Raw genomic sequence first — 60,603 nt, 5'->3', positions numbered from 1 at the left:
GTATAAATCATGGTATTCTTAGTGACATATCTTGATCTGTACTAAAGAAAAAGTATTGTTTAAAGTGGTCAAAGTACATTTTAAGTACTGCTATACACAACAGATTTTTCTGCACTAAAAGGGCTGTTAAGAATTTTTCAGGAACTTGTTCTTATGAATAATTTGATTAAATATATACCACAAAGCTTGTGTTAGTTTTCTTATTTGTACACTGAAGTTTTTAAATTAATTAGCTCAAATTAGTGTTTACTGAAGGATTTTTTGTTGGACCAACGTGAACAAATTCTTAATTGAAGAGAAAGTTTTTCTTTAATTTCAGTTTAAAGTGGAGTAAATAAAATACTATATTAATCTTAGAAAAAGTCAGTTGGCAATGAATAAATGAAATACGTAAGTTAATAGTGGAAATTAAATATGTAGTCAATAACTCTGATCAGTAAACTGTGAATTATAATGTTAAAATTAAAATAATTTGACAATTGAAATGAAATAGAAACAGTGAAGCCACTAAAGTAGCACCATCTATACTGTACAGTTTTTGTATATAAGTAGTATAAATTATGCTATATAATTATGAATACATAATGTATTCAAGTACTGTATGAGTAATAATTAAGATTAATTGTATATTACACCATATTACACTTCTGTAGTGTTAAGTTATATTTAAATTTTATTAAAATAAACTAAATAGCACAGAATATTGAGATGAGATATATATTACCTAATTTTTCCATGAAAGTACTTTGGCAGGATCCCAAATTCTCAGTCATGATTTGAATAATTCCAATAATGGAATTATCTCAATATTCTGTACTAGGTGGTTTATTTTAATAGTTTAAATATGATTATCTATGTTATATAATGATTAGTGTTATGTGTGAATAATAATTTATTCATATCATGAAATGAAGTTTGGTAAAAAAATAAGCAGAATTTTAGTGTTTCTCAAAAAATCATCAATATTGTTTTTGTCATCTTCAATGTACTCTCCTTCAAATATTGTCCAGTGCTTTTTCCAATCTTTGAACCAACCCTCGAATACAATTCTGTATGGCATTTAGCTCTTTCAGCGATTCTGTCTTTATCTCTTCAATGTTTGCAAAACGTCATCCTTCCATGGTTCTTTCAGATTTGGGAATAGAAAGAAGTAACAGAGGACCATGTCTGGTGAATACGGAGGCTGAAGCATCATAACGGTGTTGTTTTTGGTCAAAACTTAACAAACAAGCAGTGAAATATGAGAAGGTACATAATTGTGGTGCAATTGCCATGAATTATTTCGCTAAAATCGAAGCGTTTTCTTTGGATTGTTCCGTGTAAACAGAGTAGAACTTACAGGTAGTACTCCTTATTGACTGTTCAACCTGCTGGCAACAACTCATGATACACTAAGCCACTGAAATTAAACAACACAGTGATCAGAACTTCACTTTGATCGAACTTGATAAGCTTTTTTCAGTCTTGGCTTTTCAGGAAGCTTTCATTGGGATGATTGGGCCTTAGTTTTGAGATCATACCCATACACCCAGATTTCATCTCCAGTTATGACCTGTTTGAGCAGTTTTGGAATGTTGTTCACTTCATTCAGCAGCTTCTGAATACTGTTCATTTGGCACTACTTTTGGTCGAAATTCAACAATTTTGGAACAAATTTTGCTGCCACATGTTTCAAGCCCAAAACATCTGAAAAAATTGCTTGAACAAATGAGAAAAAAAAAATGGCACAAATTAGCCAAGTGATGTGACGATATCAGCAGTCTCTCTGATAGTGATTCAGTGATTGTCCATAATCATTTTCTTCACTTTTTTGACATGTCATCGATTGTTATTGTGCTGGGATGTCCAGGGTACTCTTCATTCTCAACGTCTTCACAGCCCTCTTGAAAACGTTTGTTTTTTTTCATACAAGAATCACCAATAGTAACATTCAACACTTCTAATGTAATGCTGCACTTTATTGCATTCTTAATCCAAATTCTTTGTCCCATTTTTTCACATTAAAAACTCGCCAACAATACCAAAAGACATGTAACATTTCTGGTGACCAACAATAAACTAAGCATCTATTATTGCTACCAATATAAATATATGTTAGGGACAAGTGTAAAAACACAAAAAAACAATTGTGACAATTACACTTGTACTGCCTGGGAAATTAAAAAATTCGCATATTTTTTTATCAAACCTTGTACATAATTTTGTATTAAAAAAACAAAATTAAAAGTTATGTATTGATACAAAACAGTGTTTACCATAATAAGAATGCGCAATATGGTTTTTAATGAAAAAAGAAGTCCTTTTTATCATAAAATTTAACCTGTCTGTGAGACAAGTGTACATTGTTTACCAACTTTTCTGTAATGTTTCGTATATTTTTTTTTACCAGATTTGTACACTGTTAACATTTACTTTTGTCATAGGGGTTCAGTGTACGACAGTCTCAAAAATATTGCAGTAAGCTGGGAAAATTAGTGCTGTGAATTAGTCTAAACTAACATTTTTTAAATCTGCTATCATGGCAGTCCAGCTTCCAATTAGTTGCAGGAGTCAAACTTGGATTGAGTATAAGGAATATTACCAATTATGAAGTATTATCCTTCAATACTGAATTTATTATTTTTTCTTTCTGTATTTCAGGTAACCAACAACATAAAAGAAGTTTCAATTCAATTTTGAAAATGTTCCACGAAATTTCAATTTCCTGAGGATTATAGTTTGAACATTATTTGTAGATATTTTTTATTATTATTATTAGTAAAATAAGGTTTACTTCTGTATTTAATTATATAATTTGTATAGTTTAAATTAATGGCATTTTAAAGAAATATTTTTATTTTAAACTAATTTTTTAATTAATCAGAGCAAATAGAATTACTAGACTGACTTTTTACTTCATTTTTACAATTTTCATTTTTTTATTCTTAAAATAAGACTTCTATTGTATATTTTATAATTTAAAATATTTATTTGAAATGTCTAAATATTAATAAATGTACTCATTAAATATGTTTGGTTTTAACATTTGGGGATCATGTGTCAAGCAGTTTTTAATGATCTTTTGTGCTGCTTTGAATGGCAAAAGGTAGCAAATGCAATACAATAGGAATTATTATAGTAGATTCACAAATGTGATAGTATTTATAGATTAAATTTTGTACTGTTTTTCCTGTATCTTTGATAATGATTTTTAATATTATTGGAAAGATTATTTTTAATATTATTATCAGCCTGAAGAATACTGAAATCACAATAGCAGTGAGCATGAACATCTGTGCTCTTTTGATATGTTTACATACTTGGGCTTCAGTTTGTTCTATATGAGCTATTAAATTATAATTTATTAATTTTTTATATAATTAATATTTTTTACTCATACCTCTTGCGATGTCCTCCTCAAAAATCTTCTTTACCTCCTCTTCCTCAAGCTTCTCTAAATTCCACCGATTCATCTGACACCTTTTCTTCATGATATAATCTATCTGATACCTTGCAGTATCGCCTGGCTTTTTCCAAGTGTATATTCTTCTATTATGATTTTTAAATTGGGTGTTGGCAATTACTAAATTATACTTCGTGCAAAACTCTATAAGTCGGTCCCCTCTTTCATTCCTTTTGCCCAGCCCGTATTCACCCACTATATTTCCTTCCTTGCCTTTTCCAATGCTTGCATTCCAATCTCCAACTATTATTATCATCTACATTTAACCTATCCATTTTCCTCTTTAAATTTTCTAACCTACCAATCTGTTTTAAGACTTCTAACATTCCATGTTTTGACTCATAGAATGTTATTTTTTAATTTTCTGGTGACCCCTTCCTTAGTAGCCTCCACTCGGTGATCCAAGTGGGAGGAGACTAGTTTATCTCTGAAATATTTTACCAAGGAAGGTGCCTCCAACTTTGTTACATGAAAATGGTGGGAGCTACATTTTCTTTGAAAAAAAAAGCTGTACTTTTCCATTACTTTTGATATGGCCATTTAAGTCCAACTGACCTACACCCTTAACAACTACTGAAAGAGCTACTGCCCTCTTTCAGGAATCATTCATTCATTAGTCTGGCTCTCAACAGATACCTCTCCGATATGGTTCCACCTTCGGACCAGCTATTCTGTATCACTGAGCACTGAAGGGCCCTCACCAATGGCAAGGTCTCATTAGAGGGAGTTTTTAGATTAAAGTAATCTTCCGTCATACAAAAGTAAAAACTTTGATCACACGTGACCAGCAGTTATCAGTTTATAAAAAATAATACGATTGTTTAATATATCTAATACTATTTTATGTAACTAAAAAATATTTTATAGGAGGAAAAGTCTTAAAAAAATTTTTAATTTAGAATAGAAACAATCTATCAATGATTATTAATTAAAATTAAAAAAAAAGTTTAGCTCAAAGAAAAAATTAACCTTGAACCAAGCAAAATTTCATTTTCAATAGTAGATTTATTAACAATAAAATTATAAGGAACTGTGTTTTAAATGTAAATTAACTATTGCAAGATTAGAATATTTAATTATACATAATAGTAATAGAAATTAGAATATATACTTTTAAATTTTTTATAATAAAATTCACCTTCCACTTTTTCCATATAACTGTCTTAATTTCATGACCCACAGATTAAATAACTATAGTGTAAGGTTGAGTTTTGGATGGTAAACTTTACATTTCTTTTTTGTGAAACAATAAGTACCTCAAGATGACAGTCAAAAGCCCCCCCCCATCATGATCATTCAAAGCATACTGTAACAAAAACTGAACCCTATTAGAACTTTGTTAAGTTTTTATTTTTAAGATCTTATTTAACAGGAAGAATATATAACAAAATTATTTACATTTATTACTTACAAAGTCTTGTAAGTAATGTTCAAATGTGTTAAAACATCCTGTTTTTTGCAATTGAAAATTACTACACAAGAAATTATAAATTCTAATATTAAAGGCTGACTAAATGATTGTTTTATTAATAAAAGCATATGGAAAGTCATTTGTTGGATGGATTGTAACTACCTTGTCTCAATTATAGATAAAATTCTTTTCAATTTGGTCAGGTTGATAAACCATTGCCAGTTGTGTGGAAATTGTTACTATTATCGATAATAATAGCATTTCTGTTCCCCATAGTTGATTGCAAAAGTTTTAAGCATTTTTTTTTTTTTGTCTTCAGTTTGATGCAGCTCTCCAAGATTCCCTATCTAGTGCTAGTAGTTTCATTTCAGTATACCCTCTACATCCTACATCCCTAACAATTTGTTTTACATATTCCAAACGTGGCCTGCCTACACAATTTTTCCCTTCTACCTGTCCTTCCAAAATTAAAGCGACTATTCCAGGATGCCTTAGTATGTGGCCTATAAGTCTGTCTCTTCTTTTAACTATATTTTTCCAAATGCTTCTTTCTTCATCTATTTGCCGCAATACCTCCTCATTTGTCACTTTATCCACCCATCTGATTTTTAACATTCTCCTATAGCACCACATTTCAAAAGCTTCTAACCTTTTCTTTTCAGATACTCCGATTGTCCAAGTTTCACTTCCATATAAAGCGACACTCCAAACATACACTTTCAAAAATCTTTTCCTGACATTTAAATTCATTTTTGATGTAAACTACTGATTTTTCTTACTGAAGGCTCGTTTAGCTTGTGCTATTTGGCATTTTATATCGCTCCTGCTTCGTCCATCTTTAGTAATTCTACTTCCCAAATAACAAAATTCTTCTACCTCCGTAATCTTTTCTCCTCCTATTTTCACATTCAGTGGTCCATCTTTGTTATTTCTACTACATTTCATTACTTTTGTTTTGTTCTTGTTTATTTTCATGCGATAGTTCTTGCATAGGACTTCATCTATGCCGTTCATTGTTTCTTCTAAATCCTTTTTATTCTCGGTCTTATGTTTTAGGATGACCGAATGGGTGGTGGTGGGAAAATGCCATGCCAATAACAACAAATCCGCATCATCTTCTTGTAGGAAATATTTCTCTGAAAAGTAAGAATATTAATCTCTCATAACCAGAAGTTATGTGTACTCCAAAACCAAATTCGCTTGTTCCAAAAGCTTCCGTCGTGTACTGTTTGCTCATGCATAACATAAAGTAGATTCATTCATCTTCATAAAGTTGATGAAAATGCTGTTAAGTGATAATTTGGGCCCCTTTAGATACGTACCTTTTGGCAGGCCAGTTTCGGCAAGACATCCTTGCATCCAAGTACTTGTAAAACCAGTGCAAAGTTATATTATGACCCACAATTCATGGAGAATTTTCTTCCATTGCAGAAGTTCAAAGCACTCGTTTTATCTAACACGTATGTCACTTATTAACTGTAAAAACGAAGTTTTCAAAACCCGAAAGAACAGAACTTTAATCGCTAACTCACAAAGAAAGACTGAATTTAATGAAAACAACATATAGATATCGGCGACCTTTGCCCCTACCGATAACCGGGAATATGATATTGTGGTCAAATCAGGAAGTCCGGTTCTGCTACCTTAACGACACAGTCAACAACTGCAATCAATTAGTATTGATTTTAATAAGTTTAATCGAAATGTACTACAGTATTGTTTATTAGTTTACTGCCAGAAACATAACCACACGCTATACTTTGAACTTATATTTTTAACTTTTGAGAAATGGGGACGTCTACTGCAGAAGACCTCCGAAGAAGAGCCATCAATCCAGCTCACCTGAATTGATGGCGAGAGGAGTCTAATGAAAATTAAAAGTACACATTTTAGTTATGCATTTTCAAAGCAGCAACTAAAGTGATCACCAAAGCATTTTAGTGAATACCAAAATGCTTTGGTATTTACCTCGACAAAAGGCTCACATTTGGAAAAAAGGAACAACTGAATACTACTAATTTTTTTCAAATGTACTGGATTCTAAATTGAAACTCAAAATTATCTCTGAACAAGATTATTATTTACAAAGCCATCGAAAATTTGATCTGGACTTACGGCAGAAATATTAACAGAATCTAATATAATTATATTATGTATACAATACAAAGTTTTACACATCATCACATTACAATAAACCACCTAAGAATGTCATTGGCACTGATGAGAAGCAGCTGTGAGGTAGACTTTATTTGCTTACAACTTTGTACAATACGAATAACAATGTACATGATTCAAGATACCTATAGTTAACAGAAGAAATCTCAGTTTGTTAACCAAAACTCATTAACAGTCATCCAAATGTTCTGACAGTTAATCTTTGACATTTATATCCAATTGACCTTTTTTTAAAATTCAAGATCTTTAAGAAGTAAATCCTTTTATGAGAAGTATGATGTAAATAAGGAGTTAACTTTTGCTGTTGAGGTTTCTCCTTCAAGACAGTTGTAAACATTTATTCATTGTCCTGAACAAACGGATTATAGGTATCTACTTGCATTAAAAAAAAAGTTTATACAGTTGTTATTTATTTCAACCGCATTCTAAAATATGTTAATACGATTTAAAAAATAAACCGTCTATCATTTGGAACCAATGAGAAACAGCTGTGAGGTAGACTTATTTCCTTACTCAGTTACTGTCATGTCATAACTGATTCATGTTGTATCTGTACCAGCGAGTACGATTTGTTCTTGTATCGTGATGTCCTTGATGATCTTTGTGTGTGTTAAGTAGACAAATCCTAGGTGTTGTTGACCAAACCACCGGGTTAGTCTAGCGGTGAACGTGTCTTCCCAAATCAGCTGATTTGGAAGTCGAGAGTTCCAGCGTTCAAGTCATAGTAAAGGCAGTTACTACTTTTAAACAGATTTGAATACTAAATCGAAGATACAGGTGTTCTTTGGTGGTTGGGTTTCAATTAACCATGCATCTCAGATATGGTCTACCTGGGACTGTACAAGACTACACTTCATTTACACTCATACATATCATCCTCAGAAATAATACCTGATGATGATTCCTGTACGTTAAACAGGAATAAGAAAAGAAAAGGTGTTGTTGAGTAGCCTTTGGTATAGGAGTTCATTAAATGGTACTCCCAGAAGTGAAAGGTGTTTTAGTGGTGTTATTTGTGATTTTGGTAATGTAAAGTGTTAGATTACGTAAAATGAGTGTTTCTTAAGAATCATACGAGTGGGTATAATTTACTTTTGTAAATTAATGAGTAATTACGTTTTCAGTGAAGTGTACTTCAACTGTTATAGTGTTTTTACGTTAAGAGTGGCCAGTTAGATTCTGCAGGATTGAATTGTTACTGTCAGTTTTGTAGTGTACAGCTGTGGCAATATTCTAAACAGGTATTGCCAATTGGAATATTTTCTAAGTCTCAGGTGGGGACTTTCCTTCTTTTTATTTTCAGTTATCTCCGGACCCCCTGACTTCCCCCAAATCATATCCCAGATTTAGGTTTATACATTTTCCGACCCCCCTGCCCCCTAACACAGTGAAAGTGGGTATTCAAATTGTCAGATTTTTTGTGTAGTCAGTTTCTGAACTCGGTTTGTTAAAAATAATTTTTTGTAAAAATTTATAAACATTTAAAGTTTATGGAGCCACAGAATTCATTTCTAGCTACTACGACAGAAAGCGTTCTTCAGTGATGTCTAGGAAGGCGTCTGATGACAAAAAAGAATAAGTCCAACCAATGGATGTTGCCTCTGGCAGTAAGGATACAGAGACAGTGGTCACTGGTATAGATGTTAAAGGGAAATCGACTGAGGTAAATGGTGTTAAGGAAGCTGACAAGCAACAGGCAAGTGTGTCCGTTTTTGATTTGTCAGTTCATATTGCTGAATTTTGGAACTGAAATCTTACCTTAGGTTCCTCATAGTTTAATAGTTTTTCAAAGTACTTGCTAGAATATTGTTGCTGTCTTTAGCATTTTTAACATTTAAATTTGGATGTTAATATTTAACAAAAGAAAGGTTTTTGTGATTTTCCCATGTAAAACCTTGCACATTAAAGTTGTCTAATAATAATAATATAACAGTCGCTGCACTGTTAATGTGTGTTGTAAGTGAATTAGAGTTGCAGTTTATTTTATTTCATAAATTATACCAATAATCATAAACATATTTACTTTGTAGCATTCATATTTTGTTTTTTATTACAGGAAGTAGATTTAGTACAACTGAAAGAGGAACCTCTGGATATTATTAATGGTGATATTGAAAAAGATCCTTTAGCAATTGAAGAGACCAACTTGGTTAAATTAGAAAATTTAAAAGTTGAAAATGAAAGTGTAAGTGTTTTAGATTTTGTATTCAATAGAACACCAATTATCCAGATGGACCTTTGCAAGGCCAAAGCTTGATAATTGGAAATGGTAATTTAAAAAACGGCTATTACATACTACACGTATCATTCTAATATTTAATTGGTAACACGCTACGGAAAAAAGTATAAAGAAAAATAAATGTATTTCAGTAATATTAAAATAAAAGTTTGAATATATTACAGTACAAGAAAATACTGTAAGGTGCTACTAAAAAAGCAGTGTGTAGAAATTTTCTTTTATAATTAGTTTAACAAAGGCCTAAATATACGTATTATTTTTGCTAAATGAATTACAAAGATTCAGTTAAAAAATCCAGTAAAATAAAGATTGATAAAAAAAGTCCTTTTGAAGAAAATATGTATTTGAATAGTCTTTAAATTTTTCAAATAATGTATTAATTTTTTTTAATTACATAGTCTGAATTTAAGCAGTGTAGTTAGTTGGATATCTGGAAAATTGGTGTTCCGCGTGTTAACTTTACATTATGTAAATTTTGGATTACATACAGTATCTCAACTTGTTTATGTGTGTGTGTATATATATTTTTTCGCCCACCAATCTGATTTAATAGTAAAGTCATTGGAAATCAGTTGTTTAACAATTGAAAATTGTTTAAAACAATTTCCTTCTTTTTTGCCTATTTTTTCTTTTAATTCTTGGATTATTCATTCAACCTTGTTTTATGCCTTTTTCTAACTGAATTGTGTATGCTACTCTTAGCTGGGATTCTTTTCAGACATTTTTTAGCTAATATTTGATGTGTTCCTGGAAAGGATTTAAGAACAGTGATTAGTTTCCAAAATAGAATCCCATTCCTTGAACTATTAAGGCGTCAGAAAAGCACAACTTAAGGAACGAAACTTATTGCAGTGAACCATGAATAGTTTACAACTGACAGCAGTAGATTAGAGTTACATTCACAACCAATAATGATGTTAATAGAAGTGTTAAAGGTAATGTTCAAATAACTGCAGTTATTTGAACGAGCTCTCTCAGTTCAGTTTTATGTTTCTCACTCTATATGTGTAAATATACATATTTACGCTTTTGCAGTATACACTTCATCAGATGTATTAAAAACCTTTTAAAAGAATGTAAAACTTTATTAAAACACATTAAATACATTGATGAAAAGATGTGTACCATAGAAGTGCTAATTTGTAAGAATTAAAAAAATATCATGCAGTATGAGGTGTTTTTATTTTAGTTCTTATAAATTTATTATCATTGTATTATTTATATCTTATAAGATATTATATTTATTATATATTAATTATATATTATATTAATTTAATATATAATTATATATTATCAATAATATTTTCTCTGTTTTGTTATATATATTATTATTTATTATTATTATGCTTTTACAGCCAACATGGGACCACTTAAGTCAATTTTAGTTGGATCTTTTCTGAGAAAAGCGTGTTATTTTACTCTTTCGAGCTGCCCAGTATTTCTTCATCCGTTCAGATCTTGCTTTCTTTTCTTCATCCGTAAACACCCTCTTCGTTGTATTTTGTCGTTTGTCTGTCTTTTGTTTAAATCTAATGCTTTTATCTTTTAGCTTTGTAATTTTTCCAGTTTTATTCTGTAGGTCAGTCAGGGAAATTCCCGATTCTTTCATATCTTCTCTAATTTCTTTGATCCATCCTACTTCTAGCTTTTGGAACCAGAGCTTTTCAATGATATTTCTTGACAGTCTTGTTTCCGGTGTCCTTATGAGATGACCGAAGAAAGAGATTCTTTTTTTCCGCATAGTATCAGTAACAGGCTCTATTTCTCGATACACCACCTCATTTGGCACAATCCACCATTGGCCTTCTTTTTGGTGTTTTTTATTGATACACGTTCTGACAATTCTCCTCTCTATTTTCAGAATTTGTTCAATTCGGTTTTTCTGAGTGATTTTGAAAAGGGTCTCGCTTCCGTAGGTGACTTCTGGCTGTACTACAGTTTTATAATGTTTAAGTTTTGTTTTAGCAGAAAGGCATTTTTTGTTATATGTTGACCAAGTTAATTTTTGGGATTTAATCATTTTATTTGTCCTGTTTTGCCATGTCACTTTTTCATTTAAATTATAAGTTATTATTTCCCCTAGATATTTAAATTGTTTTACTATTTTAATTTTCTGATTGTTTACCGTAATGTGCTCTATTACCAGAGGATCTATGGCCATTAGTTCAGTTTTTTCGAAAGAGATATGAAGCCCTATCTTTTGTGCTAGGTTTTGAAGGCTCATGATTTGTGTTTTGGCTTCTTGAATATTATTTGCTAAAAGAGCGAGGTCATCTGCAAATCCTAGGCAATTTAGTGTGATGCAGTTTTTCTTAGTACCCATTTTTATATTTTTGGGATTTATTTCATACCATTTTCTCATGACAAATTCGAGGGCGCAGTTAAAAAGGAGTGGTGAGAGGCCGTCTCCTTGCCTCAATCCAGTTTTTATGTAGAAGGGTGGAGAGAGTTCACCTCTGAATTTCACTCTGGACTGGGTATTGGTTAAAGTTAATTTTATCATGTTTACGAGTTTAGGGTGAAGGCCCAGGTTTCTCAGAATATTCAGCATGGATGGTCGGTGTATACAATCATAGGCCCTTTTAAAGTCGACGAAGGTGATTATTAGTTGTTTTTTCCGTCTTTTATATAAGTCCATCATAAGTTTTAAGGATATTATTTGTTCCGGGCAACCTCTCCATGGCCTAAATCCCCCTTGGTATTCCCCAAGTTCCAGTTCAAGTTGGTCTTTGCATCGGTTGTATATGATTCTCGACAGGATTTTGTATGTGCAATCCAGGAGAGATATGCCTCTGTAGTTTTCCGGATTAGTTTTATCCCCTTTTTTATGTAATGGATGGATGAGGGCTGTGGTCCAGTGTTCTGGAAGTTTTTCTTCGTTCCATATTTTCACGAGGCACAGATGTAGGGAAGTTTTGACTGAATAAACTGATGAGTGTTTCCAGAGTTCTGCGAAAAGCTGGTCTTCTCCGCTTGCTTTGTAGTTTTTTATTTCATTTAAGGCTGCGAGAACTTCTTGAATTGTTGGCGGGTTGATATTTACTGGTGAAGTTTTAACTGGAGTTTCAGTGTCAATCTCAGAAAGCTCTGGGTGGTCGTCACAGTTGAGGAGTCTATTGAAGGTTTCTGCCAAAATTTCAGCATTTTCTTTATTGGTGTGGGCCATATTTCCTTTTTTTCCTCTCAGCATAAGGGTGGGTGGTTCATATCTTTGAAGAGCCTGACCAAAAATTTTATAATAGTCTCGGAAATTAGTTTTCTTGGAACTTTCTTCTATTTGCTGAATCAAGTTTTTTTGGGCTTGTCGTTTGGTTCCTCTTATAATTTTCTGAGTTATTTTCCTTTGTTTGGTGAATTCATGGTTAGATTCTTCAGTTTTCTGGGTTTGGTGGTTGATCCAAGCCCGGTGTCGGTCTTTGACTGCTTTGTCACATTCTTCATTCCACCATTGGTGTTTTTTTCTTGGGTTTATAGGGGCTAGTTCTTCAGCTATTTCTTTCAGTTGGGATGTCAGTTCTTTTAAATTATTAGTTTATTTGATTTTTTTTGTTGTTTCTTCAAAGATGGCATTGTTTATTAATTTATGTGGATCATAAGCTCTTTTGTTTTTAGGTTGGGATTTTTTCTTTTTATGCGGGCTGAATTTTATTTTAACTTTAATTAAGTAATGGTCCGATCCAGTATCTGTTCCTCTCAAGACTTTTACATTATAAATCTCCTTGTGATAATTCCGGTCCATGCAAACATGATCCAGTTGCCATTCTCCTTTTTTCCAATCTGGGTGTTTCCAAGTCTTCAATTTGTTTGGTTTTCTCATAAAATAGGTGGATTTTGAGATCATATTATGGTTTCTGCAAAATTCGACAAGTCTTTGGCCGTTCTTGTTAGTTTTCTTTTGGGCAGGCCATTTTCCGATAATATCACGATATCTTCGTTCTTTACCAAGTTGGGCATTAAAGTCCCCTATTAAAATCTTTGTGTGGGTCTTATTTATGTTGTTTGCAGTTTGGTCAAGAAGTTCCCAGAATTTGTCCATCTCTTCTCTATCTTTTTTAAGATTGTTTTTGTCACTGGTGGTTTTTTAAGATTGTTTTTGTCATTGGTGGGAGCATGGACATTTATTATGGTGTAGAATTTATTGGCTGATTTTAGGGTTAAGGTTGAAATCCTGGAGGAGTAAGACTTAAATTCTACGACTGAGTCAATTATTTTAAGATTGATTGCAAATCCTGTTCCGAACTGTGGGCAATTCTTCATCACACGTTTCCCGGGGATTCCTTTGTAAATTCTGTAACCCTGAGAATCAAATGGCTCTCGATCGGTGTTTCTCATTACTTGAAGTCCTGCGATTAGGATATTTTGTTTGTCCATTATGTCTGTTAGAGTTTTTAGTTTGCCGGGTTGAGTTAGAGAATTAATGTTGTGAGTGGCAATGTAGTTTATTTGCTTGTTTCTTATCCTCAATTTTGAAGTTGTGTTGTTTTTGGGTGTTTCCAAACGCTCCGATTCATTGTTATCTTTTAAGCAGCTGCCCACCGGATCCGAGTGCAGCCTTCTCTGGTATTTACCAGACGGTGGATTTTTTCTTAAAAGACCTTCCATATTTGACTTTCAAAGGCAAGTCAGCCTTGGGTGGGAATAAATTCCTGAGTTACAACTCTGGATGTGATCCAGAGAGGTGATTCCGATTTAGTTCACCAGTAGAAATCTCCACGTTTCTAACTGGTTATCCAGACGAACCAACGTGGAGGCGCAAACCGATTTTTTTAATTGAGATTTTAAGTATGGAGAAAGTTTAAATCGGTTCCGGAATCATTTCGTCCTGTTATATATATATATATATACCACACTTTTTAATCTACAGGATGTCCAGACTAAAAGTATCCAAAAGTACATCTTAATAACTTTCTTTTTTCTTTTTTTTTTACTAAACTTAGCAACTCGTCATGTTTTAATGTAGGTTAGTCAACTTCAGTGTATGCACTTTTTTTAGCTGGTCAGATGCCTAGACAATAATCTAACTCTTGCTAGGTGTTTGGCCTGTTTGTTTCTTGCTAGGTGTTGAATCTGCAAACACCTTTAAAATTTTTTGTGTTAAATCATTCAAATCTCAATATTTTCTTTGGTATAATTTTTAATAAAACCCCAAGCAAAAACATCCAGAGATTGATTATAATCCTAGTAAAGCCAGTTACTTTTATACATATTTGAATATTAGATCGTGAATACTGGTGTTCTTTGATGGTTGGGTTTCAATTAACCACATATCTCAGGAATGGTTAAAATTACACTGTACAACACTACACTCATAAATATCATTGAGGAAAAATGGGAAGAGATTGTGAAAAACGTTCAAGAATGACATGGACACAATGAAGTCTGATTTAGAAATCAGGATAATAAACACTATAAACTATGACAAATAACCACTAGTAAAATGAAAATATCCGAGAAATGCTGCTCTTTTGACAGACGATAGAAAAAACATCTGTCTGATGTTTGGGATCGATACAGTGACCCCTAATATAAACAGACGAATGTATCGGATTTGTCACGTTGGTATGTAATGTATTAAGTGAGACAGTTAGGAAAAAACAAGGTTGTTTTTTTTTTTTTTTTTTTTTTTTTAAGGGCGAAAAACGGTTGAACGTTATCATCGCCCGGAAAATAAATAAATAGATAAATAAATAAATAAATAAAAATAATTTTAGGTTTTTAGATAAAATTAAAACTTAAAACTACTATCACAGAAACAAAATCCGGAATGGGTGTAAAAGGCCCATTCTCGGATAACAAAAACACTAATATGTAACTTAAAACTATGTTAAAAACTATCACATTAAAAATAAATAAAACTTAAAACTATGTTAAAAACTATCACATTAAAAATAAATAAAACTTAAAACTAAAAAAGGAGATAAAACTTAAAACTAATATCACAAAAATCTTATAACTAATATCACAGACGAATTTAAAAAACATACAAAAAAAACAAAAAAATCCGATAGGGAGTGTAAAAGGCTCCCTACTCGGATAACAAAAACAATACATAGGACAATACATACAATTACGAAAGAACACATACTTATTAAATTTTTTGCATTAACCCTATACTATGTAAAAATATAAACATCCGGTTTAAAACCTCCTTATCGTCACGCAAGATACCACGGATGTTACTAGGTAATTTAAATTTACGACGCAATGCCGCATAACATATGCAGTCCACGAGTATGTGGCGCACAGTCACGCGGCAGTTGCATCTTGCGCATAGAGGTGGTTGTCCTCTTGTAAACAGGTACTCGTGTGTGACTCTCGTGTGTCCTATCCGCAATCGACAGAGAACTACTTCCTCACGCCGGGGTTTTCTGTATGAGGAGTTCCATGGTAACACAGAATCTTTAATCTGACGGAGTTTATTATCGACAGTAGCTGTCCAATCACCTTGCCACCTTGTTCTTAATAATTGTTTTACATAGTTAATGAAATCAGAAGTAGCAACTCGGGTGGTGAAAGGAGGCTGGTTACATGCTTCTTTGGCAGCGGAATCTGCATGTTCATTACCTGGAATCCCTACGTGGCTAGGGACCCAGCAAAAACTTAATTCTGTGTTGCGATTATTCAACTCAGCGATTGCGTTGTAAATTTCAATGACGATAGGATGTTTGGAATAAAAGTTCTTTAAGGCTTGGAGAGCACTACACGAGTCACTGCAAATAAGAATTTTTCTATATTTAGGGTTAATGATGTTTAGAGCCTTATTTATAGCATATAGTTCAGCGGTAAACACACTCGTAATACTGGGGAGACCAAACATATAAGTTCTCTCATTGACAACAAAAGCACACCCAACCGTATCGTTTTGTTTCGATCCATCAGTGTATACAACCGCGTCTGGTTTCGTCTTGGAGAGAACACACTGAAACATCTGCTGAAAGACGATAGATGGTGTTGATTGTTTATTACATGTAGTCAGGTCAAAATTAAAATTTATAAGGCTTATTCTCCATGGAGGATATGAGCAAGGGTACATAGGAAAGAATGACGGTGTGTCAACATTTATATGCTGCAGCAGACGCCAGGTACAGACACCTACAGGTGCAGTACGACGTGGATGATCCTCATACTTTCCTAGATTAGGATTTTTAAAGACTGACTCAAGAGCCGGGTGATTTGGCTGTCCTCTGAGACGAGCAAAATACGATAATAAAAGCTGGTCTCGTCTATCCCAAAGTGATGGTTCACCACAGTCTACAAGTAAGCTTGCGACAGGACTTGATCTAAACGCGCCTGTGGCAAGCCGAAGGAAAGCATGATGTACACTATCCAGCATTTTAAGCACAGTTTGACGAGCTGATGAGTAGGCCACACAACCGTAATCTAAACGGGAGCGAACAAAGGAATAGTAAAAACGTATCATACATGATCTATCGGCTCCCCAGTTGGTGTTAGTAAGGACTCGCATCATATCTAAAATTTTGGAACATTTTGTTTTCAATTCTTTTAAATGTTTGACCCAAGTAAGACGACTATCAAAAATTAAACCTAAAAACTTAACGTAATTAGAGATAGTAATAGTCTCACCGTTCAGAAAAATTTGCGGAATAGAAGGGTTTCGTAGCCGAGAAAAAACTACACATTTTGTTTTTTCGGATGAAAATGTGAAACCAGTAATCTTGGACCAAGCTTCAAGGTGATATATAGTGTTCTGCAGTAGTCTCTCTGCTGTAGGTGCCGAACGGCTTGCAATGTAGATAGCAAAGTCGTCAGCAAATAGAGAGCATGAGACAGGAGCCTGAACACATTTGGTAATATCATTTATGGCTACAGAAAATAAGGTGGCACTTAATACACTACCTTGGGGCACTCCATTCTCCAAGATGACACTATCTGAGAGCGAATCATCTACACGAACACGAGCCGTTCGGTGATTTAAGAATCCCCGGATAAAAGCAAGCATATTGCCCTTGATTCCCCATTTTTGGAGAGTGTTAAGAATACCACGTCGCCAGGCTGTGTCATACGCCTTTTTTATATCAAAGAAGATAGCGACGAGGTGTTGCCGATTGAGGAAAGCGTTTTGTATGGCTGTTTCTAGTGACACTAAATGGTCAATAGAAGATCGTCCTTGTCGAAAACCACACTGTTCTGGAGATAGAAAGCCATGTTTCTCCAAGTACCATGTAAGTCTGCGGTTTACCATTCTCTCCATTATTTTACACAAAACGCTTGTTAATGAAATAGGGCGATAGCTTGAGGGGTTCGTCTGGTCTTTACCAGGTTTTGGTACTGGTATAATAAATGCTTCTGACCAGCCGGGTGGGAAGACTTGTTCGGAGAATAAACCGTTGAAAATATTCAAAAGTTGTTGTAGTGCCGAATTAGGAAGGTGTGAAAGCATGGAAAGGCGAATGTTGTCCGGTCCAGGGGAAGTGTCCCGTGAATTTTTAAGTGCATGTAACAATTCTTTAAATACGAATGGAGTGTTTAATTCACCAACCGAATCACCAATGTTTAACGACAACACCTCCATTTGTATCTTGTACCGTTGAAAATCGTAATTATATGATGAGGTGAGAGACACCGAGCGGAAAGATTTTGCTAGACTATTTGCCACTTCCGAGGGTGATGAAAGGAGTTCTCCTTCATCAATAAGACCAAGAATAGATTGTTTCGGTGATCCGAAGATTGCACGAATTTTCTTCCATACAGTAGACGTGGAAGTAGTGCGCGAGATAGTGCTCACGTATTTCGTCCATGAATTCCTCTTAGCGTTCAAGAATACTCGACGGCACACCGCTCTAGCCCTGCGGTATAAATTTAGATGTTCTGTTGTGGGCCTACGATTAAATTTACGTAGTGCCTGCCGTCGATTCCTAATAGCAATTTTGCATTCATCGTTCCACCATGGAACGAAAGGACGTCTAGGATTACCCGATGTTTGTGGGATATACCTGTTGGCATTCTTAAGTATCATGGACGTAAAAGAAGAATATTGGTCGAGGATGTTCGCTCCATCGTCATACTGAGATTGGAATGCTTTACAGTATCCGTTCCAATCTGCCTTTTCAACAATCCATCTCCGTGGCATTCTTTTAATCTCGCAGTCTACACCGAAACTAATAATAATTGGTCTATGATCACTGCCGTGATAGTCATCACAAATCGACCAATTAAAATGAGGGAGTACATTCGGTGAGCATATGGAAAGATCAAGGTTAGATGCAGCACCAGTTGATAAGGACATAAATGTGTGTGATCTATTATTCAGTAGGCAAAGGTCAAAATCTTGTCTCAATCTGTTTATCATATTTCCTCGAGTGGAGCAGAAGGTTGAGCCCCAGGAAATATGATGGGCATTGAAGTCTCCTACTATTAACGATGGAGATGGTATTTGTGTAAGGAGATTTGAGACATCTAAAGCACTGAACACAGTGTTCGGTGAGAGATACAGATTGCAGATATGCAATTTGAAGGGAATAGTGACCTTTACTGCAATAGCAGGAATGACAGTGGTTAGTTGAATTCTTGTAGCTGACACCCCATTCTTCATGAAAATCGCTACTCCACCACTCTCCCTACTGTCTACTAGGCAGTCATATCTCTCGCAGAAGTATCCTCTAAGAGTAATTCGGTCATGTTGTAGAAGGTGAGTTTCCTGGAAACACATGATTAGTGGATCATGTGTGTGCGCCAGTACTCTAATATCTTCAATGCGGGACCGAATACCTCTAACATTCCACTGAATAATGTTCATAAGTGTAAAAAACAAATAAAAAAATAAATTTCGGAAACTATATAAAAATTAGTTGTACGTGATTCGGTTTTTCTTTTTTGTATTTTTTATTTTAAAGAACTCCGATGCCCTAGGGTCGGGTGGTTCTTCAACCATATCCTCCAGTATATGAGGTGATGGTGGAGGAGATTTATTTGAATGGGATGCTGTAGTTGACATCCCAGGAGAGATAGTTATGCGGGTTCCCTTTATGGGGAGCTTATTAGGTGGCTTACTGCCAGCTGTGATAGTCGCTATTCGTGGCGGTACGATTTTGGGAATAGGAACTTTCGTATGTATCATACTGTTTGATTCACTAGCTGCGACGGAGGACTTTTTATTCATTTTTGTCAGCTCTGAGATAGTGGCTGTAAGTGAAGCTACTTGATCAGATAGCATCTGAACAAGTTTTTTAAGCTCATTGCAGGATCCGCACTGCTGATTATTAGCATTTGTAGGAATTTGTTTAGTTGTAGCGGTGGCAAAAGATACGTCTGGTTTAACCAGGTTCCGTGAGTTGTTTATCTTTTTATATTCTCTACGTGCAGCCGGAAAAGATATTTTTTGCTCCGTACAGATTTTGAGAATTGCCTTTTCTTCTTTAAAAGTTGGGCAATCTCGGGAGCGGGCTGTATGTGGACCACTGCAGTTTGCACATTTTTCATTTTCTTTGCAGTTAGTGTCGTTGTGACCTTCTTTACCACATCGAGCACAGATCTCAGTTTTCGTGCAAGATGTTGTAGTATGACCAAAACCTTGGCATCTGAAACATCGCCGTGGGTTGGGTATGAATGGTCGTACCCGAACCGAGAGGTAACCCACTTTAATCTTCTCTGGTGGAACAGGGAGATTGAATGTTAATATAAGAGACGGTGTCGGTTCTTCTGTTCCGTTCTGCCGTCTCATTATACGCTTCACCTCAACAACATCTTGGTGGCAAAGCTCATCAACTATTTCCGAGATATCTATATCTAGAAGGTCTCTACAAAAAATTACACCCCGGCTCGTATTTAACGTTTTGTGGCATTCTGTACTTATATTTATACCACCCATATTACGGAGACGTAAGATAGATCGACTCTGCTCATCGTTGAATGTTTCAACCAGAATCGATCCGTCGCGTAATTTCCTGATATTCTTCGGGGAGCCACTTGCACCTGTTATGGTTTTGTTTATTAAAAATGGTGAGACCTTTTGAAGGGAGCCACCTTCCTGACTATTTCTGAGAACAACGAATCTAATATTTTTATATTTTGATTCTTTCTCTTTTGTAGGACTTTTATCCTCGTCAGACGAAGCTGATCGAGGTCTCTTCGCAAGACTTGAATTGGTGGTTTTTTCAGATGGACCACCAACCATCATTGTGTTAATTGTTGGAACTGAAATTTTGGTCCCACGAGTACCGGCGAAAAATGGACCACTCCAGCAGAGCGCACGCGTACTGGAGTTAGAGCTAAATACAACTGGGTTCGCCCTGGTGCCCAGAGGACATCGTTCGGGACTCACTACGTAGAGCCATTCACCCATCGGCACGATTTGTTCCCACCTTGGGTTACGGTTGCGTTTCGTAAGATGTCGCAACACCACCGAGTGTTAATGTAAGAAATATCAGTGTAGGATGTTGTTGTGTAATTGTGTAAGTGTGTATGTTGTAATTTATGTAGTGTTCTTGGTGTAGTATATGTGTATAATGTAAAGTGTTCTGCAGCTCACTGTATAGTGGGAAGAATAGCTGCAGAGGCTAGGCCCGTGGGGACGCCAACCCCCAAAGTCTTAAAGAATAAGACTCCCCGTCGGGGAAAACAAGGTTGTATCAGTTGTAACAGTATCTGTGTTACAACTTACTAATAATTGTATCAATGTTGTAACAGGTTGGATCAGTGGGTGGTCTGTAGAGTCATGTTAAGAGTTGAGGAGGAGTGATGCTTCAGATGTTGGGCATCTGGTCCTGTGTATGTCTTCATGGGTGGGCAGCAGGGGCACCCTTGGGTTGCTGTCTGCCAGTGACTCGTGGAAGACATTGGATCCTTCGGAGGCTGTTAAATGCTAGATATCCGTAATAACAGTGTGGGAACCGTGTTCAGGGAATGTCTGATTTTTAGTTGATATAAGATGAAGTTTTTTTCTTGATTAGATTCCAGCTGTATTGGTCTGATTAAAAAAAAAAAATTAACTCATACAGGCTATTATATATTTTTATGCTTACTTTTTACATGGTCTAACAAACTCTCACTCATATAATATACCTTGTTACAATAATTACATGAAAATGTTTTCTCCTTAGTATGCAAATTTATATGCCTATTTAAGTTACGTTTATCACGAAATGATTTTCCACAATAATTACACTAAATAAATGTTTTTTGACAAAAATTACAAACATAGTTTTTTTCTTTAGTGTGAATACTAAGATGTCTTACTAAACTGAAGTTACGGTTAAAAGATTTTTGACAAAATCTACACACAATCTTTGTTTCTAATGTATGACTGTTAAGATGTGCTATCAAGGAACTTCTTTGAATAAAAGATTTTTGACAAAAATGGCAAACATGTCTTTTATCACTGGAATGAGTTTTAATATGTAGAATTAAACTATCTCTGTGACCAAATGACTTACGACAAAAACCACATGTGTATTTTTTTTCATCGGCACTAATAATATCTTCTACACACAATCTTTGTTTCTAATGTATGACTGTTAAGATGTGCTATCAAGGAACTTCTTTGAATAAAAGATTTTTGACAAAAATGGCAAACATGTCTTTTATCACTGGAATGAGTTTTAATATGTAGAATTAAACTATCTCTGTGACTATCTCTATGATTTAAATAAAAATAAAACTGCATAATGTAAAATGAAACCTAATCTGATAAAAAAGATCACCCTATAAGTAAAAAATAATGTTTCTTTAATTCCTTTGTAAATTAAAAATTTTTAAAGTTTGTACCGAATTGTTTATAGCAGGTAGTATTTTTAATTTTGCTACTACCCTCTTAAAGGTAACAAATTAAGTAAGGCTTAAAAAAAGTATTGTTTCTAATTACTGTTTTTGATTGTGCGATTTTTTTTGTTACTTTCTTTAGTAGTATAAAGATATGGGTTTTGATTTTGTAATTGCAAATTTAGTAGTATTTTAGTAATTTAAATGTTAGCATGAGCATTTATTTTATTTTTAATTTAAGTTAATTTTTTACTGATGATTTTCTTTAACATGAGTTGAAACAATTTTTTTCTGTTACATGAATGCTACTAAAATTTATTCTGAATGTTATTACTAGTTATATATTTAGTAGTATTATTAATGCATGTCATGTATTTTTTTTTTTTTCAGTTAATTAGCATAACTAATAAGATACACTGCACTCTACACCTACATTATAGTTATTCATTGATTACTAATTGTATTAAATATGTTAAGTATTATACATGTCAAGATTTTGTTAATTGTTTAATTTGTTTTTGCATTTTTAATTTGTATTTGTAATTCAAAAGCAGTTTCAGTGCATAACAAATTATAAAAAAAAAATGTGCTGACAGTAACTATTAAGCTACTGTTTTTGCAAATTCTCTGTGTATTTATTATTATTTTATTTGTAGAAACTGGTCCATAAATATTTTTTTCAAGAGTTTTTTTGTTCTTTTTCTCTTTTCAAGTATGTAAAATATAAAACTATTTTATTTTCAAAGTCTATTAATTCAGGGTTTAATATCTAAGATTGATTGAAAAATTTAATCCAAACACAGATTTTGTATATATTAGTTGGATTAGGAGGCTCAGCGCTATCTGAAAAATTCCTTAGCGCCCCAGTTGGGCTTTTGTACAGCCTTCCATAGGAAAGTTGCCTGGATTACTACTAGCATAGCTATTCTGTACAACCACACACAAATATATAGAAAGTAGTAAATCAGAGGGGTATTATTTTTACTTTTGGTAGTGTACTATACCTCTCTTCCTTCTTATACTTCAAGAAATTAACTTGCCTAATTGTAAGAAAATTGGAAATAATGAGTCATTTTTTCTGACTTTGTGAACATCATTAACACATATTCAGTTGGTGTCTTAAAAATCTCAAAGAATTCCTTAAGGAAGAAGGGATCAAGGGTAATGAAAAAACAGGGTTGAATATGAGGGTCGTCTTAAAAGTAAGTTAAACTATTTTTTTAAATCTGCACGGTAGGTGGGAAAAGTCCAGGATTCGAAGGGAACTTTTGTCGGTGTAGTGGCAGCTTTGCAAAATTTCTATGCGTCTACCTTTACTGCTTGGACAGTTATACATCAGCAACCATGGAGTCTCCACTTGCTCCTACCGCTGATTGCAAACTTTGTGCTGTTATTTGTTTTTTACAACAAAAAATAAAAGTGCAACTGAAATTCATCACAAGTTGTGCAGTTTATATGATGAAGATATGTTAAGGCCAATGGTTTCTCATTGGCATTAATCATTCATTGAAGAAGAACAACGTTACACAATGAACAGCAAAGAACTGTCCGGTCCTCCACTTCCTGCGCTACGAATGTTGTTGACTAGGTCAAAAGGGTCATGGACACCAATTGGCTCCTTATGCTTGATGAAACTCTTTCTCAACTTCCTCTGAAGCCATGCAATATTTCATAGGATCATTTCTGAAGATCTGCGTCTATCAAAAGTGTGTACAAGTTGGGTTCCATGCCTGCTTTCAAAACTACACAAAGAGCAGACAGGTGACACTGCATTGCAATTTTCTGAGGATGAAGGAGACTATTTATACAACCGAATAGTGACCAGCGACGAGATATGGATCTATCACTGGATGCCCAATCCAAAAGAGATGGTGTGGAAAGAAAAGGATGACTCAACGCCAAAAAAAGTGAAAGTTGGAATTGATTCCAAAGGAGTGTTGCTGATCGATTACCTGCCCTGTAGGACCATGATCACAGCTGCTCGCTGTTGTGAGGTGAGAAACCCCAGAAGGGCGATTCAAAACAAAAAGAAGGGAAAGTTGAGATAAACAGTTTTTTTGTTCCACTAACACACACCCACACCCTGTTAGTGTGAACTCATGTACTGCTTGAGCAGTTTCGATGGGATATTTTTAGATCATCCACCTTACACCAAGCAACTTCCACCTTTTTCCGCAACTGAAGCAACATCTCAGGGGAAGACGTTTCACAAATTAGAATGAATTGAAACAAGAAATAAAAAAATAGCTAGCTTCTTTGGTTTGACATTGGATTAAAAAAAAAAAAACTTATCACAATATCAAAAATGTATTATGTATTGAGATTCAAGGAGATTATGTAGAAAAACAACTATTAAATGTATGTAATTTTCAAAATTACCCTTCTTTTAGATTTTGAACATTTTTTTAAAAAACAGTTATAACTTACTTTTGAGACCAAATTCGTATTTAATTTTTTTCTACAGTAGAGCATATCTATTCCATATTGGATTTCTTAAATTCTAATAGAAAATTATTACTATTTTTTCTATTCTGATTTTCATTTCATTATGTTTAAGAACATCAACTAAGAGAATTATCCATAGTTTACTAAACTTATTTAACTGCCATTATTAATGTTTTTAAAGTTATTCACTCAATACACACCTATCTAATCTACCTATGTTGCTTTCATACCCATTGTTCCTTTACTTTGCATCAACTCTTTACATGTAAGTTTTATTATAAATTCCTTTATTATGTGATTTTTAGGAGTACAAATGGAAAGAGCGGTAGAAGAAGATGGATCACATTGCTGCCTAGTAGCTATAGGACGACTACAGGTCACATCAACACCTAATACTAGCGATCTCTCATCATCCAATAATAATGCAGGTAATTTAAGTTTGTGCTCTTATCAGTGAATTGCGATCATTCAGAATAATTTATCACTATGTTCTTAATTAATGTATGATCCAGAATGGTTTAATCTTTCAATTATTTCTGTCATAAGCTGTTGTGCAAAGCCTAAGTAACACTAAGATACAAAATAGAGATTTCATATGCATCAGGTAGACTATGTGTAGCGAGAAAATGTAATGACAAATCTAACTTTTTTGCTTCTGTGAACATGTATCTCAATGGTTTATGGATTCTTTAAAATATCTCTTAACACAAAACTGCACTTAACAAATTGCAGTTTGGTGTGTATGAAGTTTACATTACGTTTCAAGACTGAGTAAAGGTTAACCCTTTGCAGTCCTTTTATAATAAATGACCAACTAGCCTAGAGTCATTTTTTTTTCCACTGATATCCTAGCCAGGTCCAATTTTTATAGTAAGGGAAATCTGATATTCCTGTCTTGCCTAAAATTTAATTTCTTTGCAATTCCCAACAGTTATTTTATTACATTATAACACTTGGAAGTTTCTTTTTAAATTAATAAATTTATTTTCATACTTAAAATATTTTTATTGTTAGTAGTAGGTAAAATTTAAGAGATAGTATAATAGAACTGAAAAAAAATCATAAAATAATTCTAACTAGAGCTGCAATTAAATGTTAATAATTGTTATAAGCCAATCAAGTTGTTGAAAATACCTCATTTTTTTGCCAAAATTAACTTCCGTTAGGTAGGACATGTAAAAATGATTTTATTTTCTTCCGCATATCAATTAGTTTCTGCAAAAATTTCAGACAATAATGAATCGGTAAAAAATAACTGAAAGTATTTAAATTCAGTTTTCACATTATTATTATATATTGGACCATATCATGGAACTAAATGGAAATTTTGGCAAATCACCATCAATTACATTGTATTTTTCCCATAATGCATTATACCAAGTATTACTGAATGGCCCATTTGCGAAGGTAAGTGATGTGATTATCAGAATTATCGGTATTACTCATGGAATTATCTTCAATATTGTCACAAACCGGCACATCATTAACCTCAAATTCACTATCACTTCGTGATCCTGAAGGCGAATCAAGAGTATTTTCATTAACTGTTGGATCACAGTCACTATCACTAAACAGACTTTCCAAATTATCACTAGAAAACTCATTCATAATATTTTCCAATTTGAGTACAATGAGAACTTCCAGCAATATTTCTTACCTTAACTTATTTATTTACAATTCAGACAACACATGTTGTCATATGTGTGTTCGTTACTCATAACAGATTCAGATTAAACAACTGATGCTAAACTAAATAGAATACGATGTTGAGCAAGAACTGTCTAAATGTCGAGCGATGCTCTGTTCAAGATTTACTGATGTCTGAACATCGTGTCAAGTGTTTCACGACATTGTAGTGCTATGTGAATTACATAATGTCGAGTGGTTTACGCCACTGGACTTGATGTGAATTTCAGAATATCAAGTATATTACAACAAAGGACTGTGAAGAGTTAAAATGGAAGACAGAATGTGCTCCTTCTAATAATACAACAAAATGAATTGTTTGATTAACAAAATGTTTGTTTGTTTGATTAATATACAAAGATCACACAAAAGTTAATCTCATTTTATTATGAAAGTAACCAACAAAAATTTCTTAAAATCTTTTACGATACTTCTACTTTTACTTTTTGTCAATTTATTTTTCAACATTGATAACCTAAAAAGACATTTAGATGCAACAAGTTTCTGCATATCTCATCAAACTTTGTCTGCCATTCCATTTATTTATCTGATGACTATTTTTATTTTTTTATTTTATTTTTGTCACTTCTCTTAATTATTAGTTTTGTGAACATATGCAGATCACTAGCTACTAAGTCCATTCTGTAGGATGGGTTGACAAAAAATCTATATTTGAGATGTTTAAGGAGTTATCACAATACCATATGCTTTTTCTTTGTGTTGATCACTGTGTACATCAGAATTTTGTGAAGATGAGTAATTATAGTAATATAGATTATGATGTAAGAAACATGGAGAAGTTTTTCGCAGTATGTTCAGTGAAATGGTGAAAATCATGAATTGTCCTCAGCTCAGGATGAATGAGATTGAATATAAAAAAAAAACTTTTTAGACTTTGTAGATGGAGAAAATGTTTTTTTTTTGTGATATTCAGTTGCCTATTGAAAATGAAATTGTTTCACATTTTAACCCATAATCAGTAATGATTGTCTTCAAAATTTAAGTTCATTTGTGTGTCAAAATGGGTAGTTCTGACAACAAAATTATCATTTTAGTCTGTTAATTGACCAATGGAAAAAATTGCATAAACATATACTGTGTATACTTCATTCAACTTTGGGATGATTCTTGACAGGAAATAATGCTCTACTTAACTTTCTGAGGAAGGCAATAATTGATAAGCGTATAATCTCATTAAGGTATAATGTTGTCAGTTGAAATCAATAACATCCTGAAACTCATTATCATTGAACCCACAGGCATTGCTTGATGCTGGTTAAATCGTTCTTAGTACTGGGGCAGCTTAGAAAATGATTACCAATTTAACATTTGTTATGTAAATGTCCTCATAAAAATTCTTCAAATATTGCCCAAAACTGAATGCTGAATGCCAGTAGAATACTACTTTAGTAGACTGCAATTTAATATGAATAGTAAAAGTCTACTGAAAGCACTGCTGATTGATGGAGAGGTAAAGAGTTTGTTGTAATAAACAATAGGTTATGAATTGAAGGCATTACTACATTAGGATAAAACAAAATAATGTTTAGGACATTATTGCAATTGCATACATTTTCATATTTTTTAACAACTAGATCTAGTTAGCAGGTTTTTTATGCAAAAAAAGTAAAAAAACTGCCAACCACATTGCTTTTTCTGTATGCATTCATACAGTTTCAAGAGGAAATTTAAAATGTACATGTGTACATTAAATTCAGTTTTTTAAATGAATTATTTGAAACATTTTTTTATTTCTAAAAAACATTTTTTTTTAATTTTTAGTGTATTGAGAATGACCGGTTTTAGTTTTAACCAACAGAGTAATTTCAATCAACAAAATATTAACTTCTTCTCTATTAACTTCTCTAAAGTTAGTAAAGTCAATCCTTTTTAAAGGAAAATTACAGAAAAAAGAAACTACTGCTTTATAAAGATATACCTGTAAATTTGACTAGGATTAGTTTTTCCATTGTTGTATTAGCTACATACATAATTATTTTATAAAATATTAAATTTTATTAATTCTATTTTTTTATTTTCAGAATTTATTTCACGTCATTCTAAAGATGGCAAATTCACATTTGTTGACCAGCGAGTAATGGCACTGCTTGGTTATACACCTCCTGAATTACTTGGCAAGTCCTGTTTTGAGTTTATCCACCCAGAGGATCAAACCCATATGAAGGAGAGCTTTGAACAGGGTAAATGAGCTTTGATCAGTGAATAATAATTCATTTCATGGTACATTTTTTTTTTTTACACATTGACTGCTCTCTGGCATTTCTTCTGTAGAGAAACAACATTTTCTGAAATATACTTAACCTTTACTGAAAAAATGTTTACTATCTTGTTTGTAACATAATGATCTAATACTGTATCATAATTATGAATTTTAGCCATATATAACAACATAGCTTTTATTCAATTACATAGCTAATCAGACTTTTTTTTATTAAAACCTTCAGACAACTACTTGATTTACTTGTGTTACAATTATGACTGCTTCATTTTTTTTTTAAATTTGATTTTGAGTATTGTCATTATATATAACTTTGTACAAACAAGTTGTTACATATTTTAGAAAAAACTTTACGGATGGAAATTTAATCGTAATTTCAAGGTAGAAGGAGACTTAGGTGGTTTCAGTAAGTATTAGATATTTGAGTCCATGTCATTGAAATTGAGGTTGTAGCGCCTAATAAAAAATATCAGAATTAATTTATTGTAAATAGAGCATCTGAAATTAATATTTAATGTTTTCTGGATTGTTTTGAAGGGTTTCTGTGTAAATGATTAAGGATTTAATTGTATGTATTCATGTTATATTGGGTGGTGATTTTATTATAGATTGTTGATAAAATTAAGGTAAGGTGGGTTTTCTCAGTCGTATTCATTTTTTTCATCATACACAAATTGTCATAATCAATAAGGACTTAAGATTGAGCTAAACTGTGAAAAGCCATTAAATTGTAATACAAAAATATGAGATAATTTTAGTTAAATAAGAAGATAAATATACGAGGTCTGTTCAAAATATAACTGAACTTTATTTTTTTAATCTTTATTATTAATTTTACAGATTATTGGTCCATGTCCCTTTCAAAGTATTCCCTTCCCCTATTCACACACGTTTTCCAGCGGCATTTCTACTTCACGAAGCAGTCATAGATAGTTTAATTTGAAATGGCCTTTAAGGTCTGTGACAAATTATCTTTATGTTATCAATAGTCTCAAAACAGTATCCTTTCATCACTTATTTTAATTTCGATAATAAGAAAAAATCTCAACTCAAGGAGCCAGGTCTGGCGAGTAGGGAGGTTAAGGAGGACAGTCATCTGATTTTTGGCATAAAACTGACTAATTGACAAAGATGAGTGTGCAAGCGCATTGTTGTGGTGAAAGAACCACAATGTTGTCTCTCTACAACTCTGGTCTCTTTTTGTGGATTTTTTCTTGTAACTTGTAAAATGCCTTGATAGTATGCATAGTTCACTGTGTTTCACCTTGAGGTAAGAATTCAAAATGCATGATTTTATTAAAATTGAAAAAAAATAGAGACATCACTTTGACATCGGATTGAGACTTGACATGATTTCTTGGGGCATGGAGATCCTTTGCCAATCCATTGTAATAATTGAACTTTTGTCTTATTGTTATAGCCAAAAACCTAGCTTTCATCTCCCATTATGATCCTTTGCATGAATGTTTCATCCTCGTTGGCTTTGTTCAAGATGCCGACAAACATCCACTCGATGTTCTTTCTGCTGTCGGTCATCAAACTAGGAACAAACTTTAATGCAACTTGATGCATGTTCAATTTTTCACTCAAATTTCATGGCATTTCTCAATTGAGATACTAACCTCTTCTGCAAGTTCTCTGACAGTCAATCGGTGATTTGCATGCACCAGATCGTTGATTTTCTGAACATGGGTGTCATCAGTTGAAGCGTAAGGCTTTCCTAGTTGAAGGTCATCTTCAATTGACTGACAACCACTTTTAAGTCATGAAAACCATTCGTAACATTGTATACAATCCAGAGCATCTTCTCCATAAGCTTGTTTCAAAAGTTGAATCATTTCTATGAAAATTTTCCCGTTTCATGCAAAATTTTACATTGTATTGCTGCTCCCAAAAATGGAATATTACAAAAATCACTACTAACATGTTACACTCAAATAACAATAACATGAAAACTAAACAAGATATCAACAATCTAAGAACATGTGGTTACAGAGGAGGTTGTGTGCAACACAGTGCTGCCAACTGCATGTCACTGAATATCTCCTTTTGCATGTAATTAAAAATGTTTGGGTTTTTTTTTTAACAGACGGCAGTTGCCAGATATATAGATCTTATTCACAAAAAAATGTTTGTAATCTCAATCTTTGTTAGAGGTCTCTGATTGGTTTTTCTTTTTGTTGATTATGAAAGCGTTTATATAAATGTAATAAATACAGTAAAACTTAGGTATTTTTCTGATAATGAATTAAAATAGCATTATTAATGGGGAATGTTGTAAGAAAAAAACATAAAAATTAAATGTTTCTTGGCTTTATAAAAAGGAGAATCAAATCTTATCTTATTTCCTTATGTCTAGGTAGCAGGATATGAAAACGAAGTGGGTTCAGATTTTTCACACTTACTGTATGTTATTTTCTTACCTGCAGTTTCTGTGACTTTTGTTAACTAACAAATTACAAAGTATTAAAATACTTACAAATTAAATATAAATATATATGTTGTTATTTTAATAAATAGTTCAGAAAATTGCATTGTAGCAATAAAATGTTATTGTTGATTGGCTGTGACAGGATCTCTACAAAAGTCATTTAATTGCTCACTTGCTTTTTCCTTCTTTAATTTAATGATAGATTCTTGATTGAAATTTGACGTTTTTTAAGAAATTTGTGTCAGCCAGTAAAAAATCTTTGAGATAATCGCTTAAGAAAACTTGTTAGATGATTTAGGAGATAATAAAATATTCTTTTCTAATCAGTTTAGATTTTATAATGGTTCTTTCTACTTCATTTAAGTTCGTAGTTAAAGGGAAATATATAACTTCAGTACTTATGGAAATAAAAAAAGCTTAACTATATAAATCACTAATATTAAAGAAAATTGAAAGGTCTGGCAGTGAGGTATTTTGTAGAAAGAGTAATAAACATTCAAACATAGTATATGGTTTTTAATAATAAATATATGAAAAATCTTGTTTACAATTTGAATCCACCTGTTACATTTTGTGATGCTTTGCAGTTTTAGGCATCATTTTTTTTACATTTTTAACTAATTGATTTCTCCTTCACTGTTTGTAAAATTAAGGTAATTAAGTTTGCTGATGAGACTGCTTTCTACAAAGTGGTTATTTATGGCTGGATATTAAGTCTTTTAGCGGTTTAATAAACAAACTTAGAAGCTTTTAATTAACACCCTTATAATAAATAAATATTAAATTTGTTAACTTTTGTGTAAACTCCATTGCTTTTAATATAATAAGCTATTTTATTTTATAATTTAAATCATTTTATAATTTAACTTGTAATTGTGATTTTTTTTAGGATTTAAGTACCCTTAAATATTTATATGTATTAAAAATATGAAGTAATCTCTTTAATAGAATTCATTTAATGTAAAGGATTATTTTCTTTTGAATTAAATATTTATTTACTTCAATCAATAATTGACTGAAAGGTATGTAATATTCTGGATTAATTCCAAGACATTACGTATGATACCGCTGCTCGTAACATAAATACAATATTTTTCATAAAGATTTCTTACATTAGCTTTGCATTGCATCACTTTGAGAAAAGTACATATTATTAAAGTCTCAGATTATACAGGTGATTACAAATAATTCATCGAATTTTTAAAATCTGTATTTAAAAAAGTAATACACAAAATTATGAACAATACATGAAAATAAATAGAAACTGTTCAAGTTTCAGGTTAGGGTTAAAGAGGTTGCCAACAGGTTGCAGCACAAGCTCAGTTTCTAAAATGGCATCTATGCAACAGAAAGCATTCTGTGTCTTAGAATATAAGAAATGTTTATCCGCTATTACCGTGCAGCGTTTATTCCAGAGACGGTTTGAAACAGAACTACCAGGCCACCAAAGCGTTCCAAAATGGTATCATCAGTTTAAAGACTGGTTGTTTGTGCAAAGGTAAAAGCACTGGACACCCTAGTGTTTTGGATGAAACAGTGGACAGAATCAGGGAGAGTTTCGTTTGTAGCCCAAACAAGTCAGCTCGAAGCACTAGTAGTGAACTTGATATTTCGCATTCAACTGTCTGGAAGATTTTGCAAATTCATTTACAACCACATAAAGTTAAACCACATGATTTGCAAAATCATATCACATAAAGTTAACACAAAAGTTACAACCAAATGACCTTAATAAACAATGCAAATTTTGTAATGATGCAGGAAGCTATGGAGGATGACGATTTTGCTAACCGTCTGGTGTTTAGTGATGAGGCGTCATTTCACTTGAATGGAAAGTTGAATCGCCATATCAGGATGTGGGGTACTGAACAACGTAATTCTGTAGAATGTGAACATAATTCCCTAAAACTTAATGTTTTTGGCGCACTGTCTAAAACAAAACAAGGCTGTTTTTCTTCTCTGAGAATACTGTGACGGGTATCTAATACCTCGTATTATTTAATAACTTTATATTCCAACAAGGTGGAGCTCCACCTCACTGGCATGCTGAAGTATGAAGCTTCCTGAATAAAGAACTCCCGCGCCACTGGATGGGGTGATGTGCAGATGATCACTTAGCATTCTTAAAATGTTCTCCTAAATCTCCTAATCTCATGGTTTTTTTTTGGGGCATATGTTAAAGACTGTATTTACATACTAGCACACTCAGTAACTTTGGTTGAACTACAGGAACGCATTACAGCTGAATTTATCATCATCAATAGGGATATGTTAATGTGCATGTGGGCTGAACTGGAGTACAACATAGATGTGTGTCTTGTGACAAATGGAGGCCATATTGAAAATTTATGAAGGTATGATTGAAACTTGGTCAGTGTCTGTTTATTTTCACGTATCATTCATGATTTTATGTGTACTACTTTTCTAAATATAGATTTTTAAAAGCCAATGAATCGTTTGTAATCATCCTGTATAATAAACTATTGTATAGAATTTAAGGGCATAAAGAAATTAAACTTTTTAGAAGAGTATTGAAGGATTCTTTTTAATTGAAAAATATATATTTTAGATGATTTTTTCTCTCTTTGGATCATACCTAAGTTACTGTTTAGACGACAGATTTTTTAAAGTTCTATTTAGCATTTCTTATTTATTAGGAAAACTGTAATAAACTTGATATCAATAGATCCTCAGTTTATTTTAAAAATTGAACTCCAGTAATTTTTTTAATTTTATCTTTAATTAATAGATAACAGTGATTGTGTAACAGTTAAGTTTAAAAAAATTTCAAATTGGTCCTACTAACTTGATACACATTATATATAACTAAATTTTTGAATTTTATATTTAAAGAATGTAACATTACTTTATGTTTGAAGAATTGTATTTTTGTTTTTACATAACATTAATATTTTGCTATCATAGAATAATTTAATTGAAATTTGCAAATGGAAACTTACTTAGGGAGAGTAAATTCTTCAGTTTGTTTAATGGCTTGTGTATTTCTATCTGTTATAAAAAACAATCTTTTTTTTAATGTTAGTATTGAACAAAAATGTGTTGGGCAATGTATTAATATTTCCATCACAAAATCAAATAAAGTTAAGATTACAAATACAGTAAATGGTTACCAGTGATGTTATGGCCTAATGAATAATGAGTCAGTCATTTATGTATATTTCAGATCCCTTATTATTTAATGAATAAGTTTATCTACTGAGTTCTGATTGAGACTGTAAGTTGCATCTCCTGATGTTTCTACAATACCTGGAATGTTTCAGGCACTAGTATCCTGTAAAATTGAAGTGTATGAAGCAAGAATGAAATACAAACTACTGAAGATGTATTTTAAGAATTCCTTCCCATGTGAAACAACACTGGGTATAGTTGCCACCCGCATTGTTGGGGGTTATTATTGGCCATAGCAGTCAATTTAAGGTGATAACACATTATTAATGTTATGTATATATCTTTTTTTTCTGTCAATTATATTACCTTGTTCTTGTTCTAATATTTTTATTGAACATCTTTTTCAGTATTAAAACTAAAAGGCCAAGTCATGTCAGTGATGTATCGATTCCGTGCTAAAAGTCGAGAATGGGTTTGGTTACGAACATCAGCCTTTGCCTTCCTCAATCCTTATACTGATGAAGTAGAATATATTGTCTGCACTAATACAACTGCAAAGTCAGTATTTTTTTTTTATTTCATTAAAAATTGAATTAATATTAATATTTTATTTTTAGCTTCAAAATTTAAATAAAAAGTTTTATAATTAAAATGAAAATGGTTTGAAAATATTTTATTTATTATTAACAAAGTGTTAAAGTGAGCTTGTAGCATTTAGTGTTATTTTGAATATCTTTTACTTCCTTGTATGAAGTAAACAAAGTATTATGATGGTAAAAATTTCAGTTTCCAGATTTCAGCTGAAATATCCATTTTGATCATCCTTGAATCCATTTTGCCTAGTTTTGATGTGACGTCTGTATGTATGTATGAATATATCTTGCATAACTCAAAAACAATTAGCCGTAGGATGTTGAAATTTTGGCTTTAGGACTGTTGTAACATCTAGTTGTGCACCTCCCCTTTTGATTGCAATTGACTGAACCAAAAGTGTTCAAAAAAGCCCAAAATTCCAAAAGGTTTGGATTTTGGGCTTTTTCTTAACTTAACAGTAATAAGCCCTTATTGAAAGCTTTTCAACGATATATCATAAGTGGTAATTATTTCCATTTATTCCAGTTACAGCCAAATAAAATTTTAATTAATGAAATATTTGGATCTTAAGGGAAGTCACATCAGCTTGAATCGGACTTCATCTCCTTTTTTTATTAACTTTTTTTTTTAATTTTTATATATTGATTTACTAATAATTATTAGCCTCTCGTTGTAAAAAAAAAATTTTACGACTAATAATAATTCAGTAACAAAAAAGAAAAAATATGAAAAAAATTGAGGTTTTTAATGAGATAAAGTTTTATGTACTTTTCATTTAAAAAAAAAAAAAAAAATGTGTAAATGTAATTTCATAGACGTACAAGGAAGTCATGTGTTGTCCATATAAATTGTTTTTTTTTTTTTTTCAGGTAAAAAGTAATATTGTAATTTTCATATTGAAAAATCTGTTGATTTATATCATTTAACAGTTTATTACATACAGATTACCTTTACTTTCAAATTTTATTTGAATGATTTTTTCCCTAACATTAAAAAAGTATATTGCAAACATTTTTAAACTGCAAAAACAGGATTAAAGAAAACTTAGCGATCTGAACATGGTTTTTTTAAGACTTTATATAAAATATTTTTTATATAAAAAAACATTAGAAAATTAGGATTTATAACCACGTGTGTGTGATATTTTTCTAAAGATTTTGCATTTTGTTTATTATGTGTAAATTGTGAATTGTAGTTATCAGTGCTGTGAAGCTATCATAAGTTGTGCACCCTCATTCTGCAGCTGTTGAATAGGATAATTTTAAAAATGTGAAGTATTGTTGCACCATTAAATTTTAATCCAGTTAGATAATAAATTTGAAAATACAAATCCTCAAACATTGTTATCACTCAACAAACTCTCTGAGCAGAGCCAAGGAACCTTCAATTTTTTGGATTCATTATAAAGTATTTTCTGGTTACCTTTTTCCTCTTACCTAATCCATTTCAGCTGCTAAAGGTGATTGTTTAACAGTTGGAAATGTACATTTATGTCTTGAGTTGAATGATTTTTGAGTTAACTTTTAGTTATTTTACTGTATTGTAAATTTATTTTAAATTAAAGAAAAATCAAAATTGCTGCATACCATTATTTTAATTTTAATAGTGGATGCACATTTTTCATTCAAAAATATTTTATTCTTTATGTTATTTATGATTCATATGAGAGGAAATTATAATTAATTAAAATATGCAGCAATATTTGTAAGAAAATTTATTAACTTACATTAGCAGTATAGTCACTATATTTAAAATTTTACTTATGATTTTGATAAGTAGGCCAGGTAATTTTTATTTATTTGTATTTGAATAATGAATTATATATAAAGAAATAATGTATTGTTTCAGGTCATTGCACTCGCCAGGTCCTGGAGGCCCTACAGAAAGCGGGTGTGATACCAGTACACCAGCTGGTGATGGGGTATCATATCAACCTGGCATAGATTATAGTCTCCCTCAACGGCGAGATGTATATTCTCATATGCCTCAACATATACATAGCGGTAATGCACAACGTCCTGCCAGCACACAGAATGTGTACAGTGGGTACGAGCCGAACGCATCTCCAATCAGCTACAACTCACCAACACAGGCCGGTATTCCCCGCATCTCTAAACTACCACTTCCCCACACCTGCACAGACCGCATGGACTTTAAGACAGGTTACTGCTTTAGCACCACTTTTGATTTTTTTTTTCATCTTAATATTATCATTTATATTGTGGTGGTATATTATGTAAATAATTGTTTGTGTTGAGCTGCATCATAAATCTACCAAGTTGCTAATAAAATATGCACTGAGCACTAATTCACAATCATTGTTTATTGTTACTATTGTAATTGTATTTTACGATATTTAGTTATATTAGGGAAATTTTCCTTGACAATTTGATAGCTAAAATTTAGTTAAATTCATAATTTAAAAAAGAATTGTCTAAATAATTAAAAATGCAGAACTTTTAAGTGGCACTATATGTTGCATTTAGTATTTTTTACTTTCCTAAGTATTTTTAAAGATATAATAATTTTTATTAACACATTCAATGTGGAATGATAAATTGTTTGTTTATTTTATGTAAATTATGTTAATTTTTTTATAAATTAATGAAAGTTAGGAAGATTTTTGAAATTAACTTCAGTTTTTTTTTTAAGGGTCGATTAGTTACTTAGGGTCTATATAATTAGTAAAAATGTTTCTTTGTACCTGTTTTATTATTATTATTATTATTATTATTATTATTATTATTATTATTATTATTATTATTATTAAGAACATGATAACTAGACTCTTCATTAACTAAAGTAAAAAATAACAAAAATGAATCTTCATTAACTGAAGATTTGCCAATTTGCGTTTGTAGTTAAAGAGTATGTTAAGTATGAGAGATTTATCTCTAAATTAAATTAGTTAAAGAGTATGTTAAGAGTGGCTCTTGGGAGAATAGATAGGAAATAGAAAATCAGCCAATGAACTTCTTACATCTAAAGTATAAATACATGTGTGAGGTGTGAGAAAAGTGTTTATGTAGCTTTAATCTTACCTTCTTGGATGTAAGTGAGAAACATTTGGTTATAGTATACAGCAGGGATTTAAAAATAGAATATTTTTATTACACCATTTTTTACTTGTATTCAAACGTTTTTTTTTTAAATAACTTTTTTCACTGGGAATATTAAACATTAAACACGCTCAGTGCCCAATGACTGTTGTGACCAGTGGCCTTCAGTAACCGGCTCATTTTATGCCAATTACATTTTTTACATGTTCTTCCTACCTATCTTGTTTCACGTAATTATTTTAGCATAAAAAAATCGGAAAAACTTCATGTAAAATTAAACATACTATTATTAAAATAATCTTATTTTGTTGATTAAAACTAAGTAAAGTTAAATATTAGAAAATATTAAAAATATGAGAAAGAACATAGATTTTAGCTGAATATTATATCTACCATGTAACATAAGGTCTATTTATTTTATTCTCATATAATTAAAACATTTTAAAGTTCATCTAAATGCTAAAACAGTTTTGTGAATTGTTAGGGATTTCTTTGTTATTGAAGTGAATTTTGGCAGATTACACTTAATGGATCGTATATTTTTGAAGAGAACACTTCTTATGTTTACTAATTAGAAGATAAATTAAAGATTGTGTATATATTATTATAAAATGTTTTATTATAAGTTGATTTTTGGGTGATTGAGACTAGTTTAGATTTAGATTATTGGCGATTTTTTGATATTCAGTCGTGTCAGTTGGGAGTAATGGAAAAATACAATAAATAAAAGAATTTTAAATGAATGTTATATTGAAAAAATAGATGGTAATTATGTAGATAAAAAGTATTGTATCATAAAAAAGAATTAGCTGACAGCTTTGATGTTTTGGATGTATGTGGGCTACCAAACTGTTATTGGCAGACATTTATACCATTATTGAACCTGTCCTTAATCTTAGATTATACTTACCAGAATGTTCAACATCTCAAATTATGTACTCATACTAGACTATTGTTGGTCCTAGTACTGACATGGATTTTAGAGAATGAAGTGGAAAGGAAGTAAATTAATCAGAGTAAAGCTAATAAGCAAACTTATCTTATGAACTCTTAAAAACAGCTTTTGGGAGGGGGGATAAATGTCTGAGCCATTTAAATGTTTTCATTTTGTTCAGCAGATTCAAAGATGACCATGAATCAGTCAAAGATGATTCATGGCCCCATTGTGGCTGGTCTTCCATTTCAAAAATCAATGAAAAAATTCTGAAAGTTTGTGATTTAGTGCAGTCTGACCGTTAGATTTACTATTAGAGGGATGGTTGATGAACTGAATTTAAGTTTCTTCTTAGTTCAGACAATTTTAACTGAAGATTTGAACATGTATCGAGTGACAGTGAATTCATTCTGAAATTGTTGTTAGCCCAGCAGAAACAACACCAACTTGGAAGTGTCTCATGAACTGAATAATCAGGCCGAAACCTACCCAGATTTATTAGAGTAATTACAGGTAACGTATCATGGGTTTATGGATATGACCGAGAAACAAAGGCACAATCATCTCATGGAAAAGTACAACTGGAAAAGACTTTACTGCAACTGAAAAAAATCATGACAAAGTTAATTAAAGTGAAAACAATGTTGGTGGTTTTCTTTGAATCTTCAGGTATCATCATACATCATGAAATTGCCCCTAAGGGGCACACATTCAACTAGCAATACTATAAATGTGACCTTAAGCATTTGTGAGAAAATGTGCAGAAGAAAAGGCCAGCACTATGATGAGACAAAAATTGGGTCTCTACCAGGATAGCATAAGCTCATCATGGATTCTCTATCACAGAATTTTTAGCCAAATTCCATGTTCCTGTGCTTCCACAGTCCCTTATTCCTCTGATTTAGACTGCTCCCTGTTTCCTAAATTGAAATTTTCGCTGAAAGGGAATATATTTGACTTAATTGAAGACATCTACGCAAATATGATGAGGTTATTAACACCCTTATAGAAAGAAAATTTCCAGGAATGCTTTAAGATGTGGAAACACAATTGTAGTTAATGTGTTCAGTTGAAAGCAAAAAAAAAAAAAAAAAAAAAACTACTTTGAAGGAGATCTATTGCAATAGCATAGCATGTAAGTATTGCCGTTTTGAAATTACAAGCCCAGTGTTATAAAGTTTCCAATCATCTCGTATGTACGTTCAATAACATTCGATACATAATTGAGAGGGAGGAGTTTATATTCAAATATAAACCGAAATTTCTTACATGAATGTGGTGAGGTTCTGTGGTAATTAGCTGGATATGTGTAGAAAGGAGTATCTGGCCCACGCCTATAGATCACATTCCAATGTCTGTGAAGGAGGTACCATGTACCTGTGTACACAGGTATTGTGTAATGATCTTGGTACACAACACTTTTCACTGTAGTTTCAAAGAAAATGGGGCCCACTATTTGACGACATGATACAGCATACTACATTACCATTTTGTGAGAGTTTTCACGTAACACATGGATTATCAGCTGACCATATTTTAGTGTTTTGACTGTTCACTTAGTCATTAAGGTGAAAATCATGCCTCATCAGTGAAGAAAATACAGTCAAGCTCTGCAATTCCATTGCAGAAACCATGTATGTTATATGTTCTTTTCTTTACCTGGTTCCAATTTCTGAACACTGCGAACATGATTTTCAGAAAAGTGTAATAGCTTCATCGCTCTGAACACTTCCTTATATGAAATCTGAGAGTGTGCTGATAATCTCCTCCAAGCTTTCTGAAGACAATTGCTGCATTACATTCTTAACCTTGGCCAGTTTAGCATCAGTCAAAATGGCTGGTCTCCCGGTTGTCTTCATGTCTGCAACTGATCTTCGTTCTTTAAAACAGTTGATTAATCTGGTTATGAACAAATTGTTAGGCACTGCCACATTCGGATATTTCCCAAGAAATTCATCTATAACGTGCATAAAAATGATTGGAAAAGTAGTGTTTAACCATGAAAACTTGTTGCTCTTGGAAAAACGACATGTTTACCAAGCAATAAACAAAGCACTACTGCAGTGTTGTATAATCAATACACATCACAATGGCATCTAGATTTGTTGTTAATACCCATGGTGATATCTTGCAGTAGCCGATAGTAGAACTTTCTAAACTGTACTTCTATTAATAGACGCTTGAATTTTGATGTGCACGATTTTTGGATCTCCCATATACCGTGTTTGCATGCTTTTATACCTGTATGAAATTACTTTATTCAAACGTTTTTGTTATTTTTTATTTAGAATAATTGTTCATGTAATTAAAAAAAATAAAATAATTTTGCTGATCGTGTTTAGTGAAATTCAGTTGTAGCATTAAAAGTAAGAGTACATTTTTTACAATCTTATTACAGTTTCAGTAAATGAACTACAGTGTTAAATATTCATTTCATTTTCCCACTTAGCTAAGCATCACGAACATTTTATTTATGAAAGACCATAAAAGAAATGTGTTTAGACAGAAGAAAACAGTACAAATTATGTTATAAAACCCTAGGATTAATACAGAAACAAGTAATAAATGTATTTCTAGAAGTATATCCACACTGAATGTGTTAATTTGTTCTATTTTTAATAGTTACATATGTTGTACTGACGTTTTGTTGGTTTAGCTACAAATAAAAACTAACTCGTCTGTTTTCACTTGCTTATGATTTTTTAAAGCCTTTTAAAATATTGTTTTATTTTCCTCATATGTGATTATTTATTATTATTTTTTTTTTTTGCTATATTTTGTGTATTGTTCTAATTTATTTTTTTTATTTTCTATTTATAATTTCCTATTTTAGTAATTATTGTATTTATATAAGGTTGGTGATTAAAGTGATATAAGTGATATAATTACACTGATAGACAAACAAAAATTTTTTTATGTTTTTCAAAGTGTGATACCATTTCTTGAATTGCTTTTTTATGCACATTACAGATCTGAAAATACAATTTTTCTATCACCCTTAGTTTTAAATAAATTACGCTTCAAAAAAAAAGTAAGGGATAATATAGATAAACTCTGTAAAATTTATAATTTTGCATGGCCATACCTGTGTTAGAATGATTTCACTGATGTTTTTCCTTTATAAATAGCCTCAGGCACATCCCGAATTAATGTCCAACAGTAATCGGCTAGCGTGTTAGTATTGCATTTCCCTTTATAGCGGTTTTCCATTACTGAAATGTCTTGGTAGAAACGTTCACCATGTTCATCACTTACATCTCCATGTTTGTCCAGGAAAAATCCAGATGTGAGTAGAGGAAATGTATTTTCAAAGATATATTACATCCCATAGCTCTGTATGAAGTAAGAAGTTGATTAACAATATCATGGTAAATGTCGGATTTTTGTTTGCCAAGAAAATGTTTGCAAACCTCATTAAATGAAGCCCAAGCTGCACTTTCTACATTATTTAACATCGAGTTAAATACATAATCTTTGACCAACTCTCTTATTTGAAGAACAACAAATATTCCTTCTTTAATTTTTCCGTTACTTACATTCGGAAATTTCTGCCAGATGCACAAATATCTGCGACTATCCTTCTTCATTGCTTTTACAAAATTTTTCATTAGTCCTAGTTTGATATGAAGAGGGAATAAAAATATTTTTTTGGGTTCAACTAAGGGCACATGAATAATATTTTTCCCATTTGGAGTTAAGTTGCCTCGTTTCTTCCACTCTTTGGTAACATAATGTTTATCCCTAGCTCGACTGTCCCATTCGCAAAGAAAACACATGTACTTAGTATAGCGTAACTGCCTGCCTAACAAAATAGCTATAACTTTCAAATCACCATATATGTTCCAGCTATGTTTTTTATAATTTATTTTTTCAAGAATGTCTAATGAAAGACATTGTACATCTCTTTCAAATTAATACCATAAGCAATCGGTCGAAGGATATTTGTTACTATTGTGTAGTAGAACCACTTTTAAACTATACTTGGACGAATCTATAAAAAAATGCCATGCCAGTCCTGAGGTTTACGAACTTGTACTAAGTGCAACATAAGCTCATCAATATTTGTCAAATAAACCTAATTATTTTCATCAATAAAGCACTGAGAAAGTTCTTTTTGTCAGCTTCGAGAGCCTGAAAATTTTTATTTTTTTGAAGTAAATTCCAACCTTGCAGTCTTGATCCTTATAGTTCAGCTTGATTTTTTGATAAATTTAAATCACTAAACAAGTCATTTAATTCACCTTGTGATATAAGATGTGGCTTATTGGAAGATAATTCAAAATCATTGTTGTCCTCTTCAGTACTGTCTGATTCTTCATCGCTACTTACAAAACATACATTCACATGTAGTTCAGGAACTGGAATAATTTCTCTGTGAGGTACAGGCCTGATTGCAGATTGCATTGAAGAATATTTTACAGTATGTTCAGATTTTTTTTAGAAAGTTCCAGACACACTTGTTAAACCAAGAGTAACAATTGGTTACATGATCCTTTGGTTCCCCACGATCCTTTGGAGGAGCCCACATCTTATCCTGATCACTAATTTTGCACTGAAAGTACAAATGATATGCTTTTTTAATTAAAGGTGTAATGTTTTTTCTATTTGATTTTACTGTAAACTCATCACATACATAACAAAAGGCATTCACATCATTTACACAATTCCGGGACATTATGATACTGCACTGTTAACAAACTTAAGACAGCAATAAGACTGGACAAAATTAATTCATTCCTAAATCCAGTGCTTAATACAAACAACACAGCTGTGTTTTCAGCTACATGTTTTGAGCTGCACAGACTTGATTAATCTTGTCCATGAAAGCTCACTTCAGTGTTAGATATGATGTCATAATATGTCACTGATATGATTTAATTTTGTTGTTTAGTATTGTTTATTTATAGCTTACAAATTATGTTAATAATAAAAAATGGACCAAGAAAAAATAATGTAGAAGCTTAAAAGTTAACTATACATTGAAAAATGAAAAAAATCCTCTAATTAAAATTTAAAAATTTTTCAGAAATGTTTGGTGATAGAAAGCCTCTTAAATTCTTATTTATTTTAAATTCTTATTATTTTTCAACATAAAAAAAAAAAATAAAATCATGTATTGCATGTTAGGAAACAAAAATTATGTTTATCAGTGTTATCAATGTTTAGTAATGCTGATAAACATTACTAGTGTTATTATCTTTAAAAAAAGGTGTTTAATATTACATGTATATCGAGTAAAATATTAAACTCTAGAACCATGGTTTCACATATTACTAAGTAGCAAACTGATTAACTGACATGTTATGGATCATGTGGATCCACAAGTAACTAGGGATCAGTAGGGTTCATAGTGGTATCAGATTGTTGGGTTCTTCTTTATCGCCCAAGTTTTTAATAAGAGAGAGAGTTAGAGAGAGAGAGATAGTACATTGTAGAGTAGTCAGGTTTTACTTACTGTTCGATTTTTGGAAATCTTAAATAATGATTTTTTCTACATTATTTAATTCTGAAATATATATATTATCGTTTTTTTACACTATTTTTATTTCTGATAATTGTTTCTTTCTTTCTCTATGTTTGACTTTCTTTTTAGAGAAAATAAAAAACTCAAAAAGCTTTTAGATAAACATTAAAGAAAAAGTAAATTTTCTAAAAGTGTTTCTCTTTGTAATTACATCGTATGTTTGTAAAGTAAGGTTACAACATTTTACAAAAATCGAAAAGTGGATATTTATTAATGAAATTTTTGACATATTACGCAAGTATACCACTATTTTTCTATGTGTTCACCATTCAGTTCTAAGCGTTTGGCCAACTGGGATATTAACTTCGTATTCCTATGTCACATGTCTCTGCCCTGATTTCCTTTGACCACTCACACACAGCATTAATGAATAAAACATTTGTTTTTGTTAAGAGTTTTGTTTTTTATAATTAAAAAGATAGTTTGTATCTTCAGTTAAAAAGTTTGTTTAAAATGTTGTGCAAGTATTTTATGAAGCATAAAAATAACCTTTTGTTTATTACTCATCTGTGTAATAAGTTATTATTATTATTATTCTGTTATCAGGAATTTTTGTGTCATCTGATTTTTGTAATTAACTAGTTTTGGTTCAGTATAAACAACTTTGACGTGTTTATATTTATGCATTATTTGTTGTGTGCATTATGCATTATTGTTTATGTTTATGCATTATTTTCATGATAACAAATTATTTTAAAAAAATTTCCTGTTACACAACCTATTAACTATCTCACTAAATTGGTATATTCTTTTGTAAATTAAATAAGTTTAAATTATTTATCAATTTTTTATGATGACAGAATCATACTTTTCTTCATTACATGAAGTAAACAGCATATAACATACTTTTATCTGTTGGAAATTTATAAATTTGATCCTGGAATTATAAAAAATGTCAGAATGTCCATTAAGAAGAATACTTTTCTTTATGGATATTCTGACATTTTTCAGGAAGGATTTGAGAAATATTTTGTAATAAAGTTTGCATATGTGTAAGTATTAAAATTATCTAACGAAAAAAAAAATATTAATAATAATAATGAAGTAAAAATAAGTAAATATTTTATTAATAAGTTTTTTTTTTCTAAAAGAATTTACATCTTTTTGTAAATTATATTAAATTGTTTTATTGTTTTTTTTTTTCAACAGCAACCTGTTACTGAAGGCTACCAATACAGTCAGCTTAGTCCATCAAGGTCTCCTACTGGGCCTACGTATACACAGCTTAGTACAGGTGCAAGAGGTGCAGCACCCGGTGCCTACCATGCAGCTCCAGGGCCTCCAAATCCTGGTAATTTAAAATGTTTTTTATATATCTTTATTTAAAATGAATTATAACATCATTCTTGCTTTAAACATTCATTTTGTGAGAGGTTTTTTTAATTTTTATTACTTAAATGAATTTTTTTGTTTTACTCTTTTTAGACTTGGTTCCGATATGTTTGATCATTAAGTTATAGAATGTTTTTGGAAGTGTTTAATTTTATTATTTTTGACGTTATACTATTTCACAATAAGTATAACACAATAAATCAGTTATAGTTTAACTAACGTTCTTGTTTCATATCAGGTTAATCATTCTTTGCATAGCAGTGTTAATTGAACCGTATGAGTAAAATTACACGGGTTACGCACATACATTCAAATCCAAATAACCCTACACTATTGTAATATTTTAGATGTAACAGTGTTGGATTGTTGCCGAAAGTTTTATTTATGGGGAAATATAAAATGTACTGATGACATACTTTCATCGTGATGTGAGCCCCATATTCATAGTATTTTGAAAAATATTTTCCATTGTGCATTATCATAAAATGATTTTTTTAAGACTTGAAAATACGTTGTAAGAAGCTTAGTTTTTCTTCAGTCTGCCTTTGAAAATAAATCTGAAGACTAAAACCAAACTTGCCATCTAGTATACTTTCTAAAAACCATTATATGAGTATTTCTGTAAATTTTTCTTATTAGTGATTTGGAAGTATGAGATATTTAAAGTGCTTAATTTTCAAATTTATTTTTCCCTGCTTTCTTTAGTAAAATAAATTGAAGTTGAGGTTATCTTGCCTGGTGTTTAAATACTGCATTGTAATGTATGCAACGTAATCAGTTCTACTTTGTTTAGACTGCAAACATTCTAGATAATATTTTATGTTGCAAAAAGTTCCATAAAAGATTATTACAGAAATCAAAAAAATTAAACAGGAGACTGATTAAAAATTTGTGAAACTTGAATGTGTTTTTGGAAAAATTAATAAAAATATTTGTATTAAAAAATAGATTGAAAATAGTTGAATATAGCCAAACAAGGTTATTTAATCCCAGCATCCGAAGAATGGTACACTTTGTTCTAAAGTCATAACCAGTAAGAGAAGAGAAGTGTTTTCTCCAGTTAGTAACTACATACATTCGTTTTTCCTGAATCAGCAGTGAACTAATTATCTGCTGTTAATTAAATTATTGTGATAGGTAATGAAAAAACATTCTTTCTTCTATCATTTGCTCATAACTAGTTTAATAATAAAATGACAAGCTCCATCACTGCTAGTGTCTAGAGAGAGGAGCCTCAGTTGCTGACATTCAACAGCAGATTTTTATTGTTCATAAATTAATAATAGAATGCTGTTCTTACTTGTGTAGACAACAAACAAAAGAATGTTGAATAAAGGTGTAAATATCTATTTCTAGAAAATATATTTGATGACTATTTCAGTTTCATAAAATAAAACAGGCATAATTCTTTGACATAATCATAAGAAGTAGGTGTAAAATTTTGATAAATATAACAAAGTGTGAATGTTATTGAATTTTTGGTATAATTAGGTTAATTAGAGTTAGTATATAGCATTTCAATTCTGATTTATTTGTACTTTTTGAAATTTTTATGTTACGTCAGTTTATTCTTTTTATTCAGGAATGTGGTCATGGCAAGGAGCTAGTCAGGCACCGGAATCAGGGACGGGACCTGGTTCCAGCGGCTCAGGAAACGGCAATGGTGGGCCTCCTACAGGAAATCCTCCTCAGCAGGAACTGTCAGATATGATGATGCAGATGCTGGATCAGGGAGCTGCCACGTCTTTCGAGGATCTCAATATGTTCAATACAACTTTTGAATGAGATACATATCCAGACTGTGGCTGATCTGGCCGCTTGAAAAACACAGATTTTTCATGACAAAGTGAGTTTATATTGTATGTGATTGTGTGGTCGTATCGTTTTGATTAATTAGTCAAATCGCCTGAGGCCAATATTATTGGTGAAGATTGTGAAAAACATTGTCACAGGTTTTTAGTATGTATGACTGTGCCATGTTGAGTGAGAGTTAGTGAAAAAAAATGATGCATCTTCAGAAGATGTGTTGCCATTGTTAAGTATATACGATTAATAAACATATATTTAAAAAGACCCTCCATAAGAGATAATGTATATTTAATTTAATATTTTCTATTTAAAACAGTTTTTAATTAAATATATAGTTATATATTTGTTCAAAATAGTGTGTGCAAAAAAGTTTTCAAAAACTGATAAGAGTCAGTTAAAATTGGGATTTTGGCTACTTTCATTTCTTTTATTGCATTTCTTATTATTCAACAAACAGTACATTCCAGAAAAAAAAAACAATTGTACTTTTGTATTCCATTATGAAGTCTTCATTTGGAGTGTATTTTATTGTTATTATTTTCCATAATTTAAGAAGTTTGCATTTATGTAATAAGTAATAAAAAATATATTAATTATTAACATAAATGCAGAAATGTATCTTTCAATTCTTCATTCCAATTGTGAAGTAATTTTTTTTTGTGATTTTATATATTTGTTTAAAAAAATATTTGTTTAAAAAAAAAAAAAAAAAATAGAAAATAGTTTTACTTAATACAAAAAAGTAATTTAATTACCAAGTAGTATTTTTATGTTGTGATTGTACCTGGTTAATCTTGCATTACATTGAATTCTGTGAACAAGTTTATTATGTACAGACTGTGGAATAAAATTGTAAAAAAAGTTGCAGCTTGACTTTTGCCAATAATAACTTTTAAATCAATGTTGTGAATTGTAATGTGTATTTACTCAGTGTTCTTTTACTGTTTTAGTTTTTACCACAAGAATGAATAAAAAACAATATATTTTAGAAAAAAAGAAGTTTAATTGTTTCCATTTTAAGGAGTAAAAGAAACTCATGTATTAGTGTTTAATTTGGTAGATGTTTTCAACATCATTTTTGTATAAAATTTTTTTCTGATTCTACTTAGTGTAATTTTTTTTTTAAAGAGAGAATGGTAACAATGGGTGTGGAGAGCAGAAGGGTTATTTAAGCCTTTTTTGCATAAGATGCAAAAAAGAGAGCTGGAAACGAATGAAATTATAGATGTCACTTGTATAGTGACATGTGTAATAGAATTGTAGATTTAGTTAAGAGAGAAATTGAGAAATATCAGAAGGTCATAAGTTTAGATGGGAATGGAGGAGAATAGAGATGGACAAGGTGCAAGTTACCTGCCACAGAGCAGATTATGAAATATGATAATGATGAAATAATATATGAGAATATAAATAAATGATTTTTTCAATATCTCTTTTATTTGATTTTAGTATTTTAAAACAATTATATTTAAACAAAAATTAATATTTAATACAAAACAGTTGTAAAGCTTGTAATATTTTCTTTGAAATAAAATCCTGTTTTCAAATATAATCAATAAAATCTAGTCATTGAATGAAAGTGTTTGATAATTTATGAATTTATTTGTATTAGTTTAAAATATTATATTATTTGAAAAGTAGTGTAGAAAACACGCATTTGGTAAGTTGTACATTAAACATAAGTTTTTATAAGTTATAAAAAAAATAAAAATGATTCAAAATTTTAAAAAAATGATCTTTTTTTAATTAAAGATTTATTCTTGTGATGAGGTGTCGCTAAGAATTCCCTCAGAAACAAAATAATCTTTATCTGTAATTTTTTAAGTGCATTAATTTTTTTTAACTGTAAACATAATCACCAGGAAGAGTAAAATTTTATATAGAAAAAAATTTTTTAAAGATTATATAAATTTATATTTCATATCTGCTAGCTTTGTTTCTCTGATCTTTTAAGATCTTAAATCGTGTATTAAGAACAGTAGTTTTTATGAAATATTATTATAATGGAACGTTTATATGGAGTTTGTAAATTGTTTTTTTAAAATGTTGTAAAAAGCACAATTATGAGTTGTATTTTACCAAAAATACTATTCCAAAAAAAAACTATTTGGGATATTTTTTTTAATAATTTCTTGTACATTTAGACCGAGCAAAATGACCACATTTATATGCTGAAAAAATATCCTTCAAGTTATGGAAACCGTAAACATTAGTACACTCAAGAAAACATTTGTGATACCTTGCCGTGAACTGGCTCAGTATTGAATGCATTCTTACAAAAATGAATTGAAAACATTAGAAAATTCATAAACCAATCGTATTTCATATCAGATTTTTATGTAGAATCTAGTGAGAGCTAAAAAATTCTTATCTATAATATTAATGAATAGTGTGTGTCTAATGAAACCATGTATGTGATTGTACAGTGACAGCAATTTATTACATTAATCATAATACTAATACTGATCATGAATCTTTTCTTTCCACTGGATTTCCAGTGTTCTTAGACTATAAAATAAGCATTCAGAAGAACCACATCCAGAAGGTTATAGAAAATTTTTTTTCTCAATAGCTTGGTAGCCCTTGTGCATGTCATGTCGTAGATAGACTTATCCTTCACATCTGCTCCTCCCGTAAATTCATTGTATCTATCAGATAGAATTAGTTTCACCACTTTTCTCCCACTCCTGCTTTTTTTTAATACTTTGTCTTAAGCATGATTTGTAGATGTTATCAGATAAACTGGCTTTCATGCTTTCTTTTCTTTGTACCCAACGAGAAGGATTTGCTCTTGTCTGAAATAAATTCTTTCACGCTTTTCAAGTTTAGTATTTACTACATTTTTCAATAAATCCTTTGTTTTCTTATTGACAGTACCAGTAAGGTATGTATTTATTTCTGTTAGTTTCCTGCACAATAGAAGTTTTGTATAATAATTATCGCAAAACGCGTGATAACCTTTATCTAGCAAGCTTAGTTATCTCCAAAAGAAAATTTTTTCCTTTACACCGTCTGTGTAAAGGGATCATCCACATCTGCTAAAAGTCCTTTCTGCTGTTCATTATGTAACATATAGCTAGTTTCACTGTTGCATACTTCAGATTTTCTGACACCAAATCCCTGGCATGTTGTTTGTTGGGCAAGTACTGTATGAGGACACACCGATTCTTCATTCCTACTATACTTTCATGGATAAAGATATTCTGTGGAGGAATGTAATATCTTGATAACAGTGTTCATTTCACTCAAAAATATTCTTACATTCAGCCGTGGATCATGACCAAGTTGCCCCTTAGGTTCACCTTGTCTTGTACTGAGACTGAACACTATATATATTCTCGATTGTTTACGAGCCATAGTATTAGCAAAAAAAAGGCATTGCTAGAGATGGTCTTCTCATGTCCCAATAATCTTCTATATTTTTTTTATAATTTAGCTCCATATTTATTATGAAACCATATATATTTTTTCATCTTAGGCAGGGTGTTAGCTATCCATTTATAAAGCTGTGAAAAATGTTTCATCTTGCCTAAATCTGTTTTTTCTGCAATAAAGATTGGTCTCTCTAACTAATAGATTCTAAATTGCAGGAAAGTTGAAAAGTTGAAGCAATAGGCTTACTATCAAAAAGTGGTACAGGTTTGGATACCTGGATTTCTAACTCTAAAGTCACTATTTACGCCTTTTTCTGGCTCTGGAGGATACACCTTAACCCACCTAGAAAATCATGTAATTATAACGTAGGGAGGGCAGAATCTACGTTATTATTTTCTACAGAATCTGCATAATTATCATTATTTTCCTGTTCTTTAATTTCCTCAAGGGTTAAAAGAGTTAAAATTCATTGAACAAAGCACATTTAAACTTTCTTTGGTATTTTCTGTAAATGTGAGTACTTACTATTTTCAATTGTTGCTGTTGATTAGTGATAGACTTCCAAATACTATGCTATGTTTGTTTCAATTTCCTATAATTCATTTGATGGATCATCTTATTTTTTGGGTCAGTACAAGTTTTTTTAATTGTATATATTGTCGGTATATTGCTAACGTATGTACATTCAAATAATATAATCAGGAATGAGACAAAAATAATATATTATGCAACGAGCCTAAATAATAGCTATTAATGCTTTACTGCGAAATAAGTTAAGACATGAGCTTTGGTGAGTGTCGTAAACTTCACAACAGTGCGTTAATGGTCATTGTAGAGAGTTGCATACTGTATCTTTTCTACAGCTGAGAAAATATTGGGATTATTGATTTAAATCAGTGATAGAATATTTTGTTTATGGAATATTTTTTTATATTTTTCAAAAAACTCATTAAACAATACAATTCTGTGGCGGTAAGTTATTTATCATAAGTTATGACTTTTCTTTAATTTCGATTGGTGATGATGACACTTTTTCCTCAGAATCTGATATAATTAACAAAAGGATAACAGTGTAATTTACTTACTTAACTTTGTTATTTATTTCTGTATTTCCAAATAAACCTCTGTTTGCCAACTACTGAATCGTATTAAGATTGAAGTTATAAAACAGCTGATACATTAAAGAATACTTACTTTCGAATGGTCAATGGTTGAAAAGATGGTTAGCGTTTGGTTGGTTGAACACCTGTATCATAATAAAAATCTGTTTCATAATGAATCTTACTATGATATAGGTTCCAGCTGCGTAATTCAAACACTAATACAGCCATAGTAAAAATTATTTTTTGTAATTCCTTTAAATTCTTTTAAGATTGGGAACATAGCTATAATTTCCATTATTAAGGCAGTAGGAGCAACAGAATGTTTCTGTTTGTTTTTTTATTTTTATTCTGTTACCAATTAGATTCTATATTTAAATATTTATTTTGATAAAACTAGGAGCTCTATGTAGCCAAGCTTATCTGCTGATTCACTTTTTGATAGCATGTGATATATGATCGTGATATGTTATCAGTTGGAATATAGTACCTTAGTTGATTTTCATGCGACATCTACGAGTTGCTTTCTCTTTACTCTGTTTTTTGTACTTGTCTCTATCTTGAATTGCTGCTTTTGTATAGAAGTATCTAATTTCTCTTCCTTTTAATTATCTGTTTGTATATAGTCTTTAACATTGATCTGCTGGATATTTTTCATCTAATGTAGACAAACGTACTTGAGAGTTAGTGAAGACTTTTTTTTGTCTTCTAACAGTAATTTTTTGATGGCATAAAAAATTTTTCAAAATGTATATCTTAAAAATTAATGGATCGTTAATAGTTTGCAAAATATTTTACAACAAATAAGGATTTTTTGAAATTATAATTTTCTGTTTTGTGTCCTCATGGGAAAAAAACATAATTATCTGCAGTGTTTTTAATTCTGACAATTCAGATAAATGTAGTGAAAATAATATAATAATTTCATTATAATGATGATAATGAAAATAGTTATTTAAAAAAATATAAACAATTATATTTATTGATATAAATTGGATATAAATATTCATCCAATTTATAAGATGTTGTAAAAGCACTAAGGAGTTCATTCATCAACAATGATGTCATTTTCTGTGATTTATCTGGAGCTTGAATTTCAAACAGAAAAAAGGAACCACTTTTTTAATTAGCAAAGAAAACTGGAGCATTTAAAAAAAAATTGCTATCTAGATGCTGACGTATAACGACAGATAATGATGATAGCAGTAAATTCCCTGTTAAAGGGCAGTTATTAGTGGTAAAGGTAATGCTAAATACCTTCTTGCTGGCTTAGGTTTTACTTTTTAAGAGCCAACACTTGTATCAAATATACTAAATAAATATATAAATGCATAAGTATATGCATTGCAAAGTATTGCACTATTTATGTTTATTAAACTCACTGTCACTACTTTACAGCAGTATGTAGAGTTCATTTTCTGTAAGAAATTAGGCTGTATTTTTATAATAAAATGATCATATTTCTTAATTAAAAAAAGAATTGTTTTACATTTTATTACAGAGTAACTTTTTTTTTCTTTCTGATTTGTCAGTCATTGTATTTTACAAATCCACAAAAAGAGATCAGAGTTGTGGCGAGGTAATTCATTGTTCCTTTACCATAACAATGCGCCCGCCCACTCATCTTTATCAGTTCATCAGTTTTGTACCAAAAATCAGATTACGTCCCTCCCTACTTGTCAGACCTGGCTCCTTGCAATTTTTTCTTATTTCTGAAATTGAAATTGGTGATAAAAAGACACTGCTTTGAGACTATTTATGACATTAACGCCAATTCGTTACAGACCATTTCAAATAAGCTATCCAGGACTGCTTCATAAAGTAGAAACATTGCTGTGAATAGGGGAGGGGAGTACTTTGAAGAGGACAGGGTCCAATAATCTGTGAAATTAATAATAAAGATTAGAAAAAAAAAAGTTCTGTTATTTTCTGAACAGACCTCGTATTTACTATGGTTTTTAGTATTTCTGTATTACATTATATTATTTTCAGTGTATGTATATGTGTACACATAAATAAAACAATATTCATTTTTTTAGATACTTAAAACAAAAATTAATTCTGACATATTTTTGAATTCTCTACAAATAGTATTGAAGTACATAAAAATTCAAACTAACTGTAACATAAATATATTTTCAATTACCAAATTACCTAAAATTTGTTTACAAAATTATCTATAAAATAAAATATTAATAGGTAAATTAAATTAGTAATATTTCTGTAATACATTATCCAAAAAAATATCATTAAAGTTTAATGTAACAAATTAAAATGTACATAAACATAATATTTACTTTTATTCATCCAAGCCTCAATCATTTATTTACATGTCTCAAAAAGGACAACATTTATTTGTTGGACGTAAAACTGCTATCAGAAAAAAGTTCATTCGTCTTATTTCAATTATGAGCTTACTAACTTGAACAAGTTGTCACATGTTGTCATTATTAAACGCCGATTCTGAATTGCTGAATTTTTCCAGAAGTATATTAATCGTGTTTTAAAATCAATGAATTTTCGTTTCATATCCAGAAAAAATTACTATTGATTTAACGCAAAGGTATTATTTATTGGCGTAGGGAATTTTTAAGAGAAATTAAGTGGTTTTGTGAAGACGATAAGACAATTTATTATTTAGATGAAACTTGGGTAAATGCGGAACACGTCTGGGAAAAGGTATGGGTGGATAAAGAAGTTAAAGAGATCAAAGGCGCTTTTATGAAAGGTTTGTCAACTGGTATGTATACCCCGGAAAGGTGAACAATGTAGTAACGCATGTAGCTAATGAACATGGGTTTTTGAACGGTAGTTTATTAGTATTTGAATTCAGACTTTCCTTAGATTATCATGATGAAATGAATAGTCACAATTTTATATAGTGGTTTAAAATAATGTTGAAATTGTGTTTCTGAAGGAACCGTTATAGTAATGGATAATGTACTGTACCATTGCCTGAAAACTGAAGAAACGCCAGATGCTTCGACCTAGAACCGAAAAAGATCTAGAACCGACTGGCTGACCTACCATGCCGGAGTTAAAGCCAGTATGCAGGGAGGCCTGTTAGAGTCGGAGAGACACCCCCTGGGGCGAGTATAAGTTGCTTACGGATCCTCTCCGGCAGGGGGGGTAAATACCTAGATGTCCGGAAAAAATAAAGGCAGGATTTCATAGGCTTGATGTGCATCCGTTCATCCCAACACCACTGCAGTGTTTCAGATGTCAAAAATTCAGACACACTGCCATGAGATGCTCGAGGAAACAGATTTGCACATGTGGAAATCCTTTGCACCCGGATAATTTGTGCAGGGACTCGCTGATTTATGTAAACTGTAATTTAAGAGCCACCAATTATCTTATTATAAGTTTTTTATTGCCTTAAGCTTTACTTTTTACAAACGGCGTCTTTAGGGGCCCCAAGTTGGTCAATAACCACCACCGGATCTACATCCTCGATTTCCAAACATGAATCTTTACAATCTACTGCATACAGGCCTCAGCCGGCCACCTCCTGAGCAACAATTCAGTCAACTCTTCCTAACTAAGATCTCTTTTTAACATTTTTTGCACAACCCCTCACGCTCTTCCTGAGAATCAGTCTGCGCAGCTATCTCAGTTGTGTTTTTCTCAACGGATCTTTTCTTCAACAATGCCACACGAAGACATACAAATGTTTCTCAACCTGTTTCATCTCCTTAGATTTTTATCTATATTACCATTTGGCATAGTAGCAAGCTCTTCTAGTTCGGTAATTAACTTAAGTGGTGGTTTAGTCGGTAGTGCGCAGGTTTACATACGCATATTAATAAAATCTTGCGGCACCTGATAACGAGCCTGACACTGCTTAGGCGTCCGTAAATGGGATTCCCCACCTCTTTAACAAAAAGAAAGAAAAGGTTTGGGTTAGGTTAAGTCAATTATAATTAAGTTCATCCCAATCTTGTCCAGTCCTGTCCAACTCAGTTCAGTTTAGCGAATCAAGTCAAGTCCACTCTTGTCTTGTTCAATCCAGTCTCTCGAAACGAGACCAGTCTAGTCTGAATTGGGTGGTTTTCGGGTAGATTCAGTTAAAGTAAGGTTCACGTGAGTCAATAAGAGTTCAGGCGAGTCCAGTCCATTCCAGTTCAGACGGGCCCAGTTTGTATAAATAGGAAAAACAAACAAAAATTTCAATCCTTCCACTAATTTGTAAACTGATATAGAAACAATTACCCATTATCCACAACGAATGTATTAAATTAATTTTTTGAAACTATTATTTACAATTCCATTCCCCAATTGTACAATCGAATTGAAATTGAATGATAAAAATTCTTATTTAAGATATTTATTATATTAAAAGAATTTCCTCTCCCCCACTATATCCAACCATTTTGAATAGTTGTCAAGCGCACTAAAGTGGGAGGATGGAGACCAATGGAGCGAAGAAGATTTATGAACGGTCACTTACTCAACATGTGCAAATCGTGAACTATCTAGGAGATGGAGATTCTAAAGCTTTGTCATTTGTGGAGGAAATGAAACTGTATGAAGGTGATTTCCAAATAAAGAAGTTGGAATGCATAGGCCACGAGAAAAAAAGAATGGGAAAGCGTCTTCAAAATCTGAAATTAAGGTACAGAGGGATGAAATTAAGTGATTGTAGTTCTTTATGTGGACATAATAGGCTGACAGACACAGCTATAATTAGTAATCAGAATTATTATGGCTTAGCCATTAGGAGAAATACTGAAAGTTGGTATTCAATGTTTAAAGCAGTGAAGGCTGAATTTTTCTATTTCAGTTCAACTGATCAAAACCCTCAACATGGACTATGTCCTCCTGATGCTCATAGCTGGTGTAAGTTTCAAAAAGCCAAGGCATAAGGTAAACCATGTAATAAAAAAAATACCGGTATGCTAGTAATGGATAGTTATCGGGGGCATACGACTGATAAAGTGAAAAACGTTTAAAAAAGTGTATGATAGACCAAGTAATAATTCCAGGCGGATTGACATTTCTATTGCAACCACTAGATGTCTGCATTAATAAACCGTTCAAATCTGCATTAAAACAACTGTACAGTATAAATGGATGGCTGATGAAAATATCTTTCTCTTGCCTACAGGAAGAATCAAACGCCCAGATTTGTGTTTGGATAAAAGATGATTGGGAAGGTATTTCCACAGAATTAATAAGGAAAAGTTTAAAAAAAATGTAGAATATCTAATGAACTTGATGGTAGTGAAGATGATCACTTTTGGCAGAGCGACGTGGAGAATACCAGTAACTCTTCTGCAGACATTGACAGTGACAGTGATTAATTAAAAATAAAATCCCTATTAAAAAGTTATTTGAAATGATACTCTATTTTCGTTTTACTGGCCTACTGATTCTGAACTAAACTAGTACTTAGCGACAATTAATTATTAATGTAATATTATTATTGTAATTTAAATGAACGAATCAAATGCTTTACTTTCTGAATATTTTTGTATTTACGTATCTTTTTATCATATCTGTTGCACTTTAAAATACCGGTACATATTTAAATTTTTTTTTTAGATTTTCGGTCCGGAAAATCGCGGCTTATTCAGGGGCGGGGGTTACTTGAATAAATACGACATTTTATTGACCAATATTCTACGTATCCTTGATATTACCTTTTTTGCAGATGAAGTATGTTTTCATCTGGGAGAGTATATTTATTCATCAAAATAGACGATTTTGATTAACATCAAACCCCCACAAATTACATGAACAATCTTTATACGAAGCAAAAATTGGAGTCTGGGTTGGTGTGAAAAGAACATTGTGGGTCCAATTTTTTTTGAAAATATAGTTAATAGTGATCATTATTGTGCTCTTTTCATTAATCAGTTAATATAAGTCGAAATCAGTTACAATTGTTTCCAACAAGGAGGCAACACAGTGCACACAGCAAACAGGTAAATGACTTTTCTACCCAATGCCTGGTGAACAAATCATTTTGAGTGGTTTGCGACCTGCACAATCACCTGCTCTGACTTCCCCAGATTACTCTCTGTGGTTTAAGTGTTTGAAAAACAAACTGAAACGTGTGCAGTGTTGTAGTGATGTTGGAGAAGGTAATTTTCATCACCTTTTATAAACTATTCCAGTTATTGTAATATCCATCTCTATAAAATAATGTAATAAAATACAAAGTAATAATTAAGAAAGTTTCATCATTACACTTCCATAATTCAGTGCAACAGCATCTTTCCGAATGTAATGTATTTACCAATCAAGAAAGATTTCAGTTTATTTTTTATTAAATCATATTAACATGCAGATGTGATTAAATTTCGTTTTTATTGATTTGATCATTTAATCATTCAGTTATAATACCTTAAATAGAAAAAAGATAAAGACATAATTTGAATAACTTGACTCTGATCTCATTAAAGAAAAATTAGGTCTTAAATTAGTTTTTCATATTTTTATTAAGTCACTGGGCTGGTCTAATGGTTAAATTGTCGCAATTCTGTTATTTGACAGCTGATTTTCGAAGACAGAGGTTCTGAGGTTCAAATCCTAGTAAAATAGTTGCTTCTGTATGGATTTGAATACTGGAGTATTTTGGTTGTTGGGGTTCAATTAACCATATATTACAGGAGTGGTTGACCTGAGTCTGTTCAAAACTACATATTTACCTGTACATTTATGCTTACAGTGCACTGTCTGGAGTCCTGGTGATTGCAATTTCTAATCTGCACACACACACACACACACACCCAGGCCCAGTAGTAGCTGTAAAAGTGGTAATGAACAAAGGTAACTCATTATTTTCTTTTACAAATTCTGTCATATAATAAATAAACCAGTTGGCTCAGTCTCAAAACATAATGGTTGTAAGCAACAAGCATCCGTTGCCAAGCCTACTAACGAAAGTGGTCTCCACTCAATGGAATACAATGTTGAACGACTTCCATGCCAAACTCACTGAAACATAAGTGATATTTAGTGGTACAAGTTACACATTCAGACTGTTCATCTCAGGGATTTGCTGTATAAAGAATCTGAAAAATTAGCAACTCTGATTAGAGCTGCTTGTACCTCAAATGCTTTATTTGTGTGAAAGATAATAACAAATGCAAAGCAATAAATGAATGTATCTTTTTTTCTTGAAAACAATAAATACTATCCCCACTTAGGAAAATAACACTAATATAATATTTACATTTGTGTTTATTTTATGTTAAAATACATTTGAATTACATTAACAGTAACAAACTCTTGATTAGTTAACTGAATGGATATGAATATTGCTAAATCTAATTAAATAAATTTCACAAACACTACATAAGTAAATTTGTGAATAGAGTACATGCTAGCATACTACGATCAGAATACTAATTAATAGAATTAAATACTGCTTTAATGTACAGTAAATAGAAATAAGTTAATTTATCAGTTTGTTACACAGCAAAAACTTAAAATTAAGCAAGAGCAAAATAACTAAGGTTATTGTTTATTCTATTTTACATTTTTCTTCCAGTTTCCCTTTTCTTCCAATCTTGCTTTTTTTTATTTCATCTCGCAACTAATGTTGTTTAAGTATTCAAGATAAAATGGTTTACCAATCATGTAACCATTTAGATTTTTTTTTAAATGATTAAAGGGAAAATTTATTTTTAACCAGTCAGGTAATTTATTAAATCTACTCTCATATATTAATAGTTATTCTCAAAAACCTTTTTGTATGAACAGGATAGAAAAGTAATAATTGCTTAAATTATATTGTGATGGTAATAATTGTTATCATGAAAGCAGATCTTTTAACTGTCCTCTTAAACAAATTATAATTTTGTATTTGTATAAACTCTGTAAAATAAAGCTCCTTTAGTTTCATAAAAAAGTAATGTCAGTGTGATTCTCTGGGATGCATGTGATGTATGGTATGAATGGTTTTCTCATATAAAATTATAAACACCTGTGCTTTCAATATAAAGTACATATTTCTAATTTACCTCCCCCTCCATTAGGCAGTAGAACCATAATACATATCAAACACGTATTTCAAGACTAGTATTATTTTTCAGACAAATCAAATTGAAATAGACAAATTCAAGTATAAAATTGAATAACTTACAAATTTAGAAGAACTCTAAATACAGACAGCCAGTTAGGTTATTAGTATTAATTATTCAGTTTTTTATTAGGTCAATGAATATATACAACAAAATTCTTTTAGTCACAGCAGAATCCAGAATATAAATACTGGTTTGAATGGTAAACTGTTGTGGAGTTAGTTTAACCTCAAAAGAAGTTAACTGACATTTAGCAGGCAGCTTATGCACGGGTATTATTATTTTATTTAAAACAAATAGTTAATACTTCTATGTAAAAAAAAATAGTGTAACTTGAAAAATTTCTTTGTTTTAATTATTTAAAGTTCTGATAAATTTTGAACTTTGGAAAAATTTGAGTTATTAAGCATTCTAGAAACAAACACAACCGAAAAACAGATTTTTTATGAAACTCTACCACCAACCAGCCATGCTGGCTTTTGTTAAATTTTGCAGGATGTTGGCATATGCATTAAAATTTCAGTATAAATAATCATCATATATACACATGCCTCAAGGTTGGCTTTCTGATTCTGCCCTTGTATCTTTCCTGTTACTGCTTTTAAACTTAAGGTATTCTGTGGATATTTTATTATTCTACTAACAAATCTGTAAAAAGTGTAAAGCAATGTTTAATGAAAATTAAGATTAAAATCGCAATGTTATTAAATAGGTAAACTTTCAATGTTTAATGAAAATTAAGATTAAAATCGCAATGTTATTAAATAGGTAAACTTTCTCGATACATTAAAAACTTTATTGTGTTCATTGCTGATTCTCCATAGTTCTGATTGAACATATATATCATATCTGTGTATTGCTTTCTTCATGTACAAAAGTATTTATATCTTTTGTGAAAATTCAAATAATTCATCAAGATACTGACCACTGTG

General features: G+C 31.5%; 1 pseudogene; it reads left to right on the top strand.

Annotated features, from left to right (window-relative positions):
* Window positions 1-9,063: 9,063 nt before the first annotated feature.
* On the top strand, window positions 9,064-48,774 carry LOC142324622 (aryl hydrocarbon receptor nuclear translocator homolog; annotated as a pseudogene).
* Window positions 48,775-60,603: the final 11,829 nt, after the last annotated feature.

Source organism: Lycorma delicatula, chromosome 5 (assembly GCF_047948215.1).
Source record: "Lycorma delicatula isolate Av1 chromosome 5, ASM4794821v1, whole genome shotgun sequence".
In the NCBI taxonomy this organism is placed as follows: domain Eukaryota; kingdom Metazoa; phylum Arthropoda; class Insecta; order Hemiptera; family Fulgoridae; genus Lycorma; species Lycorma delicatula.
The sequence above is the reverse complement of the archived record's forward strand: the minus strand, read 5'-3'. Positions and strand labels throughout refer to the sequence as shown.